General features: G+C 44.3%; 1 long non-coding RNA gene across 1 annotated transcript; it reads right to left on the reverse strand.

The window, feature by feature from the left end:
• Positions 1-20,160: 20,160 nt before the first annotated feature.
• On the reverse strand, positions 20,161-21,140 carry LOC147685156 (uncharacterized). Its single transcript, XR_015300409.1, has 4 exons — positions 21,082-21,140; positions 20,741-20,823; positions 20,550-20,627; positions 20,161-20,283 (listed from the first exon to the last, which is right to left on the reverse strand). It is a non-coding gene; the product is annotated as an uncharacterized LOC147685156 (long non-coding RNA).
• Between the last annotated feature and the right edge of the window lie 50,949 nt (positions 21,141-72,089).

The raw sequence follows: 72,089 nt of genomic DNA on the forward strand, positions 1-72,089 counted from the left end.
TCCTTTCACTCATCTATCCTTTCAGTCATTCATCCATCCTTTCACTCTATCCATCCAGCCACCTTTTCACTCTATCCATCCTCCCTTTCACTCATGGACCCATCTGCTCTTTCACTCATCCTTCCATTCTTCCATCCTTTCACTCATGCACCCATCCATTTACACATTCACTCATCTATCCAACCACTCATCTATCCATCCACTCATCTATCCTCTCACTCACCCATCCACAGTCACACATCCATCCTTACTTTCACTAATACATCCATTCTTTCACTCATCCATCCTATCATCTATCCATCCTCCCTTTCACTCATCCATTCTTTCACTCATTTATCTACCTTTTCAGCCATCTATCATCCACTCTTTATTTCACTCATCCATCCCATTCTTTCACTCATCTGTCCATTCATTCACTCGTTCATCTTTTCACTCATCCATCCTTTTGCTCATCCACCCACACTTTCACTCCACCCATTCTTTCGTTCATCCATCCCATCCTTTTCCCTCATCCATCCCACCCTTTAAATCCATCCATCCTTTTATTCCATCCATCCTTCCTTTAACTCATCCCATCATCCATCTATCCTCCCTATCCCCCAAACATCCATCCTTTCGCTCTTTCATCATCCTCTCATCATCTATTCATCCTCCATTTCACTCATCCACTATCCCAGTGACCCATCCATCCTTACATCTATCCTTTCACTCATTCATCCACCCATATACTCACCCATCCACTTTTTCACTCACATTTATCTAGCATTTCCCTCACTCATTCACCTTTGCTGGCCAAGTTGTGACAGAAGAGGCCCATCAAGAACTTCACCCCGCTGCAGTTGCTAAAGTTGGGGTTCACAACCCCCAGCTCCATACTTTCACTCATCCATCTGCCCACCCTTTCATTCTATCCATCCATCCTTTCACTTCATCTATTCAACCTTTCATCTCATCCATCTATACTCAATATCCATCCACTCATCCATACACCCTTTTATTCATCCTCCCTTTCTTTCATTCATCTTTTACTTATCCATTTATGCTTTCATTCACCCTGCACCCTCCCTTTCCCTAAGCCATTCATTCTTTCACTCATCCTTTCACTAATTCATCTATCCATTTAGCCATCCACCGTTTCACTCACACACCCATCCATCCTTTCATTCACTCTACCCTTTCATGTTATTTATGAGTGTTTGCCGAGTTGCAGACAGAAGAGGCCATCAAGAACTCCATCCGCACTGTATCTGCTAAAGTGGGGGTTGACAAAGCCCCCGGTCCATGATGTAGAAACACTCACTACTTTCTTTCTGATTACTGAGGACTTCACTGAAGTGTATAGCAAGACCCTTAGACATGACGATGCTCAAGCAAACTTTAAGGCACTGTCCATTATCAATATATGTAAGAAAATCAATGGCTGCATGGGACCAGGACATGACATTTATCAACTAAGAGAGAGAAAATATGGTTGAGGTTGAGAAATTCTCCAGAGTTCTACGTCTTTAGTATTGGTTAATGAGAAACCTAGTGTTATCTGCTTTAAAATGAAGGGTCCTGTGTATAATGATGCATTTTCTGGGGTGATTAGGATGAAACTCCTGGCAGAAATTGCACCAGATTTTTCAACCTTGATTTCGGACAATGTTCACACCAACTGGCTTCTCAACCATACTTCTGATACTGCAGAGATTTGATAAGAAGAAAACGTACAACCGATCTTTCTCTGGGATTGCTCCAAGAATTTGGAACTCCTGCACCCCAAAATCAGAATGAATCCCTCAACGGCATCCTTCAAGAAAAAAGTCAAAGTATTCCTTGTGAACACATTTCTTCCCTAGATCCTAAGATTTCGATCTGATTTCTCCATTTTCCTCATGACTACGGCATTCTGACGACTTTTTGTTTTCGACTTCCCAGTCCAGACACAACCCTCGCTTTTCTCGACACTGCATATCTCTGCAGTTTTCTTGACTCTTGTTTTTATTGGTTTATCACCTCTGCTCTCTGAACACACTAAAGCTTACCCTTCCTTTCCGAATACTACTTCATCCTGTATTCTTCTCGAAAATGATGTTACTGTTATTAGAACATTGGAATGTTGTGAGCTCCATTGAAAACAATAGAGTGCTCTGGGCTTATAATGGCTGGTATAAGCCTGGAGCTCCTACGTTCCACTGTTTCTTTGTTCACAGCTCTGGCTGTGAACAAAGGCTTCATTGATCCTGAGGGGATTCCAATCCCCTCACGCTTCCAAAAGGCTTTGTTTGTTTTGTTAGAACATTCTGCCCTCTAGTGACAGAATGTTCTAATAGCCTTATAGCCCTTCGTAGATGGGCTATACCGCTATTAAAGTCCCTCTCCCTTGTTATAGGCCCTCGCCTTCGGCTCAGAGCTTTTAACGATGGAGAGGGCCTTTAATATAGCCTTATAGCCCGCCGTAGAGGGCTATACCGGCTATAAGAACATTGGAATGTTGGGAGCTCCATTGAAAACAATGGAGTGCTCTGGGCTTATAATGGCTGGTATAAGCCTGGAGCTCCAATATTCCAATGTTTCTTTGTTCACAGCTGTCTGTGAACAAAGGGTTCAGGGAGCCTGAGGGGATTCCAATCCCCTCACGCTCCCAAAAGGCTTTGTTTTTTTTGTTAGAACATTCTGTCCTCTAGTGACAGAATGTTCTAATAGCCTTATAGCCCTTCGTAGATGGGCTATACCGCTATTAAAGTCCCTCTCCCTTGTTAAAGGCCCTCGCCTTTGGCTCGGGGCCTTTAACGCTGGAGAGGGCCTTTAATAGCCGGTATAGCCCTCTACGGTGGGCTATAAGGCTATATCATTGCTCTGCTCTCTGTGTACTTGTAAAGTGCTCTGATACCTGCAAGGGTCATTTTCACGTTATACAACTATAACAATAAATAAATAAATATGGCTTAGTAATCATATCCCAAGCATGAGCAATTTTTAATGAGATTGTTTAACTTCTAGCTTCAGGAGCATCTCTATACTACCACACAACCTGACATACCTGTTAACATTTGTGGGCATTTATATTTCACCCACAGGATTTTGGTAACTCTGCGATGGAAAAGCAGTGGCAAATGCATCTTATTTACAAGCTAAATCACCTGAAACCAGATCGTTCAAGCTCATGCATAACCACACCAAGTAGAATTGAAGCAAAATGTGTCCGATGGGCTAAATATGTTTTCAGAAATGTCTTAACTCTCTCCAAAAGGATTGTATGATCAATGATCAATGCAACACTTGTCTGTCTACACACATGCTCCGTTTGTAGTCCAAAGTCTTAGGTTGACCAACTGCAGAGGGTGCAAAATACTCCTGCTTACCTGACATTCAAATCTCACACGTCAGAGCATCTCTCTTGGTTTGAAGCGATTGCACTGATTGCCAATAGGCAATTTGTTTTCACAATCCTATACAAGATCTACAAATGCATTCTAGGAATGACTCCAGCTTACCTTTGGTAAACAAATTAGCAGCTATAGGTCTATTCTTGTGCTGTGATCTGAAAATAATCTCCAGCTAGTTGCAACACAGATGCACGTTAAAGTAAAACGTGACCAGATGTTCACAGCTTTGGGGCTTGCCTTCGCTTATTAGACAGGAGTTTACATGACTTGGAGCACAGAAAAGCTACAATTCCTACATCAAATAGTTCTTGCCTCAGTAGAGATCTTCCTACTCCCTCTACTAGGTATCAGAGTAATTATATTGCCATCTTTCAGGCGCACAGAGACAATTACACGGGATGAATACTAAACAAACCTATCATAACAAGGCAACTAACATCCATCTGGTTGTTTACTCTTTCCGTATAGCAAACATTACACATCTGTAATGTCTTTGCAGTTCTCCAAATATATCCAGACTCCAGTCCACCAAACTCATCCTAATAGTTGAGAGACATATCAACTGTAATGCTAATGTCTCTGGGCTCCTTCTCTTGCCACAGCTTCAGCAGAAGCATCCAGAGTCTTTTTATGTTACAATCGGATTGGAGCTCTTTTGGTAATCTGTTTGTCAGTCCTTAGCATCATATATAACATAACATTTCAAAGTTACAGTGTAAGCATTCCCAGATCAGGTAATCCCTGAAAAGGTCTCTCTTGAGTTCTTCAATAAATGACCATTTTGATTCTGTATAACTGATTCACCTATATTCAAGCACGTTGTTTGATCACAGCCATGACAAAGGTGCCACATGTTTCACCATACCTACAAACAGAGCTTCATCCGGGCAACCATATTAATCAAAGTCCTTCAAGAATTCACAGGCCTAATCATTTTTCTGATCACTTGCTTCTGTATATGATCATTGATGCTGTTATCAATGATATCAATCAATCAAAGCATTTATAGAGCGCACTACTCACCCAGAGGGTCTCAAGGCGCTAGGGGAGGGGGGTCCGCTACTGCTCGAACAGCCAGGTCTTGAGTTGCTTCCTGAAGGTGAGATGGTCCTGGGTCAGGCGGAGGTGGGTCGGGAGGGAGTTCCAAGTCTTGGCGGCGAGGTAAGAGAAGGACCGTCCCCCTGTGGTGGCTCTTCGGATGCGGGGACGGCGGCGAGGGCGTGGCCGGTCGATCGAAGCTGGCGTTTGGGAGCGTAGAAGTTGAGGCGGCTGTTGAGGTATCCTGGGCCTTGGTTGTGTAGGGCTTTGTGTGCGTGGGTGAGGAGACGGAAGGTGATTCTCTTGTTGACCGGGAACCAGTGCAGGTCTCTCAGGTGTCCGGAGATGTGGCTGCGGCAGGGGATGTCCAGGATGAGTCGTGCTGAGGCATTCTGCATCCGCTGGAGTCTCTTCTGGAGTTTGGCGGTGGCTCCGGCGTAGAGGGAGTTGCCGTAGTCCAGACGGCTGGTGACGAGGGCCTGGGTGACCGTCTTCCTGGTCTCGGTGGGGATCCACCGGAAGATCTTGCGTAGCATGCGCAGGATGTTGAAGCACGACGAGGAGACGGCGTTGACTTGTCTGGTCATGGAGAGGGAGGAGTCCAGGATGAAGCCCAGGTTGCGTGTGTGGTCTGATGGTTTGGGTGCGTTGCCTAGGGCGGGGGGCCACCAGGAGTCGTCCCAGGCGGAGGGTGATGATCCCAGTATGAGGACATCCGTCTTGTCCGAGTTCAGTTTCAGGCGGCTGTTCATCATCCACTTGGCTACGTCTGTCATCCCTTCGTGTAGGTTGGCTCTGGCGGGGTCGTTGGTGAGGGAGAGGATCAGCTGGGTGTCGTCTGCGTAGGAGATGATGTTGAGGTTGTGCTGGCGTGCGATGTCTGCGAGGGGGCTCATGTAGACTTTGAAGAGGGTTGGACTGAGCGAGGAGCCTTGAGGAACGCCGCAGATGACTTCGGTGGCTTCTGATCTGAACGGGGGGAGGCGAACTCTCTGTGTCCTTCCGGCGAGGAAGGAGATGATCCACTCTAGTACCTTCTCCTGGATTCCGACGTTGCTGAGGCGCTGCACTAGTGTACGGTGGCAGACAGTGTCGAAGGCCGCGGAGAGGTCTAGGAGGATGAGGGCTACTGTTTCTCCGTTGTCAAGCAGGGCTCGGATGTCATCAGGGCGGTCTCGGTGCTGTGGTTGGCCCGGAAGCCAGACTGCCAGAGGTCGAGGGATCCGCTCGTCTCGAGGAAGGCGGCCAGCTGCTTGTTGACGGTCTTCTCGATGACTTTTGCAGGGAACGGGAGCAGCGAGATGGGGCGGTAGTTCTTGAGGTCGGTGGGGTCGGCTGATGGCTTCTTAAGTAGAGCGCTGAGTTCGGCGTGCTTCCAGCTCTCCGGGAAGGTGGCAGTGTCGAAGGAGGTGTTGATGATGTCCCGCAGGTGGGGTGCGATGATAGCGTCGGCCTTGTTGAAGACGTGGTGAGGGCAGGGGTCGGTCGGAGATCCGGAGTGGATGGAGTTCATCGTGCGGACGGTGTCTTCGGTGCTGATCGGGGTCCAGGCGCGGAGGGTGGTGATGGGGGGGCGGTGGTTCGGTCGTGGCGTGCGTCGGTTGAGTGCTGAAGCTGTTGTGTATGTCCGCGATCTTGTTGTGGAAGTAGGAGGCGAGGGAGTTGCAGAGGTCTTGCGACGGGGTGATGTTGTTGTTTCCGGCGTTGGGGTTGGAGAGCTCTTTAACGATGTTGAAGAGTTCTTTGCTGTTGTGTGCGTTGTTGTCAATGATAGTAGTTGACAGTTATCCTGAAGAAGGAAACCATGATGAAAGTTTTGATAACTGAATGAAGATATTAATGACAAAAGATCAATCAGCTGAACATGACCTAAACTTTTTTTCAGGAGGAATGTAATGTGCTCTGGTTATCATTGGTATAGTAGGCATTGGGGTATCAACTTCATTGTTACTGTGAAGTCTTTGGGGTGGATTTTGGAGTTTGTCGGTAATGTAATATCAGCTACTGATGGAAATGCTCAATCGAGAGGGTCAATGTCCTCCACCATAGAGATAGAATGCCACAGGAAATTATCCTGTGAGCTATAATCCATATTCAGATTGTTCCCCTAAAAACTGATTAGTTTTCCATAGCCGCAAAAACTGTAGACACTTCGGGCCTCATTTATGAAGTTTTGATGCGGGGCAGCACAGCATGGAATCTTGCTGCGTTGCCCTACGTCAAAACAAAAGGTCAGGAATGCGTTGCATCTATGTCATACGCATTCCTGTCCTTTTCTCCAGTGACGGTGCGTAATGGGCTGCCATGAACCAACGTAGGCACCCTTGCACTATGGTGCAAGGGTGCTAGCATTGGGGGGCTGATTGATTTTATGCAGGAAGGGACACCTTCCTGCACAAAATCAATTAAGCAGATTTCCTCGTTCTATGTGTGCTGCAGACTGCAGCACAAAAAGAAAAAGGAAAAAACAAGGAGAAATGAAAACATTTCTCCTCGTTGTGCCTCTCTAACGCCTTCTGACGTATTCCATTGTTTACGATTTCTCGTAAATCTGGGAATGCTTCAGATTCCATTGATGTTGTGTGGGAACACCCACAGCAACACCCATGGAACATCCCTTTCACACAGTGTTCTGCATGAAAGGGGCCATATGTACAAGGCCCTGAAAAGCCATATTAAGTGGCTTAACATGGCCTTGTAAATATGCGTTTGGGTGCCGCAGGGGCCTCATAAATGAGGCCCTAAATAGGAAGAGAGAGGCAGGGTCTCACAGTGCTCTTGGCTCCTACATTAGGAAAATCTTGCTTGGCACCCCTTCCATTCGTGGTAGGCACTGTCAGAAAGAAATGCACTACTTTTAATGTCTAAAACTGAAGAACCCCTGAATAGTGGAACTGCCTTAGTTGACAGTTATGTGTCAGGCAGTGGGGAATCTTATTGGCATCTACAGATTAGGGTCTTATGAGGCAATATGCCATGGAGCATAGTGAAGTTTAACTTGTTCATACAGCCAGGCACTTACTGCACAAATTGGTCGGCGGGTGGAAGGGAAGGGGCAGATTCATGTATAGATATTTTTATCAAACCTCAGTATTATTATTAGTATTAGAAATATTTCCAAAATAAGAGCAGAAACTTTGCATATTTTGCAAAAACAAGTTCTGCTTTTTAGAAATTCTACTTTTTAGTTGTGCTTCGCAAGTGAGTATTTGCTTGCAGGATTTCACTGTACTCCCTCTAGGAAAGGCACAACTATCAACTCTAGAAATTGCCAAAAGTTACAATAGTTAAAAAAAACTACAATTTTGAAATTTGATTGCTAGCATTATTGACGCCAAGTAACCAAAATGTTAGGAGTGCAAGTAGTAGCATCATTCACTCTTTAAAATCTGATGACAGCATAGGGGAGAGCCATTGCCCAACCATTAGCCCCACAACAACCTCCTGTTTGCAGCTGAGGGGGTCACAGAAAGGGCAAGTTCTTAAAAACTAGAAACAATAGGGCTTGAATGGCCCTATTTTCTATCTCTTCTTGTTGCTACCTTCTTGACCGACTGAGAGTAGGGGCAAGGGACCTCTCTGTGGAGGTCATTTATTTTACCTTTCATGCTATCGGTAAGTTTTCAAAGTATCCCACAACTGTAAGACTGCGAGAAATACCTCTTTTACTCCTGCTTAAGCGAAAGCTGTTCACCGTCCATTCCATGTTTGGCCCACATTTTAAGGCCAGATGGAAGTCCTACATCTGACAGCAGCAGGCCACTAATGGCTTCAGTTAGAGGCCCTTAAGTACTGGTCAGATGTAAGAGGCACGCGGACACAATTACTAGCTATTAGTTCTGTTTATGTTCAGTTTGTAATGAGCCTGAATAAGTGGCACATTTTTCCCCTGCTCAAGTGCTTCCACTTGACAGATGTTTATTTTATTTCTAATGGAGTGCAAGACACCTGTTTTACTGCTGTATCCACACATCAAATGGCATAAACATGCAATTAACAATGCTACTCACCATTCAATAGTAGACTAACTGACTGACCAAAGCAAATGATATAAATTATAGACAATACATGTTTGTGTGTTCACATATAATAAAAACAATGCTAACAAGATTAAAGTGCAGCGTAGATTATGCAAATACACCTTGTTGGGAACTGCCTGCCTGTTTTGAGGAGAGATGTTCCTCCTCAAAAACACTACAAAAACACACTAAATCGATAACTCCAAGGAAGGCAGGAAGTTAAAAATAGTCCACATTTGTTTTTTGTGCCCTGATTTCACTTTCTATCTATTATTTGATCAGCACTTGTTATGCACACGTCCTGATTTTTGCTTTTGCGAGTTCCTTCCACTCCTATCTGGAGGAAATTGGGCAGGCCAATTAAATCAATATAGATTAACCATTTGCAAAAACTATCGCAAAGACTCCTTGGCAGATTATTGCTATTTTTAAGAGCGAATCCAGAATTCAGGTGAAAAAAACCAAGGGTCATATCATCAAGACAGACGATAAAATTATCGCCGCATTAGCGGCAGAAAACTGCAGCTAAAACGGCGATAATGGGCTTGATAATATGCTCTATGGAATTCCAATTGAAGCCCATGTTAGATGTCCTTCACATCTAACATGGGCTTCAATTGGAATTCCTTAGAGCATATTATCAAGCCCGTTATCGCCGTTTTAGCTACAGTTTTCTGGCGCTGAAGCGGTGATAATTTTATTGCCTGTCTTGATAACACGCCCCCTAGATATTCTAGTCGCCACATGTAGTTACTTTGCGCCGAATTTTAACTTGTTACATATGAGAAGGACCTAAAGGGTGATGCAAAATTGAAAATCTTTTTTTACTTTGCTCCTACTAAAATATTAGAACAAATTGCAATACCTTCCCAATATTTGTACAAGCAATTTCCTTCATGAACCTACTAGGTTTTTGTTTGCTATCAAGTGACTCTGAATTAGCTCATATTCTGGCTACCTCAGATATTGGTTTTATCACCTGGCAATTCCTATGCTTAGAAACTTTACGAGTTAATTGCAAAAACGTTTTGTTGATGTTCTAGCTCGTCACAGATATTGCTAGAACTTAACCAACAATGAGCACATATTAACAAAACTAATAGACCTTAACTTGAATAAACATATATATTTTTTTAATTGGCTTTTCTAATGGTTATAGTTTTTTATTTTTTACACTATTCCTAGAGGGAAGAAGATGAAGAATATTTATTTTTTCAGTTGATTAACCCGTTGACCGCGGCGGGAATCCCGCCGCAGTGTGGGTGATTTATGACTGGGCGTGGTCAGGACGCCCCCGGCCGTCCTCCGCACACGCCCACAGTCACATCGGAAACGCAAAGGGTTAAACACGTAACAATGTTACATTTAAAAACAAAACACATCTACTAGGAGGGGGAACCTAAATAAAAGGCGTTGGTGCTTAGTAAAACATAATGACACCACTTGTCCTTGTGCGATATCACATGGTAAAAGATTAGCTCCAGAAAATTACCTTATTCATAACAGGACCAATCAATTTGATGACATTGAGGCATCCCTGTTAGGGAAAATACCTAATTAAAATACTTCAAAACATGATAATATATTACAACATATAGTCCCAGCCTGTTGAAAGGGTGGCAGCGCCAGTCTAGAGTCTCTGTTAGAGAGAATACCTAATTAAAGTACTACAACACATGATAATATATTAAAATGTATGTATTTCCTTATGTAGTGTTGCATATAAAAGTGAATAGACCCAATCCTATTGACGGGGGCTGAGACAGTCCACATTGTTCGCCTTCTCCGCTAGCAGCCTATCAAGTCCTTTTGGCCTCTGTTCTTGTCCCTGTGTTACACTAGTATGTTGAAACGTTGATGTTGGTTTGGCCAGCTCGCTGAGTTCAGTAGGGGCAGTCACCAAGTTGTATTGGCCAGGAATGCCTGTCTACGGTGCATCGATTCTAGGTGATTCTTAAGGACACGAGTTAGACACGCAGACTATGCAAGCCACATGTAGCAGGAGGGCTCTTTCATGTGATGATAAAAATATCACTAGTTTGCAGTTTACTGTGGGTCTACTGGATTGAGAATAGCTATTATTGCTTCTCAGCACGTGCGAATGCATCTGTTTTTGTTGTTGATTGGTGCAAGGTGTGTACTCACCAAGTCTATAAAGTCCTCCTTTTTGGCACCACTAAGTCTGCATGTGGTTGGACCACTGTATTTCCTAACCAGTTAGCAGGCCAGTGCTGGTAATTGGCCAAACCGTACGGCCATCAGTCTTCTCTTGATATGTGCAGGGAAGGTGATATTCAGGTATGAGTTGGTTTCAAACTATCATAGTATTTGACCACCAAGCTCGTATGAGATCAGGAACTAAAATAATTTGTATCTACCAGATGTGAATGCCTCTTTGCCACCTTGATCACCACCCTCATGAAGGTCGGAGAGGGGATTTTCTTGTTCCAATGATCTCCTAAGTATGTTAGATTTGAAGAACTGTACAAAAATTTATAATAGGCAGATTGTGGGTTGCATTCTAAGGAGGTTCTTAATGACCTATTGAATGAACTTTGCTAATCCGACCGTATTTTGTATAAGCACTTTATTGAAGCATTTTACCTAATGTTTGCTTTATAAGCCCGAATTCCAGTCACATTTGTGCTGGGGAAACATTTAGGGGAAGGGAGAACACCGGCCTGAAATCTCTAACCTATAGCCTGTCCAGAATATCTGCATCCAGCTTCTTTGCAAGAGTGCTGAAGAGGAGTGTGGGAGCATTCCCTTTTTTACCATTTACTGCTTTTGATGGGAAAAATATCCTGTTATCCAGGTGCATCCCCAGATATTTGTAGCGGTTAACCTCCTCCAAGATTAAATAGTCTAAGGGAGCTATTGACCCACCCAAAAGCGCTACAGATCCCCTGGATAAAATATATCCAAAAATCCTGTACGAGACTGGGGTTCCCTTACCTTTGGTCCGACCCTGCTAATGCCTCTTTAAATATCTCACGGAGAGCTCTGGCCATTGCTTACCACGAACAGAAACTAGCCATGGCCCTAGACAGTCAGGGTGAGGGGTCACTAACATCTGTATTTGTGCAAAGCAAGGACTCATACAGGTTGGAGAGGGTTTTAGATGCCATCTCCCCCGTGCTGGCCAGGAAGCTGTTTCTCCAATGGAGATATGGCACATTGCCCCTGCGATCTTTTACCAGCTCCTGGTCATCACCGCCGTCCACCAAGCAGTGCCCGGCATGCGCTGGTGCGGAGGAAAGCGATTTACACGTGGTCCTGTTTTGCCCAATTTACAAGGCAGCGAGGAAATATTGGCTCCTACACTCATTAGAAACCTGGGTTGTAGGGAGTACCTCCCGATGTACAGAATTTTAAAAACCGATGTTTCAAGCCTAACTGTGTTTGCACTAGCAACATTTCTCACCAATGTCTGGCACACTCGGATCCGTATTCTGAAGACGCAGGCTCTCACCCATTTTTAAGGTCTATAGTTTTTTAAATGCAATTTTATTAGTATGTAACTGCAAGAATGGAAAGGTTTCACATTGTATAAGCACGCATTGATTGATTATTTTTGTTAATTTTATAATGGTTGTATATGTTTTTATTGTACATCTTTGATAGCCATATGGCCGAAATAAAGATTGGAAAGGAAATAGTCTAAGAGGATAGTATCTGGCTGCTGAGGTTGATTACTGATATTCATGGTTTCTGTTTTGTTTTTGTTGTGTTGATCTCGAGGTTGTTGGATTTGGCATAGAACTTCAATGTGTTAACCAGTCTTTGCAGCCCTACTTTTGTCATGCTGAACACTAGGATATCATCCACATAGGACAGGTGGGTCAAACGGGTTGGCCCCAGGAATAATGGATGAGAGCTGCATGAATAGAATAAAGAAGTGGGCAACAGTACACACCCCTACTTAAGCCCTTGGTACGTAGCAATCCTCTTTTAAATTCTAGTATCACAGCCGATTTTAACTTGGTTCCAACTTTTGGAGTATAATTGTTCAATGGCTCGTAGCAGCTTTTGAGGGATTCTCCATTTTCTTAGCTCGTCCCAAAGTATCCCACGGTCTATGCCGTCTAATGCTGCTTTGAAATCTGTAAAGCGAAGATACAATTTCGTTTTCACTCTCTGGCATTTGTCGACTATAAAAGAGGCTGCTAAGATGTTCTTTGCAGTGCCAAATACTCACCTGAAGCCTGGCATATTCACAGGTACTATATTGCTCATGTTTGACCACTCGATGAGGTCAGCCAGTATGAGGGAGGAATAATGTTTGGCCTCCAAGTCCAATAGTACTATAAGCTTGTAGTTGATCGGATTGGAACTCTCCCCCCTTTAAAGACTAGATTAAAGGACTGGGTTTTTAAGAACCCAGCGGTGCCAGGGAACACACCCAAAGACTTCGAGTTATTCCTGTTTCAGACTACAGAAACACAGAGTCTTCTTGGTGAAGTCAAAGATCGTATTTATTGGCTGCAGCCAGTAACAGGTGTCCTAGAAGTACAACACAGTGTATATTCTCAGGAGACTGCTCCACCTTACAAAGCCAGTCTTCTCTTTTTATACAAAATAATATGCTTCAGGCAAACATTCCTTATTTTACAGTTGACCATTCACATATTTTCACTAAAAAGAAAAAGCAGAGTCATGATGACAAGCCCATATTTCAGTTTGTCCAGCCCACAATCTATTACCCGGCAAAACCTAGTATTTTCATCAGATATCGACGGACCCCTAATAAAAACGGGCACCTCCTCCTCGTAAAGCAAGTCATAAAGAAAAAACAGGGACAGGTGTGTGTAAGATTAGGCATGGTTTGTGTGTGCGATGAAGGGTTTATGACATGTTGTGCCTTGATACTAATCTCACTCGGCCACTGGGAAAGGAACTGGCCGAACAGGTTTGGCTTCAGGCAGTGGAGTCAGCTTGCCCAGGTCACAGAGGAGTCAGCAAAGGTGTACGTGTCCTTCAGATCGGATTTGGCCTTAGTCATTGGGCCTATGTGAGGGCAATCACAAAATGGCTGCCGTTCACAAAATGGAACCCGAGGGTTCAGGACGAAAACTCCGATTTCAGGGTGATTTCGTCACCCGAATGTGACGAAAATGCTTATGCATAGTGTTCAAATCATTACCGGTCTGCTGATACCAAAATCGTCATGATACGACGATGTTTATAACACGGGTCCAAAATGTTCAGTACCACAATGTCATGTAGGCTGGCAAATTCAATATGTGTGGACATGTATACGCGTTTGTTGGATGGTACAGTCATGACTTATATGAGATGTTTGTAATTGTTTAATGTTTTAGCAAGATGAGCTACCCATACTGCCTCAAGGAGGTTTGTCTTATTTATTATATTAACTGGTCTATCCAGCCCATTGTTTGTCTCCTAGATCATCCTGGAGTTAAGCTGCTTGCCGTTATACAGCAGCTTTATCCAGAATGACTCTATCCTGGACTTCCTGTCCTCCAAGAGTTGTTTAGATGCGGTTTTCTTAATATTTTTGTCTTTCCCAGGGAAAAGATTGCTGAGTTGTCATCCTCAAGAGTCTGATGGTCTTTCTTAAGGCCTGATTACTAGTGCAGCAGTGTTTCGACTACTGCACTCGTGGTGGCGCACCACTGGAAATCCACTGACCGCCGGATTATGACTCTCTAAATCTTTCCGGCGGTGGACTCACGGCTGTGCCAGAGAACCACAGGTCTCTGGTGGGGTGCGGCGGAGGCCCAATGAAACAAGCTGAGTGGGACTGGCACAGTCCCGCTCAGCATATTACGAGTTCCCCCCACCAGCCATTTCTTGGACATGAGGGGTGCAACAACACAACATGGGCCCCCTCTGTCTGCTTGCACCCCCAGTTCCAGCACGGCATAGACGTCACGGTCCATGCCGTGTTGGAACATTTTGCCATTGCCGTGCCTTTTTTCTGGCACCGCCGTGGCAAAGGCAAAAAGAATGTCTGCCTGCCGGAGTTACACTTGTGAACAGTCTTTGTGCAGTATTGGTACAGCTGTGCCAGTGGAGAGCGAGCGCCACTGGACCAAAGTCATAATCCGGCCCTTAATTCCTTTTTCACAGCTCTGCATTTAGCAAACGTCTTGTTTGCCCTCTTTTCATGAGTGGCAATCCTCTTTTGACTAGGGTGGCCTGAGTTAACAAATTGGCACTAAAATCCACCCAGGCAGCGATTAGATTGTTTATGGTGTTAGCAATCAGTAGTTCCTTTGGTGAAAGACCAAGGTTTGCTATTGTGTTATTACTCCATCACAGATGCTTTACATTGGTTAAGATTATTGTGCCAATGTCTGGTGATGCCAGCATGTGAACTGGAGTGCTTATTCTAAGTATAAGCATTGGGTAGGAGTGGTCACTATCCATGAATATTGAATTTTGTGTTGCAGTAACAGTGGAATTAGTGGTAGGGAGATGATTGTGTGGCCAATGTTGGATCAGGAGTTTTGGCCATGACAGGTGAATTTAGGTGGATTATCATCTTGCGACCTTCCATTTAACACCCTTACACTAAAAAATTCCAGGGTCATCACAAACATTTCTACTTTTGTGTCACAGCGTTTTACTACCAAGCTTGATTGAGGTAGTATATTCGAATTTAGATTCTCAGGTGCCAGCATTTCGTCTTCTTCTGGGTTATAAATTAAATTTGCATTGAAATCCTGTCAAAGTTATGTTCCATGATGGATTGGTTTGCTTAAAATCAGTTATTATGGAGATTACATTTTCCTAAAGTACATTCTTTTTTGTAAGGTTTGAAGGCCTGGATCCGAAGAAGGTATTTGTTCAGAAGAGATGTCCAAAGAAGAGACACATAAACTGCAAGCCCCCCTTTAGGTCTCCCATAGCGCTGTGTTTCTGCGGCTATCAATTGGTAGTGCATATTGCCTTCCACTCGCAGGTATGCCATTGACCAATTCTCTTGCAGGGCAGTGATTTCAAAGTTTTTGCAGTCCTTTGGAGGAGTGCCATCTTGCAGCAGGGTTTTGGCCCCTGCAATATTCTATGAGAGGAGGTTTATGCCTATTCTGACTCCCCGATTGTTTGCAGGTGGCAGATTTTTGCCACTAAATGCTGATGGAATCCAATCCCACCAATGCTAGCTTAAGCTATTGACCCGCTTTGTTGATGTTGATGCCACACATCCACGTTGTAAATTTCCCCTGGCACCCCACAAGACTGATTAGAGCTATTTCTAAGGTGACTGGGATCTTCTGCTCCACAGTGGGAGAAGGAGGTACCAGGGCACAAGGCATTTCGTAAGTATTATTCTCCACATTTTAAAAGTACTGGCAAACTTTAAGAACGAAGACAGAATTTTCTCTTTCCGACACGATGTTAAGGTTAGTTCAGGTTGTTTGGGGCCTTCATTTGTGTGGAATTAAACAGAGAATAAGTACAATGAGGGTATGTTTTTGAAGTCAGGGATCTCTGCAAGAAGTCTCATGATGTTACCTCTATTGAAGATATCTTGTGGGCCTTGTGTCGCGTATTCTTGTTCTAGAAGAAGTTGATAGTGCCCTCTCTCCTGGTGTTGAGGAGCGGAGGACCGGTGGCACAGCTTGGACTTGTTATATTTGTGCAGATATAATGATGTTTTACCACACCCAATCAAGAAGTTACTGAGTTAGGTTGAGCACACATCATTTGATTAACTTTCTTAGATAGACTCCAACAACATCCAATGGTTGCCTATGTTGCCAGTGTTCCTGATAGATTTTATTTATTTATTTGTTTAGTTCATTTATATAGCGCAACAGCTACCCAACAAAGGGTTTCCCGGCGCTAAGGATCCAGTAGTGTGATTTGAAGCAGGTCTTTTAGATGTTGAACAGCCAGGTTTTTAAGGCTTTCCTGAATAGGTTCTTTTGATAATGATGTTGTGCCCACTATGTCATGAGCTGTAAGATCCAGAGCTGATACCTCGTCTATGGGAGAGTCTTTTGAGCTGTTTATAATATTACCATTACCCTGCTTCGTTTTAAATCAAATATTGAATATTTTGCTCAAAGGTCTTCCTGGAAAGTTTCCTTTGACTTTCTGTTTGTTTGGCTGCCCTCTGAGTGCTTGCAGCAATAGATTTTGACAGTTGCAAGGTCTGAAATTGAGGTCCCATCTGCTTTCGCTTACTGGTAGCTTTTGCGACTTCATTGTGTGAGATGTGTCTGTGTTCTTCCCAGTGATTCAGATGATAGAGGGATGTTTGCCATCTTTGAATGGTAAAGTTAAAGACAAAAAAGCACAAGAGGATTACTGGCGTATGCATGTGTAGTGGCAGCCGGCATTATATGCAGGAGGCGGGGTGGGTGCGTGAGGGAGGGCGGGGGGAAGACGGTTGTAAAAAAGCAACATTTACCTTGCCACGTTGGTCCTGTGTCTCTGCTCCTGCTTTCCACATTAGAGGCACAGGAAGCACAGAAAAGGCTCCCCTGACCAATCACAATGCTATAATGCAGCATTGTGATTGGTAAGCACCCAGGCTCCCCATACCAATCAAAACGCTGCAATGCAGTATTCTGATTAGTTTTAAGCATCCTGGTTTGTAGCAAAACCAAGGAATAGAGGCATGGGCTTGTTTTCCATGTAAACTGTAATACAGCCTGCGTTGAGAACAGGGAACGTGCACAGGACTGGTTTGGGCGGCCAGAGAGGGCGACCAAACAGTCAATGCACACTCGGGAGTGGGCAAAACACTCCACCCCTGCTCAGAGAGCAGATCAGCCCCGCCCACTCCCCTGCCCGCAAAGGAAACATAAAATGATAATAACTAAAAGTTATTATCATTTTATATTTCCTTTACTTCACTGCTCAAAAGCAGTGGGGTGACACTCCTTCGCCACAGTGGAGGAACCGCCCCTGTGCATGTGCAACCATGGCAGTCATCTTGGAATTATTGCCTTGAAGCTAAATCGGATTTAAAGAAGGCCACCGTGTGCATGCATGCATGTGCAGCAGCCACATTGGAATGTTTGTTCTTATGCTTCTAGAATAATAAAGCTGCCTTGCTTTGCATGATAGCCTCGTGTGATGTTTACCGTTTCAGGATGGCAGACAGGCAAGTCTAAAAAAAGACTTTAAAAGAGTAAAGAATGCATGTGCTTCTGTTCAATGGGGAAAGCAAGAGACCTGCTAGCAGAGTGCAGTTGCCAAGTTGCCCAATCAGGTAAATAGTAAGGCTGTAATGTTCGAGAGGTGGAACTAACACAAGAAGCAGGACGAAAGCCATTAAATAAGGAGCAGATGAGAAAAAGAAGGAAGCCATCCAATCACAAACAAGGGGCTGAGCCGAAGCCCACTCTTTTATTTTATAGTAGACAAAAGATCTTCAGTAGCAGACAGGAAAGCTGTATGTAGGTTAATGCCTAAAATGGGATAAGAAAAACATATTTGAGAGAAGAGTGACAGGCATATGCATCAATGTTGGCTTTTGCGATTTCTTAATTGCGATTTTTAAGGAATCGCAAGTAAGGAATCGCAAAAGCCTATGCATGTAGAAACCACTTAAAAAATAGCGATTTCTAAACATGCCTTAATTTTTACCCGCAAACTGCGAGTTGCAATTAAGGAATACCTTCCCTAGAGGCCCATAGGAATGAGTGGGGAGACATTTTCAATTTGCGATTCTCAATTAGAGAATCGCAAATTGAGAATGCAATTTCAAGGATGCCAGGGTGTCAAAAGGACACCCTGTTGCACCCCTGAAATCTGCATATGAGTACATCTTGCACACACATGCCCCAAGGGCATGTGTGTGTGTGTAAAATGGAACTTTGAAAAATGCACTTTAGTGCATTTTTCAAACTTTTAGCAAATTACCATGAAGTTCAACTTCATGGTAATTTGCGCACCCTAGTAGCGAAATCGCTACTTCAAAGTGGGTCTTGTAAAATGCGATTCATTAAATGCGATTGCAATTTGAGAACTCGCAATTAATTGCAAATTCTCAAATTGCGAGGGCCTTGACCCATGATTCATCGCAAAAGCTAATTTTTGCAATCGCAAACGGCTAATTTTTGCGAATCGCAAAAGGCTTTGATACATGTGCCTGTTAGAATGCTATTTGAGTAGTAGATGTGCCTCCTGACAGGGTGAAGCTCTCCAAGTTTACCACACTTGCTGTGGCACTCTTCGCTTTCAAGTGTTTGGTTTTAACACTCGCTGAATGACCACTCGTAGCTAGAAAAAAATAATATTTTCTGACAAGATCTAATAAGAAGAAAACACGTGTCAAGAGCTCCTTTTACTTTTTTCAGCTTGTTTTTTTACGGTATAGAAACCAATCCAAATTAGAAATATGTGGTTAATTTTAAGCTAAGCATGCATAGCGATCTAAATATTCTTGTGCTTTAAGACCTAACGGGAAAAGGCATCGTCACATTCCTAGCTTGGCATTGACATCTATTGAGATAATCCTGTTCTTAAAACTTCTGCTAGGACAGCAGGAATTTGGAGTGGAACATTAAGAATACTGCTCGTCCTGTAAATGCACTGCCTGTCAAGAAGGTCACCTTCTACATTGAAATATTGACTTTGTAGGTATGGAGAATGCCCAAATTATTTTTAAACTGAGATTTTTGGTGTGGTACTATCGATGCTGTTTTACGACTCTGCACAAAACTAAGCAGACCACTGGCATAAATGGCCAAGTTTGCCATGTAAATTTTCTTGCAGATCAGTCTGGCGACGGAGGAGGATCTGAGGTAAAAAAAGTTGTGTTTTCTATTTCAACCCTGAAAAGACACTTTGCTATATGCTAAAACAGAATATGTTGTGCAGAATTACAGTAAAAGTAAACTAGAACTTTACATAGAACAGTGCGAGTGCTTAATTTGGCGCAATCTAGTCAGTAGTTTTGAGAAAATTGTGATATGAATGTCAGCCGCAGCCAGTGCAAGCAAGAATGGTGATGCAGAGGGAAAATGAAATAAATAATTAATTTTCCCTTGCCGTCGTCTGTCGAAATCCCCCCCACTCGGTTTCACCGTTACACCACTCTTACCTGCTTGGGCTACAGCTGGTGAATGTAACCTTTAAATGTTTAATTTATCTGGATGATTAATTTGCAGATCCCTCTGAGACTCTCAAATACTCCAAGGATAACATATTTGGAAAATAAGCCCCATTAAAATAAAATTTCTCTTCATCCAAGGCAGAATCTGCAGATCAGAGGATTTGAGGCCCTGGGTGATGGGATTGACTGGCAGCAACTGAAACCTTTTTGAGACAGAAATTACAGGATTCCAGACATTGAAGCCCTTGTCTTAAAAAAATGAAATAAAAAAGGAGTAGAAGGAGGCATAATAGGCTACGGGTGCATCTCCAGACTAGGGGGATGCTTTGTGGAGTCCCAGAGGTGCAAGTGCTGCACCTAAAAGTAAAAGGAAATTCAACTGTATTTATTCTCGAAATTCACAGATCCAGAGTCTGCTGAGCTTGAGGAGAGATGTTAAGGTTTAATAACTTTTTGTTTTTATTTCCTGCAAAAGGTAAAACAACAAAAAAAACTAGTTCTGCGGCGGAGAGGTTGGTGGGCTTAGTCACAGAAGTGTATATGTGTGAAATCAAAACAGTATCTCTGTGAGCTCCACAAAATTAATCAATAGGTTGCAATTCACCAATCAAGTACAATGTCCAATAATATTCAGTGCAGAAGTGATATCTTCATTGCCAAGTAAAGTCTTTAATTAATGAGAATTCCACAATTTCAATATTCCAATCTCCTTTATTGATTTTTCTTTACTCCAATTCACAATTTCGTCCTTAATTGTCTTTCAGCCAACACGTGTTTCGTCTGATGCTAATCCTTGCATCAACAGACTTCATCAGGGCTGAAACCCAAACATATTTACATTATTACTTGTACCAACTAATAGAGATATTAGTTTACCTATAACCAATTCCACCACGAAAAGTGTAAAGAGCCAAAACACGTCAATTCAAGAGGCTACCAAAATTAACCCAAAAGCTTCAGAAAAGAAAGGAAAATTATTCCAGTGAAACCAGGTATATCATACACTATATGCTCACAAGGTAGATGCTAGATGAAAGTAGTCCCAAACGCACCATTCCATTAATAAAGATAGCAGAGTATTACCTCAATCGCAATTAAGTCTTGCCAAAAAACAACGTTTCACAATGTTTTTTGTGATATGTAGAAATCAGTTAGAAGAGCCTAGAACAAAGGTATACTTTCATAGTAAGTTTAATAAAATTATATGTTTGTGGGAGCTATTATTTGTGAACAAAAATGCTTCCTATTCATAGTGATAAGGGAAAGAAACTCACCTATAGTATAGGTGTGTTCTCCCTGAGGGGTACATCAGATCCGATGCAGCAATAAGAGATTCAGGATACACGAGTACGTGTACCTAAAGAGAACAAAATATTTATTAAGTACTTTACCATTGAGGCTAATAAGCGTTTTCCTCGAAGTAGCAGGCTCAAACATTATACTGAAATGCCTTCGTAAATTATACTCGGGCGTAAAAGAAAACCAGTGTCGACAATTCCATTAATAAACACACAATGCCCGCGTTCGAGACGATTAGTGCAATATCCTACAACGTGTAGGAAATACAAGTTTAATCTAGAACCGTGCCCGCATTCACATCTCAGCCGGCGTTTACCTGTTCAGTTTCTTGCAGCGTCTCCTCGTCAATTTCCCGGCTTTCGCGTTCGCGTTCCCTTAGGGCGCCATATTTAAATGTAAAAACGCGCACTGCCAACTAGTCGCGCCATGTTTGGCGAGGCACGTAATGGATAAATCGTAAATAACTTTTAGTTACGGTATAATTGCTGCATTTATGATATTTAGAAAGTGAGTAAATCAATTGTTTTGTTTATTTTTAATATTTTCGATCAGTTTACAACCGGATCTTCACTACTTCTTATATTATTCTTAATTACATATAAAGTGCTGGTTTTAATTGGAGATTAAGTATGTTCAAAATTACGTTCTCGCAAGTATTCCTAGTTAAGTATTAATTCAAAATAAACTATCACGTATTTAGTCCTATCTTTGTTTCTCAAGACCTCCGTGTAAGAATACCGATATATATTATCAGTGTCTGTCTAGACACTCCACGTTTTCATACAACTTCTATTTAAAGAGTTGCAGAAAAATAAGTTTTATAGTTAGGTAAATTATAAATAGGTTCAGTTAATACAAAAAGGTTTACATAACAGCTCACTCGAACCAGTGGTTCCAAAAGTGAATGTCTGGCGAAAAACATCCGACCCACGCCATTAATTTAAGATCGTGGGCCGGTTTCTTTTTGGTATACCTTTGTCACTGCTCCTACACCCTAATTTCAGCATCCTCGTAATATATGAAGAGGAAAAGAAAGAAACATTGAAGATATCACTTCTGCACTGAATATTATTGGACATTGTACTTGATTGGTGAATTGCAACCTATTGATTAATTTTGTGGAGCTCAGAGAGATACTGTTTTGATTGTCCATTCCCTGGAGTTCCGGGGTATCTTGGGTCACTGTTGGTAACCAGTACCTTTCTCTCTTGGAGTTCACTTTCTCGATTTAGTTGAATTTGCAATATATTCCTATACTTATAGCTGTGCGCCTGATCTTAGACTTGGTTGCCAAATCAGTTTCAGTGTATATGTGTGAAGTAGTGTAATAATTTATCTCATTTGCTGTTTCTCGTAGTGTCAACAAGACCCCATGAGTGTTGGAGAGTTTTACATAAGGACTGTTAAAATGCATGAGGAGTTATGTTTCGCTGCATTAGAGTTTGCTTACAAACAGTTGCATGTTGCAGGTTATAATCAAATACCATATCTCTTTTAGGCAGTTCATGTATAAGCTTCCATGTTGTTCCCATTTTCACCTCTATATATTTTTCATGCTGATAGAAGGACCACTTAATCTTGGGGAGATAATGCAGGTCCTACACTGTTTGATATATGCGTCAGACCCTTTGTTAGTCAATAACACCCATCACCATGGAGCCACCCCCTGATTGCTCAACTTTATTGCCCTTCGATGGTATTGAGAGTGAAACCATCTAAGAAGATGGCCAGCAATTTTGTATCCCACATCATTTTAGTTCCAGGTCCTCTCTAGCAAGTAGAAATTCGAAATTGCTAACCGTTAATTGTAGTCATCAAGTAGAGAATGGTCATGACACTGAAAACTAAGGTAGACAGGCGCATTTCTTTACTTCCTACTTGGTCGCGGCCAAATAAAATTCATGTGTTCCATTCTGGGTTGTGGTCTACTTCTTGGGATTCATGTGACCCAATATGGCTCACTCCAGGTAAAACATGGCAGTTCCCAAGAAATATGGGTTCATCTCAACATGAACAGTAACCATCCTCCCCCACACCAAAACAATTGTCCACAGCCTGGCGACAGAGGTCAGCAGTCCATGGGCAATTGCGAATCACCTCAGCATCAGATACGGCAAAAAAGTGCACCCCCACTACCAAGCAGCATAAACCCCAAAATGGTAATTAAAAAGCTTGCTAAGGGTTAGTGCTTGTTTCTGCACCTCTTAACACATTAACAAATGTTTAAAAACAAGAAATTCAAATAAAAACAAAGTGAGGATCTTGTTATGTTGAAACTGAAAAACTCTGAAACAAGGCAATTATAATGAGCTATGCAAATCATAGCTAATTTCCCTGTCAGGGACTGCTCAATGCCTCACTGATGACATCTCAGCAGTCATGATCAATGACATCTCTAACAAGATGATACAAATGCAACCACCACTGAGCATCATAAATGATTTGCCTCATTAATATTTATTACTGGATGGTGCCAATGCTCATTACTTCATGTAAACCCTTCTAAGGACCAGAGATGCTCATTATGTCCTGGAACCATTCATTAATGGCTAATTTGCCACAAATCCTAAAATGCTGAGAATACAATGACCAATAATAACAAGGTTTATTCAGGGTATGCACAGGCTGTGTCCTTTGAATAAAGTGGCATTATGGCACATTACTACCTGGGTCCATCACTGTAAATTAATGCATTCCCCGGCTATCACTCTGCCCATTCCTGAAAATGATCAGCTAATGAGGTTTGATAAAGGTTTGAAAACAGGAGGTGGCATTGCTATTGTTTTTAAAAACACTATAAATCTCATGCATTGACATTTCTATTTCCGAGAACATCCAATTAAACATTTTTAAAATTGATTTCTCGCCTACAGAAAGCTGGAAAGGAGCTTTGTTTTATTGCCTGCCTGGGCATAAGAAGGGTTTAGTCAACGTCTGGTAGAAGAAATTGCGACCCAAGTCCTGGCTACCAGATCTTTTCTTCGTGTGGGCGATTTTAATTACCATGGATAAGATCTCTCCAACCCAGAGGTGGTGCAGCTTATGGCAGATATGGAAACCCTAGGACTGAGCCAATGGATTATTGGCCCTGTTCACCAAGCAGGTCATTCATTGGTCCTACTGTTTACTAATAGCGATTCAGTTATATGCGATGTACCCATGCCTCTAACATGGACTGACCATTATATAATACCCTTCGAATTTCAATCCTTTCAAGTAATACATTTGGTGAAAAGTAAAATAGATGATAAGACAGTAAGAAGAGCATGGCACTCAGTCTAGCCAGATTTTATTTAGTGAGTCTTTTCAATCTGCTCCACAGGCAAATTCTCTGACGTTAATTTAACGTTTGTTGACTTTAAAATGGCCTTAATTTCGACTTTTGAAAAATTGCTCTATTGAAAAAGAATGGTGAGACAAAACAGCGTTCTTCTGCTCCTTGGTATACAATTGAGCTTAAATGTGTAAAAAAATATACATGTAATAAAACTCGAGAGAAGATGACGTAGAGCCTTGTCTAGATATCACCTGAACATCAAGTCTACATGGAAGAGATTTGTTACTAATCAAATTGAACAGAGAGGCAATTCACCTAAGGTGAAATTCAAAACTATTCATGATTTTATTAACCCCAGACGTGCTCCCAGTCTACCTTTGCATATCGGGAATTGTGTCATTCTCTTGCCACTTTTTTCAGAAGAAAATCTCTCGGATATATTTGATTTTCAATATTTTAGCCGAAGAAAACAGCGTTGACATTAGGAGTGCTGCCTTTATGGGAGCAGAAGGGATTACCATATTAGACATGTTTTAACCTTTTTCTCTGGAGGATGTCCAGAGATCTTGCGTACACCAAAATCAGGCCCTCCACTGAACATCTGCCCTCCTAGTGTCATGGCTTTACTTTCTAGCCATGTGGCTCTGGCTATTCAGACATTGTTTAATGTAACTGTTGAAGCAGGCACCATCCCCTCCAAATGGAAATCTGCTCAAGTCCTACCTATCCTAAAGAAAGCTCATTGGGATCCTAATATTTCATCCAACTGTCCATATCATTGTTACCCCTTCTGGGAAATCTTTTGGAAGGCTTGATTAACAAACAATTAATAGCCTATCTCTACAAACAAGACGCTTAGGACTAAATTGAAAATGGTACAAAATACTGCAGCCAGGCTTGTGACAAATCTTCTGACCGGAACGCCTTTGGCACCTTAGTTCAAATCTTTACATTGGCTACGGGTAAGGAAGAGAAGCATCTTTAAAATCTGCTGCCTCACCTATAATGCCTTAAGGGGCAAAGGCCCCAGATATCTCCAACAGAAACTCAAGCATTACCTATCTACTAGAATCTTAAGATCTCAAGACAAAGCCTTGTTGAGCGTACCCTGTATCCGTTTGTCTATGTGTGGAAGTAGACCCTTTTCCTATTTGGCTCCACTTTATTGGAACAAACTACCTTTTCACATTTGTCTCTGCACTAACTACTGTCAATTTAGGAAACTGTTGAAAGCTTTCTTATTTTAAGTGATTTCTCTCTTGTGCATGCTTGCTTGTGCGCTATATTACATTTAATTAACATACCATAACATAGGGGCATAAAGGATAATATGTATCAGTAGCCTCGATTCACATAGATTTATGGGGCCATTGACAGCGGATAGGGTTTGGACCAATAAAAACATACTGAAATACAGGGGAACCATTAGTTAAAATTGAGTAGAAGTGAATAGTGCTTTCAACATAAAACTTCAAAAGATTAGGAATGCACTAGTTAGGGCAGTTAACTAACTTCCATGTTCTAAGCAAGGTGGAAGGCTTAGAGCAATAAAGCTTGCCATACACTTTACCGATGCATGATGCCTGGCAAAAAAAGACTGAATTAGTGTGGCGCTCAGTGAGTGAGACTTTTGATGATTTAGTCATTAATTTGTTGGAGAGAATTTGTCATTGCAGAATCATATTTTAGTTCTGGGCAAGTACTGTGATTTCTTTATATTTATTTATTTAAATGTATATATCAGCGCAACAGCTACCCAAAATGGGTTTCCCGGCGCTCTCAAAAAAACAGCAGAGGATAGAGAGAAACCTACTGGTTAAAAAGCCAGGTTTTGAGTGACTTTCGGAACAGTATGAGGTTAGACTGAGTGCGGAGAGATAGAGGGAGAGCATTCTACAGTACAGGGCCTAAATACGAGAAAGAGCGGCCGCCTGTGTGGGATAATCTGACCTTGGGCACCTGGTATTTGGCCTGTGTGGAAGACCAAAGCGTACGAGAGGGTACGTAGGGTCGAGCCAAGTTTTTCAACTAAAGGGGGGCTCTGTCGTGCTTTATTCGAAACATGTAAATCAGGGCTTTAAACTTGACCCAGTTATCGACCGTAAGCCAATGGAGGTTCCTCAGCAAACTGGAGATCGAGGCGTTTCTGGAGGCTTGACAAAGTAATCTGGCAGCAGAGTTGTGCACTCGCTGCAGCTTGTGTATTACATCCTTATTTGCTCCCAGGTAGAGGGTGTTGCCATAATCCAGCCTAGATGTTACGAGGGCCTGGACTATGATTCTCTGGGTAGAGCTAGGTAGCATCCACACAATCTTCCTCAACCATTTCAGAATGGTGAAACATGTTGCAGTAATCGTAATGGCTTGTTGATGCATAGGTAATGATTCGCCGATGATAAAGCCAAGGTTACGAACATGATTGGAAGGTTGGGGGAACACACCCATTTCAGTAGGCCAGTGTTGAGGACCCCAGAGACTTTTGTCTTTACCCAGAACCAGGACCTCAGTTTTTTCACCATTTAGCTTTAGCAAAGTTAGCGTGCATCCATGATGCCACTTTGCTGAGCCCCGTCCTAAGAGCTGAAAGCTCTGTGGTCTTTCCAGCTGAAAGAGAAAAAATTATCTGGGTGTCGTCAGCGTAAGAGAAGAGCGACAACCCAGACTCTTCAACAATTGTTGCCAGAGGTCTAACATAAATATTAAATAGCAGAGGGCTGAGAATAGACCCCTGTGGACTCCATAAGGTGAAGAATAGATCTTAGAATTGGCTGATGAAGAGAAGACCTGAAAGGTACGATTCGTGAGAAAGGAAGATAGCCAGTAACCCCTATAGATTGTAGGCCTTTATAAGTACGGCGTGGGATACCGTATCAAAGGCCGAGCTTAAATCTAATAGCACAAGAGCAATCGTATCACCTGCATCCAAATTCTGTTGCAACATTTCTGTGACTCCTAGAAGTGTGGTCTCAGTTTAGTAGCCGGTCCTAAAACCAGACTGAGATGGATGAAGAAGCCCATAAGTTTCAGTGAACTTGGACAGTTCACTATAGATATGACTCTTTAAAATTTTTAAGAGAGCGGGAAGCAGGGAAATTGGCCGATAGTTTGAAGGTAGCGCAGGGTCAAAATTGGCTTTTTTCAGCAGTGGAACGACCATTGCACGCTTCCATTCCGAAGGAACTAAAGACTCCGTTAAGAATGTATTTAAAAGTTCCAAGATGTGTAAACGTGCTGGTTGTTCAAGCTGCTGCAATACTATAATGGGAAGGAGGGCACAAGGAGATCCAGATTTAATACTACTTCAGTGTTGTTGAGTGTAATTATATCTAAAAGTGGACAGATTTCCAATGTATTCATGGGATCGGTGACATGTGCATCTCTGCAAATGGACAAAGATCCAGATTGAACGTGAGTAGAGGTAAGCATCTTAAGAAAGGGGGATTTGTTGCCAGCCAATTTAAAAAAAATTGAGCAAGGTCCTCACATTGCATTTCATTCAGATTGGGGAGAGCCTGTGAGGTTGCAGAACCAGATATTTCTTTGACCATCTTGAATAATGTTTTAGGGCAGTTTTTAACATCTGTAATGGTCGAAGAAACATAGTTTGCACACGCGGACCTACAGCGAGAATGATACGCCCTTTGAATAAGAAGATAGGCAGTTTTAGCTTCAGGCACATAGGCCCTTTGCTACCATCTTTCCATGTTCTTACGTTTAGTTTTCTCACTTTTGAACTCTTTGGAGAACCACGGGGCAGGGGGACGGCGATTATTTATCTTCATAACAGAGATAGGAAGGCAAGCGTCCAAGGCTGACTGGATCCAGTATTGAAAAGCCATGAGGTCCAGAACAAAAATGTTCTAAAAAATGGGGGCATTAATAGAGAAAAAATTATTAAAATTGGCAATATCCACATTTTTCCAATTCCTAGTTGGTTTTGTGACACTGTCGCACGCCACATGAGAGAGATGTGAAACCGCAAGCCCAAAGCCCACTCAAAAATTATCAGTCCAGCACAGAGGAGTGGCTGCAGGCAATTGAATATTGGATAACTTAGAAAAAATAGGGTCAAGCAAATGGCCAGCTTTGTGTGTGGGACCCGCATTGTGGAGCAAAATGTTCATAGCAGCCTGGTCTGAAATAAAAGTATTACTAATAGTTCAGGAGCGATCCTCAAGATGGAGATTGAAGTCTACCAGAATAGAGAAATTCGCCAAACTAAAAAGAAGGGGAATAACTAAATCTGGGAAGGTTGTGGCCCACGGGCCAGATGGCCCAGGGGGCGGTACACCAATAACACTGCTGCTTCACAGCCAGGGATTAATAGACCATCAAACTTACAACTATATGTATTTTTGAAAATTATAGCGATCCCTCCACCTATTTTATCCTCTCTATCTTTCCTGACTATGGCGTAGTTAGATGGCAAGGCTCTGGCTACATCTGGACCAGAGCAGGTATTAAGCCATGTGTCAGTAAGAAAGATAGCATCTGGTTGTAAGTCAACAAAAAAAATCAAAAACGTCAGCCTGATGTTTTGGGAGGGAGCAGAAATTGCTATTGAGAAAGGAAAAATTATTGGTAAGAGACGGCTTATATTTCATGTTAGACTGTGTTTGCAGATTAGTTAGAGTGATGGATGAAAAAACATTACGTGATCTGCATAGATTAGTATACACTGTCAAATTGCAGCCTGGACATGAGACAGCGGTTCCCTTGGTGTTTAAACGAGTACAATTTAGCTGTGGATTAGTGCGGAGGTGCAACAGCTGATTAGACGAGTACTTTATGGTGTCGCAGTTAAAAGGAACAGGGGTTAGGGGCCCTGGTCCTGGCCAGGCGCGGACAGGCACAGACGGGCTTGCCTTTGGCGCGCCTTGGAGGCGCCCCTATGCGCTAGTGCCATAGGCTCTTTTTGTAATGCCCGCCTTGGGAAGGGACTGGAACAACTAGACCGTCCCTTTCCCCAAAATGGCGGAGGCGTGTGGCCCAACCCGGAAGGGAGTTGGAGATGAAAAATTGCCTTGAGATCTCCCTCCACTCAAACAGTCCGCTCTTGACTGCGGTGGACCAGGGGGTCTCCAGGTAAGAATCGAGCCAAAAACAACAGCTCTCAATGTGTGCAAAAGTGCCTCGAATTCCACAAATAACAATGCAAATTCTGCCCCTAAGGAGTCTCTAGTATTTTTTCTCAATGATTCCAACGTTTTAAAAATATAGGGCCAGATGTAGGAGCCCTTACCGGTCGGAAATGGCCGATTTCGGCCGTGTCCGACCGGTATTAGGGTTTTCAGTTGTAGGGGCATTTTATTTTAAGAATCTGTAATTTAACCGATTCGGTAAATATACCGATTCTGTAAAATACCGAATCGGTATGTTTACCAAATCGGTAAATCCATATGTAGGTGACACTCCTGAGAGTGCCACAGGACTTTCAGATTCGGTATTTTACCACCCAATCCAATTGGGTGGTAAAATACCGAATCAAGGTGTGTATGCACATGTGTGCATGCACACCTATGCCATGTGACAGACAGACATGCCCGTAGGGCATGTCTGTGTGCCACATGGCACACATGTCTGTATTTGGGGTGCTAGAGGGTGTCAAAGTGACAACCCCTGTACCCTTACTGGAATCGGTATTTACCGAATCGGTAAATACCGATTCGGTAATGCCCGTTGATTCCTATGGGCTTCAATGTCCATAGGAATCAATGGGCATTACCGAATCGGTATTTACAGAATCGGTAAATACCGAATCTTAACGATTCGGTATTTACCGATTCTGTAATACCTTCATCCCCACCCTCTATTTTACCACTTCTTAAATACCGAATCGGTAAAATTCGGTATTTAAGAAGTGGTAAAATAAAATTACGTACATCTAGGCCATAGTTCTAAATGTAGCAGCAATAGGGAAACTTGTTAGGCTCACGCTGTTCGGTGTTAATCGTCAGCACAAGAGTTCCACAGCCTCCCCTTGTAATGCCCGCCTTGGGATGGGACCGGAACAGCTATACTGTCCCTTTCCCCGAAATGGCAAAACAGTCCACTCTTGACTGCGGTGGACCGGAGGGGTTTCCAGGTAAGAATTGTGCTGAAAACAACCTCTGCATGCTAATAACATGTCATTCTAAATTTTTTGTTACTTCTTACATGGCATTTTACCTATTACAAAGTTTTAACTTACCCATTTTCAAGATCAGTGACATAAATGTATTTATATTAAAGATGAAGTTGTGTGGTATTGTATTGGTCAAATGAATGTGAGATTAGAAAAAATATTTTTAAGAACAAAAGGGTCTGAGGAAAAACCTGAGAGACATAAGAACGATGAAGAGATACTTTCTAAGAGAAAGGCAAGGGGATATGTGCTCCCGCTGAAATACCCCCAACTCCAAAAAAGTATCCTCTCAGCTTGAAATGGTTGATCAAGGGGAAGGAGGAAAGGAAACATATACTCCCACCGCACTCGGAGGTGGGAAGAGGAATAACCTTTTTGTTACATAAAACACTCACCCACTCTAGTAGTGGCATGCTTCATTATTGGGTTCACCCCAACACCTAAAGGTCAGACTGGGCTCAACCATATTCCTGAGAGTGCTTAGAAGATGCATCAATTTGATATATGATGGTGGATTGAAAATGTGGGCCTGTGCCTTTAATACAGGGGAGCTCAGAGCCTGGTGGTGTATGATTGGCTGAATGAAGGATGGTATGATCCCCCACCTTTTACCTAGAGATGGCATTGGTGGGTCATATTTTTTTTGTAGAATTCTTGTATGGTGCTCCCATTCTACATGGCCTTTCAGAGTTAGCTACAGTGGTCCTGTTGGCAGGGCGATCAGCACTGAGATGCATTGAACAGGTTTGTAAAATGACTCTGGATACACCCCTCTGCCTTGGCTAGTGGTTGGATCATTCTGCATGACTTGAGGGTTTTTGTTAAGTAGGACCCCATAGGCATATAAAAGGTGGTTGACATCTGACAGGGGCCTCAAATGAATTTCTTTTAGTACCTTCAAAATTAATTTGAATTACACAAATTCAATTTTATCGATATTTATAACTTCGACATACCCTTACACAAGAGTGTTTGCTGTTTCTTCTTGGCTTTGGCTTATCCAACTTAAATATCATCATGTCACTTATCTGACATCTAAAAGTCTGTGGCAGGTCATAAATCTCCTCAAGTCTGCATGCTTTCGAAGTCCAGAGATGGAATGTGATTTCTATCATGATATTTTAATTCTTACAAAAATTTATTTTTGGTGGTGTCTATGGTTAATCATTGTTATTTTATATGTGCTGGTATAGTGATGGCTGTTTGTTCTAAACCAGCCATTGTCATTGCTATCCTTGCACTGTGTACTATTGGGGACCTTAAATGGCCCTCAAATGAACCACAGTCAAGCTTTTATATCTTTTTTGCATATAGGATTGATCATGTTTTTTCATGTCCTGTGTCTTTCTCGTAATAATTTGAGTTGATTGTCTGCTTTTTGAGTTGTTTTTTTTTGGGATTGATATTCAGCCCTGATGAAGTTCCTACTGTTTGGGAACGAAACGCGTAGGCTGAGCTGTATGTGCTATTGAAAAATAAGCATAAATAAAGGTTTTTAAATAACATGAGTGAGTGAACTACATTACCTGTTGCACCTCCATTTGCTTTATTGATTAAGGATCTGGAATCCAGAGGAATCACACAAAAGCGGGTGCTGGAGTGATAGTGTGCAGGACTTTGATATTAATGTAACTAGCATGAGGTGCAGCGCTATAAGTCCGCCGTTGTATTCTCTTTCATTGACTAACCTCTGGCCTGACAATTACCACTGCTCCTTCCTTTCATTTTTAATTGGAGAGGTTCTCCATGGTGCCGTGCTGACCCTTTGCGGCTGATAGCCATTCCCGGATGCTCATGAACTGCCTACAACTTCTGCCCAGTGCCCTCAAGGCACTACATCTTCTCCATCTTCAGATGCTGCAGACTGGAAAGCTTCTACCAGGAGGTGATGGGGCTGCAGTTCCCCTGCATTTCAGTAAGAAAGCTGCCTCCCAGATACTTGTTTTTGTTCGACCTCACCTCGAACTGTGCCTCACAAGCTCCTCTTAGGGTGTCCACTTGGGGCTGAATGCTGGATGTTTTACCATTAGTTCAAACTGCTCCTCTTCCTGACAGTCTACAACACAGGACACAAAGACTGATCCCTCTTTGTTGCTTCGGTCTGATGGGGCTGTCCTGCTCTTTCACTTTTCTGGCCATCAAGGGCCCCTCTGGTGGAAAAAAGGTGTACTGGGACAGCTTGTTTTTTTAAATTCTATCTCCTCACTCCACTAACCAAGAGGACATCACTTATTACACTCTCCCAGAAGCTTCTTGAACCTGCATGAGACATATAGGTCGAAATAAGGAGCAAGATTTTAACTATCTCTGTACCTGGTACTGCAAATGACCGGAAGTGAAAAAAACAGCTCAACTACTCACTTTTGTGGAAGCCACTTGGCCTAAACAGCCTGCTGACCTTGACACATGTGAAATGGCCTCCAGCATGACAATTGATTCGATTAAGGCCGAGCTCAAATGTATTCAATACACGATCTTCAAGGCTGAACATTCCAGAACAGAAACCAATCAGGAAGTCAAGACCTTTGAAGGTGAAATATTACATATGCGTCCTACACTAGATTTCATGGATAAACTCCTTCATGACTTAGACCTAAAAGAGGCTGCAACAATGACATGGAGTACAGAACTTTGGAAAACCCTAAAGAAGCTTGCTGACCGGAGTTAGAAATGGGGTTTCTGGTTGGCCAGGGTATGCACCTAAGCCAAACAGAACCCACCATTCTGGTCAGGGAAAGTAAGTTACACAACGAAGATAACCTATGTTCACCCCCTTGCTTGCTTGGCTCAGAGCATTGTGGGTTATCCAAGGAGGCAATGTGTAAAGCGTTTGCGCAACACACACAAACACCAGCAACACAATGAATACACCACAAAAGATACTCCACACATGACTATATAAAAATATCTCATATATTGTATATAAGACATAGACCAAAATGACATAAACCAAAAATGACTTTGCCCACTAGGCAATTGCCAAACATCATAATGAGTGCAAATAAGAGAAAGGTTCTATGTTGCACATGTCATAAAAAACCCTCACTGTGCATATTACGCAAATCATGAAGCAGTACTTGTTATCCTGAAAATGCAAGGATCTACACTGCATACATAAGAAATCAAGGCCTGAAATGCAAATGTTTAGGCTAGCGAAACTAAGTAAATCACAAAGTCCTTTTACCAAGAAGGTATTAGGAGTAAGCATCCATATGTATCGCCAAAATATCCCCTGCACAGGTGTCGGTATTGCAATAATGATACATAACCTCCTGTGAGGACCGAGGGCATGGAGCATCTGTGTTCCAAATACAGTGTTTACAGTACTGTTATGAGCCCTGGAGAACTGATGAACCCCTATGGAATAAATGCAGGCAAAATGCTTGCACGTTTATTAGGGGCTTCACAGTATCCTAAACAGAGATCCCTGTCAGAATCAACCCCCCAGACTCCTCGGGGGAATTGCTGTGTTGCAGTCACTCTCCACAGCAGAAGGAGGGGCATAGGCAATCGATAGAGCAGATACGGTCACTATGCTGGCAAAACCTCCCGGGTCCTTCGTGACCCGCAAAACCAACATCCAACATGCACAGCATGGCCACAACACCTTGCGTTGGTTCCTAGCTTGTCAGGCTTTGGCACAGTGCTTCAACGACTCAATGAATGTACCTCCTTTCAAAAAGATTGCCGAGCAGGCCCACTGCAGCACAGAGCTTTTCCAGGCCTGATTGTAGACCACTAGGGAGAGGGCTCAAGTGACGGTATCTTCTTTGGGCCCAGGGAGGTCTTTGATACCCCAGGGGGCAACACGTCTTTAAAAACAAGGAGAGACATGCCAGTGGCAATTCCAGAGAAAACACTCAATCCTCCTTTAGGAATGGGGAAGGGCTCCATCACGCTAACTGGAGAGTTTGGGGCAATGCCACCATGAGCTGTACCTGTGAGCACGGAGCAGGCACTGGTAGGTAACTCCTTGCTGGAAAAAACTCTTGGTCCTTGGAGAATGGGCACTACAGAATCCAAGCAGTATGCACTTGACACGCAACTCCCCCTGAAAGGTGGGTGTGCTCGGCGTACACTGTCTCAATTGAATCCTCAAAGGTCTCAAAGGAGCAGGGAGGAGTCAAGTTCACCCGACACCAGAGTACTGAGGACACAAGAGCAGAGAAGAGGCAGCAGGCCAGCACATCAGGGTCCTTGTAGCAAAGTGGCAACACTTCTTGCACCCCAGCAGGCCACAGGTGAGCACAACAAGCAAGTAAGTCTTGTGGCAGATCTTCCTGGCAGCATATCAGTTCCTTCTGACAATGTGCAGTCTGTAGAGCCAGCAGCATCTGGTTACAGGTTCACACAGTGTCTAAAAACATGGGGCAAGAGTCCCTGTACTTATACTCAAAATGTCTTCAATTTAAAGGTGACTTCAAAAGAAACCGTAGAAGTGCACAACATCACCTTTCAACTTACATTTGGCTTCAGACGTACAGTAGGGGGTACATCAGCCCTTTGTGTGAGGGAAGGACACAGCCTATACAAATGTAAGTGGGTCATGCCTACCTCTCTCCCAGCCCATGAAGACCATCAGTTGTCACACCCAACCCTTCCTGTGTGTTGGCTGTCTCGAAAGTATGTACAAAGTGTAGCTGTCCACCAGGCCCAGACGTGGATTGGAGTCAGGCTGCAAAGCACCTAGTTATAAGTATCGAGAAATGCTCACTTTCTAAAAATGGCATTTCTAAAATAGTAGTAAAAAGTTCACTCACACCAGTAAGCATGATTTATTACTACCTTTCTATACATACCAAACATGGCATATCAGGGATTACCATTTAAGCATACATACCATAATTCCAAATGCCAGCCTATGAGAGGAGTAGGCCTCTCAGAAGTGAGAGACAAATCGGGTGTTTGGCACTAATAGGACATGCCACACAAAAAAGGCACATGGCCTACCTTTTACTTACACAGCACCATGCCTAGAAGGCTACCTATAGCCTACCTTGGGGGTGACCTATATGTAGTAAAAGGGGAGTTTAAGGCTTGGCAAGTAGTTTTGAATGCCAAGTCAATCTGCTAGCAAACTGCGGACACAGGCTCTGCAGTGGCTGGCCTTAGACAGGTTTGAAATGCTACTTCTGTGGGTGGCGTAATCTGTGCAGCAGGCCCACTAGTAGCATTTAATTTATAGGCCCTTGGTATATGGGATACAACTTTACAAGGGAATTACAAGTAAATTAAATATGCCAAACAGATGTAAACCATTCGTAACATGTTTTAGGGTTGAGACTGAGAGCACATGCCCTTTAGCACTATTTATCAGTGGTAAAGTGCCCAGACTCTTAAAGCCAACAAAAAGGTCAGAAAAATAGGAGGAAGAAGGCACAGTTTGGGCATAACCCTGCAAAAAGGGCCAGGTCCAACAACTTGTAAGACAAGAGCCACCAAAATAACCTCCACATCTTAAGAGTTCTTTAGACGGAAAATACTCAAGAATATATTGGCTTTCCTGCAAATGTTTCTTGCAGAACTCTAACTTTTACTCCACCCCCTGGAGTTCCAGCCAGCTCACCAGAAGGAAGCCCATGTCACCTCCCCCCGAACCACCCTGTGGCTCATCATAGCTAATCATATTTGGTTTCAACACATAAGTGTCATATTACCAGAGGCTAGACAGCATGGTGCCTACACTTACAATGACCATATAGTAACCATCTCAGTCAAATTTTCCTACAAAACTAACATTACTAATAAGAAATTCCTGGCCTTGCACCCTGTCCTCAGAAAACTAGATCTTCAGTTCAGTTTTTTTAGATCCGGTGTTAATGATCATCACAGTCAAGGACCATACCAAAAAATTCCATGATCCCGCAGAGCTTGAACAGTGACTAAAAAAGGAGAGGACCCAATCTGTGAGCATGGATGCCTCTCAATCTCCCTTTGCAATGCTTACAGATCCCTCCGATAGTAAAGACACATCCTGAAAGAGCACAATAGAAGGGAGACTCGCTTCTCTATCACAGACAGGGAAAATTACTGCTGTCCTATAAGGTCCGGAAATATTTACAACAAGGGGTGGTGAGGGACAGAGTCTCTGAATAAAGCAGAAAGCTCTCACCCAGTCAAGAGATCAGGGCTAGATCCAACACCGTTTTTTAGCTCACTGCACCATCCCAGTTTCAGAACCTGGCTGTATGCAAATTAGTCTGTTCCTGTCCCAGTGCATGATGGGAACAGGGCAAGCCAAACTACAAAAGCCAATTCTTACACTGGGAAGGAAACAAGCTCCCGGGGACCGGTTTCTGGCATTACAGCCGTCTTCGGCCCGGTTTGCTTGAATCCTGATGGTGCAATGAGCAAGGGTCTCACATCTGAGAATACCCTTCCACGCTTAGGGTGGACAAAAATATTTACAACAAGGGGTGGTGAGGGACAGAGTCTCTGAATAAAGCAGAAAGCTCTCACCCAGTCAAGAGATCAGGGCTAGATCCAACACCGTTTTTTAGCTCACTGCACCATCCCAGTTTCAGAACCTGGCTGTATGCAAATTAGTCTGTTCCTGTCCCAGTGCATGATGGGAACAGGGCAAGCCAAACTACAAAAGCCAATTCTTACACTGGGAAGGAAACAAGCTCCCGGGGACCGGTTTCTGGCATTACAGCCGTTTTCGGCTCGGTTTGCTTGAATCCTGATGGTGCAATGAGCAAGGGTCTCACATCTGAGAATACCCTTCCATGCTTAGGGTGGACAAAAATATTTACAACAAGGGGTGGTGAGGGACAGAGTCTCTGAATAAAGCAGAAAGCTCTCACCCAGTCAAGAGATCAGGGCTAGATCCAACACCGTTTTTTAGCTCACTGCACCATCCCAGTTTCAGAACCTGGCTGTATGCAAATTAGTCTGTTCCTGTCCCAGTGCATGATGGGAACAGGGCAAGCCAAACTACAAAAGCCAATTCTTACACTGGGAAGGAAACAAGCTCCCGGGGACCGGTTTCTGGCATTACAGCCGTCTTCGGCCCGGTTTGCTTGAATCCTGATGGTGCAATGAGCAAGGGTCTCACATCTGAGAATACCCTTCCACGCTTAGGGTGGACAAAAATATTTACAACAAGGGGTGGTGAGGGACAGAGTCTCTGAATAAAGCAGAAAGCTCTCACCCAGTCAAGAGATCAGGGCTAGATCCAACACCGTTTTTTAGCTCACTGCACCATCCCAGTTTCAGAACCTGGCTGTATGCAAATTAGTCTGTTCCTGTCCCAGTGCATGATGGGAACAGGGCAAGCCAAACTACAAAAGCCAATTCTTACACTGGGAAGGAAACAAGCTCCCGGGGCCCGGTTTCTGGCATTACAGCCGTCTTCGGCCCGGTTTGCTTGAATCCTGATGGTGCAATGAGCAAGGGTCTCACATCTGAGAATACCCTTCCACGCTTAGGGTGGACAAAAATATTTACAACAAGGGGTGGTGAGGGACAGAGTCTCTGAATAAAGCAGAAAGCTCTCACCCAGTCAAGAGATCAGGGCTAGATCCAACACCGTTTTTTAGCTCACTGCACCATCCCAGTTTCAGAACCTGGCTGTATGCAAATTAGTCTGTTCCTGTCCCAGTGCATGATGGGAACAGGGCAAGCCAAACTACAAAAGCCAATTCTTACACTGGGAAGGAAACAAGCTCCCGGGGACCGGTTTCTGGCATTACAGCCGTCTTCGGCCCGGTTTGCTTGAATCCTGATGGTGCAATGAGCAAGGGTCTCACATCTGAGAATACCCTTCCACGCTTAGGGTGGACAAAAATATTTACAACAAGGGGTGGTGAGGGACAGAGTCTCTGAATAAAGCAGAAAGCTCTCACCCAGTCAAGAGATCAGGGCTAGATCCAACACCGTTTTTTAGCTCACTGCACCATCCCAGTTTCAGAACCTGGCTGTATGCAAATTAGTCTGTTCCTGTCCCAGTGCATGATGGGAACAGGGCAAGCCAAACTACAAAAGCCAATTCTTACACTGGGAAGGAAACAAGCTCCCGGGGACCGGTTTCTGGCATTACAGCCGTCTTCGGCCCGGTTTGCTTGAATCCTGATCGTGCAATGAGCAAGGGTCTCACATCTGAGAATACCCTTCCACGCTTAGGGTGGACAAAAATATTTACAACAAGGGATTGGTGAGGGACAGAGTCTCTGAATAAAGCAGAAAGCTCTCACCCAGTCAAGAGATCAGGGCTAGATCCAACACCGTTTTTTAGCTCACAGCACCATCCCAGTTTCAGAACCTGGCTGTATGCAAATTAGTCTGTTCCTGTCCCAGTGCATGATGGGAACAGGGCAAGCCAAACTACAAAAGCCAATTCTTACACTGGGAAGGAAACAAGCTCCCGGGGACCGGTTTCTGGCATTACAGCCGTCTTCGGCCCGGTTTGCTTGAATCCTGATGGTGCAATGAGCAAGGGTCTCACATCTGAGAATACCCTTCCACGCTTAGGGTGGACAAAAATATTTACAACAAGGGGTGGTGAGGGACAGAGTCTCTGAATAAAGCAGAAAGCTCTCACCCAGTCAAGAGATCAGGGCTAGATCCAACACCGTTTTTTAGCTCACTGCACCATCCCAGTTTCAGAACCTGGCTGTATGCAAATTAGTCTGTTCCTGTCCCAGTGCATGATGGGAACAGGGCAAGCTATAAGGTCCGGAGGCCCTTGCAGTACCTCTACATTCTATACAAGGGAACCCTTTTCAAGATTTCCCACCATCCATCCCCTAGACTGGATAGTTTCTCGACATCACCGTATGGAGCAGGACAAGAATGCCTGTGAACTCCACTACCCCACTCAAAGTTAGTTGGTTGCCAGGCCATGATCTTCATATCTGTTTTGTCTCGTCTTTTGGACACTGTCACCGCCCCCTTTTTTTGTTTATTCCACATCTCTCCACCATTACACAATACCTCCTTGCAGACCTGGACACCTGGTCTCTTAATTACTCATTTTATGAAACACAAAACGACTCAAGCCTTCTTGGTATCCAAATGACCGGATATTGTTCTGATACAGGAAATGCATCTTACTGCACTGATTCCGCTAAACTCAAACGCAACTGGGTGGACATGGTGCCATCTGTCTCAGGCTCAGATGATCCTCTTCAGGTGGATTCTGATCGAATGCGCAATCCTAGGAAAAATGGTGTGGCTTTACTCATTCATAATAAATGTCCTGTGAGGGTCATGAAACCTTGGACTGGCATACACGGGTGACATGTCTTTACCCACCTGGGAATCATGGACCACACTTTTGTCATGGGTTCCATCTAAGCACCATTGGGCAATAAACATGGTTGGTTCACAAAAGTGAATAGAGTTCTAACTGAAATCTGTTCCCATCCTGTTCTTATTGAGGGGGATTGGAAAATTGTGATGGACACCTTTCTTGATAAAACTGTTTGTCCTAAGCTCCGCCACTCACAGATAGGGCTATTCGTAGTGATATGACATGTTTCTCCCTACTTGATCCATGGCATCCGTTACATGCTAGGGAACAAGACTATACTTATGTCTCTCCTGCCTATGGTTCAAAATCTGGTACAAAAGGGGGTGGTGATGGACGGAGCATCTGAATCAATCAAATACTCACACCCAGTCAAAAGATCTGGGTTTAATCCATCACTGTTCTTTAGCCCACTCTGCCACCCCAGTTCAGACATGGCTATATGCAAATCAGTCTGACCCTGTGCCTCATGGGAACAGTCCAGCCCGAACTGCCAAGCCATATCTTCACTGGACCGGAAACAAGCTTCCGAGGACGGGTTTCTGGCATTCCAGCCGTCTTCAGCCCGGCTTGACATTCACACACCACCTCTCATCCAGAGTTACTCACACATCTAGTCAGTCATGCAAAGAATCAGTCACACTTCCATTTACTGACCTATACAGTTATACACACAACACATCACTTATTCTAACAGAAATAAACTCATACTTTTTTTCTTATACAATCAATGATACAAGTGCACACTCATCCATACAGCCACTCTCACAATCAATGACTCTCACGTATAGTTATTCATATACTCCAACTCTCACATACACTGCCTTTTACATATATAGTTACTTGGCCATGTACCACTGAGACATACATTCACTCACCAACACACCCATACACACACTCACCCACCCACCCATACAGCTGTTTCCACAGGCACTCTTGAACCCATACACCCAATGAATCAATGACTCACAAGTATGCACAGTCAAACACCTTCCACCCACCCATGCAAATACTCAGGCTACCAATCGATAACCCATGTAGACACTCATGTAACTACTGACCAACCCATGCAGAGGATTATACAACAACAGCCAGACTGATACAGACATTTACACAGTTTAGTCACTAACCCATGCATTCAGTAAGACACATGTAATCACTCACTTAAACAGTCAGTCACGCACCGACTAAATCCAACATCCAGATACTTATACACCCACTCATTCTTCAGTTCACCTTGGCATATATACAATACATATTTAAAATGTAAAGAAACATGCAGTCACTGGATGATGTCATCAGTGATGTCATTTGAGATGTCATCAGTGATGTCACTGACCATGTCATGAATGATGTAATATGTGACATCATCATCAGTGCATTGCGGGGGTCGTTATTTATAGTTAGCTGAACTAACTATAATAGCGGATTTTCTATGGTTTTGTATGAGTGAAATGTCCAACTAACTATATTGTCCCTGAAACCTGTGGCTTTTTCAATGTATTTGTATGTTTTTTTAAAATGCTAATTGGTGTGATCAAGAGAGCTCTGTCTCTCGAAATGCGTAACTACATTGGAATAAAGACCTGTTAGAACATACAACCGAGAGTGCCCTGTTATTTATTTTCATCATGGAATACAAATTGCCGGCTGTGGCTCTACCGGCCCCTGCATGCCACTAGACTACTGCTATTATCGCCTGAGGCTTGAGCCGGGCGGTCACTCTTCTCTCTTGCTATTTTAAAAAGCATTTTGCTTACTGTTTTCACTTGCCCTTTGTGTCCTCTCCCCCCTGCACCAGCACGCGGATTTATCGCGACGCTGTGGTGTATCTGCCGATTTCGGGCAGAGACATTATTTTAAAATCACTGACCTTTTAAAATTGATTGGTTGCACTCCTCCAGCATAGCGCTGCCCCCCCCAGACGATACAGCCGATTTCAGGGCTGTTTGACCTGCTGGCAAGGGTGGAACTATTGCGGCGGCCATCTTGAGTAGGGCGATCCTTACTTAGGGGCGAGAGTCACCGCTATAAAAATAGACGGCCATGACTCCGCGCAGCGGACGCGATCAGCGGACGCGCCGGACTCGCACCGGAGTCAAGCCAGAGTCCTGCCCGTCTGCGCCCGTCCGCGCACGGGCCGGGCATAGGGCTAAGAACTCCGCTGGGACCAATAAAAGAAACTACAGCAGGCAACAACTACTAGCATTAAAACCAGTCCCTGATTGTGAGCGCCACAACTTAAACCCTTCAGACTGGACAGGTACGGTGAGCTGCCATAAATGCCACAACGCATTTTCATGGTCTCAGGTATCCGCCCTTACAACACTTACCGCCCCCACCCATACTTTAAAAGCGGGTTTAATTAACGCTAGATCTCTACCAAAACATGCTCAGCATACACATGACCTCCTTACAGATGACAACCTGGATTGTCTCTTTATTACAGAGACTTGGCTCAAACCCTGGTGCACTCCTGATCTGGTACATGCCCTACCTTTAGGGTATAGTATCCAGAGGGTGGACAGAGGTAATGAGCAACGGGGGGGGGAGTGGCCATTATACACAGAGATATTTTTGGGTGTGTAATGACAGAACTCCATGATATAAAAGATGCTGAAGGGATGGGCTTTAGTCTTAAAATCCATGACAACTTCTCTTTCTCTGGGGCCTTAATTTATCGCCCCCCCGGCACTAGTACTGACTTTTTAGGAAGTGTGGGAGAAGCGCTAAGCCCATTGATACTCAGATACTCAAACTTTACCCTGCTGGGGGATGTGAACATTCATCTTGAGTCTATAACTGAGGCATCCACTGCCTCCTTTAGAGAAACCATGGAAGTACTGGGTCTTAAAATATGTGACACCCCAGCCACCCACGAGGCGGGACACACAATCGATTGTATTGCTACCAATTTAGATACTTTATCAATAGACCAGCTGAAACCCCAAATATGCACAGACCATGTACTGATACCTTTCTCAGTCATACCAGAAACCAATGCTAATAAGAAGCATACCTGCAAAAATAACCAGGCCAGACAAGAGGACTGGAAAGCCACTATGAAGCACCCCGAATTAATACCAATAGCTAGAGAGTGTAAACCTAAGTCAGCAGGACCCCCAAATTTAAACACCTTTAGGGAATGGATGACGGAACTAAAAAGCATGACCGGACAGGGAAAACACAAGCGTAAACCCGGGAATAAGAAGAGATCCGCCCCTTGGTTTGACCTAGAGCTCAAAAATAAACAGGGGGAACTTAGATGGGCTGAACGTAGCTGGCGGAAAAATTACCTCAGCACAGAACGCAGTAAATATAAAAAGACCAAGAAAGCGTACCACGCACTAATCAAACAAGCCAAAACAAAGTACTCCACGTCAGCCATAGCAACAGCCAATAGTAAACAGAAGACGATCTTCAATATCGTAAAAGACTTTAGTAAACCCAAATGTCTAATGCAGGACATCCCTCCCTCACAGACGCTTTGTGATTCCATCGCAGACTTCTTTGAGGGAAAGGTTAAGGGTCTGACGAAGGACTTTGAGGCTCCCACCCTCAATCAAATATATGAGGACGAAAATACTAGGCAGGAAGTCCCTCAGCTTACAGCTTGTCGTACAATCAGCCTGGAGGAGTCAAAACGGGCTATCTTGGCAACCAAGTCAGGATCTCCGTTTGATCCATGTCCTATAGGACTCCTACATATCATTGCTGATATTGTTAACTCGGACATAAATACTATCATTAACAACTCTCTGTCCACTGCCTACGTCCCCCCTGAGTGGAAATTGGCATCTGTAAAACCCTTACAAAAAAAACAACTCCCCGACCCCACCACACTCTCTAATCTACGTCCGATTTCATTACTTCCAGCATTGTGCAAAATCACTGACTCCACAGTGAACAAACAGCTGACACGCTTCTTGGAAGAGAATGAGGCATGGCACCCTAATCAAGCTGGCTTTAGGACTCAGCATTCCACCGAATCGGCTCTCCTGTTCACTACTGAAACCATCCGCTCAGCTCTAGACCAAGGCAAGAAGGCCGTCCTGATACTATTAGACCTGTCGGCGGCCTTCGACACGGTCTCACATGCTATCTTAATAGACCGGCTAATAACATCTGGCGTCAAAGGTATTGCCTTAGAGTGGATAAAAAACTTTCTTAGTGACAGGCGACAAGTGGTGACCTTGGGGGAATTTCGTTCCAGTGAGAAGCCACTGTCAACGGGAGTACCTCAAGGTTCTAGTCTGAGTCCGACATTGTTTAATGTCTATACCGCACCCCTGATACAGCTGATACCGTCCTACGGCATAGATGTAATAGCATATGCCGACGATACTCAACTGATCCTGGTCATGGACAAAGATAACCAGGTCTGGGAAGAAAAACTTAAGTGCTGTTTAACGGCCACCTTTGAGTGGATGCGGAAAAACCACTTAAAATGTAACACAGGCAAGACCGAGATCATGCCCATAGGCCCAAATAATGATTTCATCCCCAGACTGTGGTGGCCCGAGAGGCTGAAATACCACCCCACACTACCTCCTCGGCTCGCAACCTTGGGGTACAGTTTGACGCCGACTTATCTTTTAAACATCAGGCGTCAAAAGTGGCAGGCACCTGCTTCGGGGTAATAAAAATGCTCAGAAAGTTCTTTGACTTGCTGCCCCTCGAAGCTAGGAAAACAGTCACGATTGCATTAGTCACTTCTCGCATCGACAATTGCAACAGCTTGTATGCTGGTACCAATAAGGTGGTTACCCATAAACTCCAGATGGTACAGCAGGCAGCGGCAAGGCTTGTTCTGAAATGGCCAAGAAAATCTTCAGCAACCAAAGTCCTCAATGTATTACATTGGCTGCCTATAACCAAAAGGATCCTCCACAAAGTAGTGACAATCACCTTTCGCGCTGTACATAATTCAGGCCCCATGTACCTAAGAAAAATAATTGTTAAATGCTGTCCTAATCGCGCAATACGGTCTTCAAATGCCAATCTTTTGACCATTCCTAGCTTCAGACTCAAAACCCGCGGGGGTAAATCCCTAGCGGTATTGGGTGCCAAAGCATGGAATGCGCTACCCCCTCCATTAAGAGCACTGGACAAGGAATCTGACTTCCGTAAGCAATTGAAAACCTGGATTTACAATCTTCCAGACTCAATGGCCAGAGCACTGGTGTGACTCCGGTTTTGGTCTCCTTAAGCAGTAAGGCAACCTTTCTCATCTGGTTGTCCCTTTATTGGCGCCGAGATGCTCCCTGGAGCGATTGTTGGCGCGATATAAATGGACTTTACATTTACATTTACATTTACTAAGGGCGGATTTCCCGGGAGGAGCTGGAACTTGGGAATATATATATATATATATATTAGCCAACAAACAGTCCCTAGTAATGCTCTCTTCGTACTGTGGGTGCCGGGCTCGAGGGTGGATTGTCCCTCACATATATAAATCACCAAGAAGTCAGAAATACCACTGCACTCCAAAAGAGTAGATTGCCTCACATGAAAGTTATTTGCATTACGTGCAAATTTCACCACAACCACCACCACCACCACCAACAAAGCGTTTCATGCATACATATGCATATTGATAGATAGATAGATAGATAGATAGATAGATAGATAGATAGATAGATAGATAGATAGATAGATAGATAGATAGATAGATAGATGGATGGATGGATGGATGGATGGATGGATGGATGGATGGATGGATAGATAGATAGATAGATAGATAGATAGATAGATAGATAGATAGATAGATAGATAGATAGATAGATAGATAGATAGATAGATAGATAGATAGATAGATAGATAGATAGATAGATAGATAGATAGATATTCACTTATAAATTCAATTTATATTTGAACAGCCTGTTTTTCGCACAGAGCATTTTGGCAGATTTCCAGTGCTGAGATTCAATAGGGAAAAATTGCATGTTTTGTTTATTCACAGCAGTACTCGGAACACTGATCTCTCAAATGTTTGCAATTTACTGGTCCACTCATAAACGAGGGCTGCAGAAGCCACGAGAACAGTGCAATGTGAGTCTCCATCGACAACATCATCTAAAACCTAAATGTGACTGTGGGGATTTAACAACTGTGGCCTGAATCAATCATAAAATGAGCTCCAAATGTTGAATACTGCTTACTGAACTCGGGTCCAGCCTTGGAAACAAAGACACCCTTTAAAACAATTAACATGCAATGACTGCAGCCACCAAATGTACAAGTGTTTCCTCATAGCACTGCTTGTTAGTGTAACAAATTGCAGAGCATACACATGTGATATCACTAGAACTTTACCAACATATTTTAGATAGTCTGTAAAAAGGTCTGGAAAATGTCTGACTCTTTGCAGTTCACATGTCACATTCGAGAGAATATTTTACCAACGAACAACCTAGGACCTGAGGAGGAGAGTAAAGACTGATTTAGATATGGATGGGTCCAAACTGGGTAGTGCAGTGAGCAAAAGAACGATGGATTTACCCAGATCTCTTGATTGGGGGTGAATGTATGATTTGTTCTGCAAAGTGTGTCTTTTGCTTTCATGCCCTAAGTGCACCCGGGTATGGTTAGACGTGGATTCCGAGCTCAATGTGCCACTGGATTAGCTAGCCTGGCTGATGAGTGGTGATACCACGAAACCAGTCCCAGGATGCTTGTTTCTGGTCCAGGGAGGACCTGGCTTGGCAGATCGGGCTGGCGGGCTGGGCAAGACTGATTTGCATATGGCTGGGCCTAAACCGGGGTGGCATGGTGAGCAAAAGAATGATGGATTTAACCCAGATCTCTTGACGGAGGTGAATGTTTAATTTGTTCTGCATTTCATCCATCATCCGTGCGTCTTTCACCTACGACCTGAGGCAGATCTGATTCTCTTTGTTATATGGCCCAAACCAAGATGATACTATGTATTGAACAGATTACTCAATAGTAAGAGTGGCTGTTCAGTATAAGTATCTGCAGTCCATTATGGATAAGCAAACAAATCACAACAGCTGTGAAAGATAATCACTGTCATTTCATCATCTCATGCTGATTCTATTGAAGCTTCAGCCCTCCCGGTCCTGCATTATACATAGTGTGCACAGCCCCTGTTTGCATTGTAGTACTCATTCAAATGTGCGTTGAGTGCAGACTGGAGCCGTGTGCCTTATCACAGTTAATATACTGCCTGGCACAGACATGAACTCCTGTATGCCTTAAATGCAGGGAGTTAGTGAAAGGCAGAACAGCTTTCCGAAGCTTCCAGTCCGCCTCTCACTGTGCAGGTGGCAAATATCTTGCAATTCATAAGGCAGCCGGGATCCTCCTGCAGGCAGGTGCAGTTAGTGATTACACCCATCTGCAAAGGAATGTCTGGGGGATCCATTGGACCACCTTCACCCCCTTTCATGGGATGCCCTTGAGGTATGAACTGTTCATGCATTCATTGTGCCCCTTGACAGCTTCTTTGCCTCTGCACCCATATCTGTAATACGGCCCCAGAGCAGAGCCAAAGTTCTTCCACATATTCATGGGGCCACACAAGCATGAACATGAAGGAACAACCCCTCAAAGTTGCATTGACACATATGTAGCACATTACAGAAGGAGCAGGGCAAGCATTTGCAACCCCTTCTGTAATACAAAAGTGCAGTGGGGTCACAGAAAACAGTCATATGCAGCCTTTGCACGCCGGGGCACTTAGGGGCATATTGACTGGAAACTGGTGGTGTGCGGGGTGTTATGCCAAAATCGGTAAAACTGCGCTCCGTCAGTTTCAAAATTCAGGGATGCGTCGTATTTACAAGAATGTAGCGCACCCATGCGTATTACCTAGCGCTAGAACTAAAGAAGCTGCCTAACTCCAGTTGCACCATGAAGTAACAGTGCCTGGCTGCAGGCCTTTTTAGGTCTCGTAGGCGCTGAGCCGCGCGAAGCGCAGTCTCGCCCGAGACCTATTGTCAGGGATTCTTCTTTCCAGGAGAGGTGACAGGAGCTGGTCGCGCGCTCGGAATTGAGCAGGCCACGCGCACGAGAACGCGCACGGTGTGGCCAGCTCCTGTCTCCTCTCCTGGAAAGCTCCAACACGACACACGAATGCACACACACACACACAAGCGCCCATGCACGCACGCACACAGAGACACTCCCCCCCCGTCGGACACATACACGAGTGCACTGAGCGCTGAGCGCCCCCCGCACACATACACACATGCGTGCACCGACACACACGAGTGCACCCCGCCCCCCCTCCGTGGCACACACACGCGCGCACACACACGAGTGCACCAAGACCCCCTCCTACCTCCTACCACTAAGGCCCACTTACCGGCTCTCTGGACTTCAGTCGCCACTGGGGGGCTCTCCCTCGGGCATGGGAGCCCCACGTCACCACTGCTCGTCTCCTGGCTAGTCACTTCATGGGCGCGAGCTTCCAGCACGAAACGGAAATCCCGCCCCACGGTAGTTTTGGTCACGCGGACGTCTTCGTTTTGAAACTTTACCAATTCTGTCGGCCGTAGAGTCGCTTTGTGATAAAACAGACCTTTAGTTGCGTTCTACGCCTGACTGTCAAGTTCGTAAAGCGCTAGTGAAGTAGTGTGGCTCACTGGTTAGAGGCGGCAGACCCGAGAGCAGAGGACCGCCCGGGACCAGGGTTCGATTCCCGGCGCGGCAGGTTTCTGGACCAGGGTCAGCGGACTCGATAATTCTCTCGCCTCGGTGCCCACTCTGATCAGCGATCACACTCGGCAACTCTGGGCATTAGCTTGCCACATCTTCACTAACGGCCCCACCAGACCGCCGGGGATGCCTGGTCTCACCCTGGAGATACCCATTAAGGGACCATCTCTCAGGGAAGCCAGGAAGGGTTTCGCAGCGGTCAAAGCGCCTTGGGACCCTACGGGTAAGTAGTGCGCTATATAAATGCCAATACATTTACATTTACATTTACACATTCCTGGTTCCAGCTCGAAATAGGCAGACCCCGTAGCTCAGGTACGGTCACTAAGAGGAAAATGTTATATACATGTCTAGTCTGAAGGCTTTAGGTTTTGAGAAGGCATTTGCTTTAAATAGATTTAATTTATTCATTGTATATGTCCTTTTTCGTAGCCTTGAATTGCCATGCTTTTATTATGCATCGTATTGTAGCTAGATTTATACAGAGCTTACTACCCCAGACGAGGCTTTTGTGAAACATTCTGGAAGGGCTAACTACTTTATTTACCATGAATCGGTGCACATTCTATGGCAGTGCTTGCTTTGGCCATTGTGGCTTCTTTCTTTAGTGCTTGGGTGCTTTGTTCGTGTTTTGAGGTTCCCTATACTATGTGGCTGATACAGGACGTGAGTAGCGGAATCAGTTGGGGCAAGTACAAATATGTGCGAAGTGGGACAAATTAGCAAGCCGCATCACTCCTCTGCTCACCTCCTCCGCCATGTGCGAGCTGCATCGCTTCCTGCCTGGTTGTCCCTCTGGTGGTCTCTCTTCTCTCTCTCTGCCCTTTCCCCCCACCCCCTTAATTTTCTCTCATCGACATTCCCCTCTCTCTCTCCCCTTTGTCTCCTCTCTTCCTCCTCTGTTTCTCTTTTTCTACATGTACTCTCTCCTTCATCTCTTTCCCTCTCTTTTTTGCGCCCCCGCGCTGTCTCTGAGGTTTTATCATGGATTTGCCCAGGTATTCTTGATAGGAAGCTCGGTGCAGCATTTTTATTGCTGTGTGCCGGCAGTGCCTACCAGGGCCGTTCCCTGGGTCTGACTCACCAGTTATCATGTTCACCCCAGCTTCCCTCCCCCACAGTACCTCCTCAAGCCCTGCAGCTGATATACTGGTCATTACACCCACACCGTATCATCAGCGCTCTGTGACGGGCTCACTTCTAGCCTCTTATCACCACTCCGTGCCCTCATGCTGCTTGTGTTTATAGCTTCACTGCTTCCCGTCTTATGGCCTTGTGATTGGTAAGAAACATGGCTCCAGTGACATAATAGCTGTGCTGTAGTGCTATGCATGCGCCCGCTGCTCAGATAATTCACACATGTGGCATCTGTTCTACCCCATCTGTGCAGCAGGTTTTGTGGTGTACACCTCCACATGGAACGGGTTGTGCATTGGCTACGTCGCCAGGTGCTGGATTGTGTATTATTCGCCACACAGCTTGATGATTGATTGTGCATTGTGTACCTCTCATTGCAGCAGGATTCATGTTGTATATCTTACCGCATGCAGGGTTGTGCATTATGCACTTGTGCAAAGAGCTTCCGTGTTGTGGGTTGTGTTGTACATCTCTGAACGTGGTAGGTTATGTGGCGTGCTCCGCAGAGTAGCTGGTTGTGCTGTATGCCTGCGAGTGTGGCTGTTCATATATTGCACATCTTTGTGTGTAGAGTATGACATAGTTTACATTACTTAGTGAGCTGTGTGCTTTACACATCTGTGTGTTGGGCTAAGCGTTGTACCACTCTCCATGCAGCGAGTTATGCGTTGGACACCTCTCTTGTACATTAGGTTGTGTGCTTTACTCCGCTCCCTGTAGCAGGTTATACATTGTACACCTCACCATGTAGACGGTAGCGCACCTTGCTGTATCACAATTTGTGCATTGTACCCAGTGTGGCCTTGTATATCTGTCTGAATTGCATCTGTGTTGTATATTTCTTTGTGCAGCAGGGTTTGCATTGTGTATCCCTTGATTGACCAGTTTATCCAGGGTCACCACTGTGAGCCTCAGTCAGTCCTGTGCACACAGTTACCTGTGCTAAGTGTGAGAATGATGTTCGGTTGTGATATTGGTGAGGTTGTCTTAAACACGCAGTGTCCATGGATGCTGTTCCATTCAAAGGCCTTGGGACTACTGGGTCCCGAAAAGAACCCCACACTCTGGAAACTTGCATGTTTAATTTGGTTGAGAAAAATGAAAAGGTTGAGGTTTAGGCAGCCGGACTTTGACATTGTAGAATGACCCCTTCACAAACATGCAGTACAGTACTGTGCCAAGATGCCCTGCGAATGAGGTTTGCTGCACACCTTGCACAATTGTTTCATTGCTGCCATCCTCCCTTCATTACGCTGCAGCTTAAGCATTGGCACTTGTTATACCCAAAAAATCTTTCTCCTTTGCTTTGGACACCTGTCACTCTCCGCTGGAAAGAAGGTGATATTCAGGATCCCACAGGGTTGAGGAGCTAGGTTTGTACAGCATCTATTGTTTCTATCCAAGACCCTAAAAAAAGTGTCATAGTCTCAAACCCTACATCCCACCAACGTCAACATCTGCCCAGTGTTCAGCCTACCATAGCTAGGCAAGATGTTAGAAAAAAAGGAGCTTGGCAGCTCAGGTTCTGAGAATCGCTTTATCAAATCACAGCTGTATAGGCATTTATATATGTATAGGCATTTATATAGCGCACTACTTACCCGTAGGGTCCCAAGGCGCTTCGACCGCTGCGAAACCCTTCCTGGCTTCCCTGAGAGATGGTCCCTTAATGGGTATCTCCAGGGTGAGACCAGGCATCCCCGACGGTCTGGTGGGGCCATTAGTGAAGATGAAGCAAGCTAATGCCCAGAGTTGCCGAGTGTGATCGCTGATCAGAGTGGGCACCGAGGCGAGAGAATTATCGAGTCCGCTGACCCTGGTCCAGAAACCTGCCGCGCCGGGAATCGAACCCTGGTCCCGGGCCGTCCTCTACTCTCGGGTCTGCCTCCTCTAACCAGTGAGCCACACTACTTCACAGCTGGCTCTTGTTTATTTATTTATTAGTTTTCACTTTTATATAGCTCAAACTTTACCCGCAGGTATCAGAGAGCTTTAAATCAGCATGCTTATAACAAGAAAGACTAGCACTCTATATTAGTGTCAGCTTAGCTTAGCATAAGCAACAGCTAACCATTCACAAACAATGTTTATATACCAATTGCAAATTAAAAAAAATTAATGCAAAGCATAGTCATTTACAATGCCAGTAACTCAAACTTTAATGCTGCAAGACCTATTGCATTGCAAATGCTTGTTGTTTATATGAAGGAGGGGACCCCTCCCTGCACATAAACAATCTTTACAGGCAATTTGCTGTTTCTATGTGTGCTGCAGAATGCAACACACATGGAAAGAGCAAAATACGAGGAGAAATTAAACATTTATCCTCGTATCACCTGCTTAAGACCAGGCATTTTCTGGTGATATTGTTGGCACTGCCCCACACCTTGTAAATATGGGGCAGCGTCAAAAAGCAATAGGCGTTGCGGTGTAACACGCACTGCAATACCCATGGAACACCCCTTTCACACTAAGTTCTGCGTGAATAGGGGCATCATTTACAAGACGGCGTTAAGTAGATTAACGCCACCTTGTAAATAAGTTGTAAATAAGTTGAAGTCCTGGTGGCTTTAAGTCCTTGTAAATATGCCCCTGTGTGTAATTCAGCCCCTGTTTTTTAAATATTAATATAGCACTAACACTATCTTTTATAATTCTGCACTAGTTTAAAAAAGTTAGTAAAGAAAAAATCCTTCTGGTCACAGGGTCAAAAATCTATTTCAAACTTTAGGTAATGTGTACCCTGAGGCCAGCTCATAGTTCTCTGCCCGCATTGCTTCCACAAGCGATGATTTATGCTCCACAGCTTAAAGTGGTTTTGTAATGGCACAGCGTGGAGACCTTGTGGCAAAGACTAACTAATGTTTAAAATAACATAAATAAACACATTTATGGTAAAAAATTATTTGGACTGTCATCCAGGCAGAAAAGGGCAAGTGGAAAAGTGTTGCAAGCGTCAGGAAATGTTTTTGTCATTCACAGTGCCATAATCTCCACCTCTCTTTAACTCATTCATGCATTTTCAGTCAAACTCTCCCAACTTTGGGTGTTGTCATTAACATGTTGTACGTTTCAGTTCTCAGACTGTCTGCAGTACGAGCCTCATTTTCACTGGCCATGTACATGGCTTGTGTTATGGTTGTAGATAATTATTGAGAGAACTATATGAAGATTGTCATTGAGCTGCGTGGTTATGAATATATGTTAAGGTCACATTCATTTGGATAGAGTTACATCCAGTGAACAAGCTTGGTTGCAAAGAAACACACTAAAATTAAGAATGATTGCTGAATGGAGACAAGCGGATGTATGACGTTACAACGCATACTTTTACAACGCCTACCTTTACAACACATTTTTTACACCGCAACATCCATTACAACGCATACCATTACAACGCATGCCATTACAACAAATTCTTTGAAACTACCTTTACAACGCATTCCACTACAACGCATACTACATTTACAACGCATACCATTACAACGCATAACATTAGATTGCATGTAAGGTAAGTATTGGATAGCGTAGGGGGTACTATGTGTTGTAATGCTATGCGTTGTAATGGTATGCGTTGTAATGACTGCGTTGTAATGGCATGCGTTGTAGTGGTGTGCGTTGCAGTGTCATGTGTTGTAATGGTTGCGTTGTAAATGCATGCGTTGTAATGGGTGTTGCGTTGTAAAAGTTTCATTGTAATGGTAGTGCATTGTAAAAGTTGCGTTGTAAAGGTTGTTTCCAGAGACAAGCAGTTCAGTAGGTAATGTGTGCAGATGACTGCAGGCGGTAGGCAGCAGCACTCATTTATGGGGAGAAGGACTTATTTTTCAACATCTGACTTTGTATCAGAGCAAGATAGAAGAAGACAGAAATGGGGAGAAAGAAGGGGTGGAAAGAAATCTATGAAGGCAATTACTATGGGATACAGCAAGAGTAAAAAATAACCTGTTAGATTAGATAAAGAGAAGAAAGGACTATGCATTGAAGAAAATCATTTCCAACTGTGAGCAAAAGGAGATTGCCTCACAGATGCTATTTACTAGTTCTGTGAGCATATCTCCGCCTAGATCCAGACTTACACACACCCACACCTCCCTTGAGGGAGTTTTGTCACCCAAATGTACTTCTGTACAACTGTTTGATGAGTTCTCTGTCTATAGAACAGATAACTCTGAATTGAAGGTATTAGGAAACCACCACCGACCAGATCCAAAATTGATATTATTCACATAGATCAAGCATACTCTCCTGCCCTAAGACTACTTCACTAGCAGTACACAACATACAAGCTTTATAACCTAAAATGTAAATACAACATTCCTATTGTTGATTTATTTTTAAATGTAAACATATTTTACTTTAAAACATATTACCTTTTGAATTAGAAAAAATTATTATCCAAAATAGACTTTCAATTGACTTACTTAAAAAGTAAATTAATTCATAAATAATGTAATATTATTTCCTATGTGAAGTGTGAATCCCTTCCTCAAATATTTTCCTTCATAGTGTGATTCAGTACTAGAGATTGGCCATGTGTGGTGCTTGACTTTCTCCATGACTTCGCTGGAATAGATTAGACTTTGAGTGGCGTGAGGTCGAATGAAGGCTACACAAATTGGTACTCGCCAGTCCTGGCATTCAGCAGAGCCAGTGAGCTCCCAAGAAAAGCTTTGGGCACCTGACTTTACTTAATTTATTTTTTGAAAATCCGACACTACTTCAGGCCTAAACCTCCCATTGCTTTGCTTTATAGCATCATACAGGATTAAGTAAACATCTAAACAGCTTCTTCACATTCTGCCCACCTGCATGATAAAGTGTGGAGAACAATTACTGATAGGGCTAGTTTATGACTGCATCGGTAATGAGGAAACTAGGGCCAGTCCAACAAAAGGTTATAAAACTATGCCCGAATAGAAATTTGCCTAGCATACGAGAAGGTAAGTTTCAATTCTATTAAGGACGCGGAGGCGAGGATTATGCTCATTCTTTCTTCGCTTTATTTAACAAAATTTCAACAGCAGCACATCATGAAGTTATTACCAACTACATTTACCATATGCAGGAAAAAATAGACAGTCTCTTCAAAGTCCTTCCACGCTGTCCATGAATCCTATCCAATAACTCATGCTGTCACTTCCTGCACTTCCTCTTTCTTCGTTGGAGGATTCCTTCCATGTTTAACCATCCTGCTTCGCATTGTCGTTTCCTGAAAGAAACCACAGTGATCAATCACCGTTCTCTGAACATGAAGGAAAACAGGCAAAATACCAACTCAAATTCTGCAAGATCGATATTATACAATCAACATGAAAATATCATCGTGTCAAGCAATGCAAGAAGATATCATGAACTCAGAGAAATACAAAAGTAATTACTTACAGCCATATGGGGCGGGACAGCAACTCACGCGCTTGCTGGGAGGGATAATCCTTGCCTTTGCGTCGTTCATAGAATTGAAACTTACCTTCTCGTAGGCTAGGCAAATTTCTATTCTATGTCAGGACCGGAGGCGGGAATTATGCTCCTTCAAAGCTTGTTGATAACCACCTGAGCCACATTTAGCAGTGGCTTAAAATAAAACCTCTTAAAGGTGGAATCTGAAGACCAATCCGCTGCCCTCATAAGATCTTCCAAGCGCACCCCCAGGCTAAACGCCTTTGAAGCCATCGCCCCTCTAGAAAAATGCATGCCAAAAGCTCTCGTGTTAGGCCTGCTTCCTGCATAATCCAATGCACCCAACGAGCTATCGTGGGAGAGGAAACTAGCCTGAAAGGCTTTTTGAGGGCTATCAGGAGTTGTCGTTTGCCCGGGGGCCGAACTTCCTCCATGGCTTCTTCCTAAGCTTTCAAGCATTGCACCACACAGAGTTTAGGTGTTTCCATGAAAGCAGGGTAAGAGATCGTGCGTGTATTGGATTTGGTCCATCTACTCACCATGAAGGTAACCCCTTCTGGAGAAAAAACCCTTGCTGTAACGTCCAGAGCTCTAATGTCTGAAACTCTCCTACACGATACTAGACAGAGCATCATCGCCAACTTGGCCGACAATTCCTTCCGAGAAAGGAAACGATTCGGTTGCCAAGACAACAGCAAGTTCAGCACTTGATTCATATCCCATGGGACTGAGTAGCGGGACTCCAGAGGGAGCGATAATCTAATACCCCGAAGTAATTTGCAAACGAAAGGGTGTTCCCCCAAGGGTGCTCCGTCCACAGTGGCATGTCCTGCCAAAATAGCCGAGCGGACAGTATTTTCTGACCTATACGCTAAGCCTTTCTGAGCCAATTCCGCCAAATAATTCAAGACATGTGTCAAACCTGCAACCACAGGATCTACTTCTCACGCATACACCAACATACCCATAGTGTCCAGGCTGACCGGTATCGTTTGGACGTGCTATCTGCCCAAGTTCTGGACAATAGGAGCTCACCGTGGCCAGAAAGGCCCGACAATCACCAACGTTGCCTGTAATCCGCCATGCCGTCAACTGGAGTGAGCCTTCCACCACCAGTCGGTGAGGAGTCCCCTCTGGACTCAACAGGAGACGGGGAGTTGAGGGGAGTCGGATTGGAGAATCCCAAGAAAGTTCCAGTAGAACCGGAAACCAAACTTGCGACCTCCAACACGGCGTTATCAGGACAACCGAGGCCCTCTGCCTGCCGACTTGGGCTGCCACCTGGGTTATTATGGAGAAGGGTGGTCTACAACTGAAGAACTGGGGAAGTTGACAGTCCAGACGACAGGCAAAAAGGTCTATGGAGAAAGGACCCCAACGGTCCTGCATGTACCGGAAGACCTCTGGATCCAGTTTCCACACACGTCCTGGAGGTAGCGGGAGTGCCAATCCGCCACCGAGTTCTCCCTCCCCGGGAAGTACTCCTATCGTGAATGATACCTGGTTGGAGAGGCAAAACTCCCAAAACTGTTTCGCCAAGGTCGCCAAGGTCGCCAGTGCCTTGGACCGCGTGCCGCCCAGGTGGTTGATATACCTGACCGCTGACACATTGTCCATTTTCAGAAGGACAGACGCTTGAACTCTGTCCTTGGTCCAGCATCGGACCGCAAAGGAGCCGGCTATGAGCTTGAGACAATTGATATGAAACTGTTGTTCTTGAGGAGACCAGCTTCCGCCTGTGGAGAATTCCCCACACCATGCCCCCCAGCCTGACCGGCTTGCATCCGACTCTATCACCAAGTCAGGGGCAGAATTGAAGATTGCTCTTCCGTTCCATGCCTCCATGTGCGACAGCCACCACTCCAACTCTTCTCGAACTTCGTCCGTCAGTGGAACCACCTGAGAATATGTTAGACCTTTCCGCAGGTGATGCGCCTTTAAGCCCCGTAGGGCCCTGTACTGCAGCGGGCCCACAAAAATTGCCTGGATAGAGGCTGAGAAAAGGCCTACCAGTCGGGCTATCTGCCGCAAGGACGTCCCCTGCTTGGCCAGGGTTTGATGAATCTCATGACGGATCTTGGCCACCTTCCTAGAAGGCAGGCTGAGCGTGGCTGAAACGGAGTCTATCACGAACCCCAGGAAAGAAGCCTGCTGAGTTGGTGAGAGGTGGGATATTTTGTTCGCTGATCATGAACCCCAATTGTTGGAGCAAGGTCACCGCCATCTGCAGGTAGGCTCTCAATTGCACAGAACACTGGGCCATGATAAGAATATCGTCCAAATAGACCATCAGTTGGACCTCTTGAACCCGCAGGTACTCCACCGCCGGTTTGAGAACCTTGGTGAAACACCATGGAGCCGAGGAGAGACCGAACAGTAGACAACAAGCATCGTAGGCTTGACCCTGCCAAAGAAACTGAAGGAACCGCCTGTGCGGAGGGAAGATCGGCACCACTAGGTACACGTCCTTCAAGTCCAGTCGCACCATCCAATCGAGTGGTTGGAGAACATCTCTGAGCAGGTGCATGCCCTCCATTTTGAAGTGCCTGTACACCAGCCACTCGTTGAACTCCTGCAGATTGATTACTGGTTTCCGACCCCCATATGTTCTGTCCACTAAAAATATGTTGCTGAGGAATGCCGTAGGATGAACCTCTGTCCGGCATATCACCACTTTCCTTAGCAACCCGGCTACCTCTTCGTACTCCACCATCGCCGCGTCTGCCGTAGAAAAAACTATCGGCCGAGGCCGAACATTCAGACGGGGGTCCCAAAGAACTCTATTTGGAAACCCCGTACAGTCTGAAGCACCCATGCATCCCCCGTAAGAGCTTCCCAAGCGGGGGAAAACTGCACTAGCCGGCCATCCACTCGCAACTGCGCCACGGGCAAAACACTCACCATTGACATTGCTATCTTGGCCTCTGTAGCTTCCTCGTCCGTGGAAACGCTGCCCTCTTGTTGGGTAGAACTATTAAAGCACTGGTCTGCCTGGTACTGGCCACGTCCGGAGCCTTGCCTCCTTCCTTGGGGCTGTTGGTTCTGTCCCCGGCCGGGCGGGTGGTTCCTTCCCCGACCGGCCCCGCGGAAAACCAGAAGGCTAAAGACCCTTTTGATATTTGCCTGCGCCTTGTCTAGGGACGTGAATGTGGCGACAAATTTACCAAGTTCTTTAATAAACGGCTCGCCGAACAAGCCTCCTTGCACTGACGCCCCTGCCTCTGAGCAGGCCAGATCGCCAAATTGGGATCTACCTTTATTAATAGGGACCTACGCCTTTCTGTCGAGAGGGCGCAGTTCGCGTTCCCCATAAAGCAGATCATGCGCTGCTCCCAAGCCGACAGAACTTCTGGGTCAATAAAGGCACCTGAGCTATGGGCCTCCTCCGCCATGTCCAAGATCTTAGTCATTGGACCAATGGCACCCAGCAACTTGTCCTGGCATGCGCGCCAGAACCGATCTATATCCTTCTTTGGATCTTTTATAAATTTTGCAAGAAAGGTAGCCATCTTTCCCTCAATCTCTGGGGTGATTGCCACCTTACCCTACAATGTGGGACGGGGACACTCAGCCCTCAATCTACTCCTAGCCTCGTTCTCCAAGGGCTTCCTAAGGCGAGATGCCACATACAAGGCTGCCTTCTCAGCGCGGACCCACTCCGCCGACCTAGGGTGCACTATATTGTCCGGGTCTAGCATATCCGCTATGCCTGTCTTCGGAGGGTCAGTAGACCCCAAAGGTCTCCACAATCTCGAGGAGCCTGCTTCGTCGTCCGAAACGTCCTGGGTATCTCCCTGCTGAGTCTGAGGAGAAGCTGGCTGAGGATCCTCAACTGGGGGAGCACGCTGCTGGGGCAGTACAATGGGGGCAGTATGATCTAGGAGCGCTTGCTTAAGGTGCTCAAACGTGTCCTTATCAACACCTTCTTCACACTTTTTCTTGGGGGGAGGAGGTCCCTCACTTTCCAACTGAGGTGTCGCCGAAGCCCCCACAGAGGCCGGGCCCGCCGTGCTGGGGGAAACCACCTTCACGCACAGCTGTTCGATCTAATCCGCCAAGTGCTGCTCCATGGGAGTCATAAGTTCTGTGACTGCCCTATAAATGGAGTTATCAACTTTTTTGTAAAACTCATCATCCCACTGCAGGTAAGCCAAGGAGTCCTCCTCCTCGTAGTAGTCCTGCTGTATTGTGCTGTCCATAAGAAAACATAGCTGAGGGACAACAAGGGCACCCAATAAGTCAGCACAGGACCTCGGGTAATATAGTTTATATTTAACAACAGTGGTCCTATGCAAGGTAGGAATGAAGCATGTAATAATATAGACACAGTGGAACTATATTGGTTGAAGTGATATGTCCAGCCGGACAGTGATCACAAAAATCTTTACTAAAAAACAAATAAGCAAGGAAAAAATTCTCTTACATTCAACAAAGAGTGAGACACAAGCCTATTCATATATGGTGTGACAAGAGGTCGACGACGTTTCGATTCCATAAGAAAATGCAAGGAATCATCATCAGGACACAAAAGTATTATGCCTAAAGACTGTTCTACACAATAGCCGCGGAACTACCCCACTGGGAAGCACCGACATCGCGGAACCCTTGGCTCGCCCGACCGCGCCCGACCGCGCCTTACTTGGCGTCGGAATCCTTAACAAACACCCCATTGTGGGCACACGTCACCGGGGATCTTCGGTGTAAATCCTCTGGCATACCACGTGGATAGGCGCCTTCACATCAAGGAGGTTGCCTAGTTACCACGGTCCTGCAACCATTGATCATAGGACCTATATCCGCCGGCCCGAATCGAGCATATTATTGGCGCCATTGCTCCACTAAGACTTCAGGGCCATCCCCCTGACTTGCACAGGCTATTGTGTAGAACAGTCTTTAGGCACAATACTTTTGTCGTCGACCTCTTGTCACACCATATATGAATATGTATATTTATTGAGATATGTGATTAATGGTGTCCATGAATTTCTGTCATTTTTTTCATTTCACAGAAATCGCTCACTTTCTGCCTAAATATCTCTTTTCTTTCCCTACTCCTTAACTTTGCCAATCTGTAAGCGTAAAGGCACAGGCTTGTGTCTCACTCTTTGTTGAATGTAAGAGAATGTTTTCCTTGCTTATTTGTTTATAGTAAAGATTTTTGTGATCACTGTCCGGCTGGACATATCACTTCAACCAATATAGTTCCACTGTGTCTATATTATTACATGCTTCATTCCTACCTTGCATAGGACCAATGTTGTTAAATATAGTCCATAAGAAAACAGCAATCAGCACAAGTTCTACTTATATAGAAAAGGCTGGGTAACCCCAGAACCCCCCCACACGTAGTGTGAGGCAAAATGTAGCTGAGGGTCTCTCAGATGCTGCTTGATGGCCAGAGGCACAGAATTTAACAGGGCAGTCAACCACAGGACACCTACACTCCCAATCGTACAAAGGGACCAACTCTGCCTGCCCAGGTATCCTTGTGAGCAGTGGCCAAAGGCCCCCCACAAATCAGTACCTACCCGTGCCAAACCTTAAATGTGCAGCGCACCACTACCGACCCGCACCGAGGGCGTTTTAAACTTTGGGGCAATATACAGACCGAGGCCAGAACTGGGCGATATGCAGGAAGGATGAGGCGCAGACTTTCGCAGTGACTGGAGCGCGTTTGAGCATTCACTGACAGAAACAGGCTCCGGGAGCACCGAGTCGCGCCCTCTGGTTGGTGGAGGACCGCACCGTGGTCTGGAAAGTGGCCAAGACGCGTAAGGAGCGCAATAGCATTCCTGCAGCTGTAAATAGGAAATCTGTAGAAACAAAAGACACAAATCTCCTCATTTAAAAAGCCCAGAGGCCAATTTACAGAGTAACAGACATGAAGACAATGAAAGCACTTATCTCTAGCTGCCGAGCAGCGAAGAAAAAGAAAGTGCAGGAAGTGACAGCATGAGTTATTGGATTGGATTCATGGACAGCGTGGAAGGATTTTCAAGAGACTGTTTCTTTTTTCCTGCTTATGGGAAATGTAGTTGTTATTAAGTTCATGATGAGCTGCTGTTGGAATTTTGTTAAATAAAGCGATGAAAGAATGAGCATAATCCTCGGCTCCGGTCCTGACATACAATCTGATACAGAGGGTGCAAGTCTCTGAATACAATACAAAATATAATCATCCTAAACACAAATAAAACGTGCACATCCTTACACAACCACTAAGGCATCGTAATGTAAGTGCTGAGCATTGTAAAATGTCATTGAGCATTGTGTACACACCCCTGACAAATGCTCTCCAGGACTGCACATGAGGCAGCAACTAAATCAGTGTTAGCAGTGATGGCCTCTCCATGAGTTTTCGTCACATTAAGGCCTGTCTGAAAACACAATTGCTAGCTGGGGTGACAGCCGTAACTGTGTGGTGAAATGGTGAAAATCATGGACTACTTTGACAAAAGGTTTCATTCTCTCATTGCATCACCTTGCTATGGGGTTAGAACCAGCATCCCCTTGTTTCCAAATTTAGACAGTTCTTTAAATTGTCCAGGGATGGAAAACTTTTAGCACCACTCTTCCTCCTTCGGTGTAGCAAGGGGTTTAAGAAGTGTCAAGCTACAAAATGTAGAATCAAACAAGGAATTCGAACTGATATTAAGCAAGAGCCCTGGACTTTTAGAGCTGATGACCACTCCCTTCAATGTCACCTCTCAGCTCTGGGCCTCTCAGTGACTTTTACCCCCTGAGCCCCCACCAGTCAACAAGCGTTTGCAATGCAATCGGTCTCGCCTTTGGGACCTTATATGTATTTACCTATGCAGCACATTAGCCTGGGTGCTGAAACATCTACTGTTCTTTAACATGGAGGAAAAGGAAGCACCAAACTGTGTGACACGCCAGGTATGAACACATGGAGAGAAATATTGCCCTTCAGCGGTAAATGGTATAGTTCAAAGCTCTGTTTTGAATATAAAAGCAGGGCCTTCGGTGGTCATATGACTGAAAACACAACACTTGAAAAAAAATATTATTGTCTTCGGGTGCTTGTGGAAAACAATTTCTATGGACTGGAATATAGAGAATGCTAAAGGGATTCTGGTACTGTACTGACTTCTGCTGGCCGTTTTCTATCACGAAAGCTAAATAGAGGCAGTTGCCAGAAAAATGTAAAAAAGAAAGTCCCTCAGCAGAAAGTAATTCTGGTATTTTACTGACCTCTACTGGTCGTTTTCTTTCAAGACAGATAAATAGAGGCAGTTGAACAGAAAAAAAAGTCCCTAAGCAGAAGCAGACAAGTCCTAGGGCTGATCTCCAGAGCCCACAAAGTACATGCACATATAAGTATATACTAATGTTTATACTAAAGTATATACAAGAGATCTCGAATGTTCTACCTAAAAACCACCATGCCAGAGGAACTCCTGTTGGTTCCAACCCCCATGCCTTAGAATGGGTCCTGCTGATCAGCTAGCCAGTTAGTTGGTTTACTAGTTTTAGAAGCTATGTGCACTGCATGACAGTGTCATCAAAGCGGTTTCCTCTTACTTAAGGATTGTTATCAGACTAAGGAACTCTAAGTGATTACTATGTAGTTTTCCTGTACCCTTGCTGCTATTGATCGGAGGGGGGGTCGATAGGACTATCCCTTTTAATTAATTGCCAAATGTCGCAGGTTTTAAGGCCTTTTGCTCTAATGAATAATCATGACTCGCAATTTTATAAATGAAAGTATCTACTTGATGTCATATATTGTATTTATTGAACAGATTTCAGATTTTTTTTTAACCAAAGGTTTTAATTATGTGCTTTTATGATTTTGTGAACAAAATCGAATAAAGTTTCTTTTGACTTTGACAGGGTCACTGTGTGAGCTGTACTGGCACCTTCTCCTAAAAACAAAGGCACTTCGATGGATTCTATACCACTACAGGGCAGCTATGGGTTCGTTTCTGAGAAAATTTCGAAAGTGGTGGTCTTCGGAGCTGCAAGTTGGCGGCCATCCATTATCACATTGTTTTCCGAGCCAATGTCATGTTTCCCTGCCCTTTGCCAGCGGCAAAGTTTGCCAATGCAGTGCAGGTGGGGCCGTCAGCGCGGGGTTTCTAATAATTGCCTCAAGTAGCAAGAAAATGAAAGTGAAAGTGTTAAGTGTATACTAACTAGTCCCTGGTGGAGCATGGCTCCCTCCCCAGAGTTCCACTTAGAGGGCAAGAAAAGAACGGGGGGGGATCTAGTGATATCAAAGTGTTGCGTACTTTGCGGTTAAGTTCTTTTGTTCCACTTTTGAATTCGATGTACATGGAGGTCTCAGCCAACATGTGTTTTTCCCCCTAGGGCGGGAAGGCCTGGAGATTTTTTAAGGCTGCAATATAGTGTTGACTGTTAGGTATTAGGAAAATACACAATACTATCATGTAAGGGTGAAAAGGTGTATGTATAAAACGTGTCTACCTGCTTTCCTAAGGAGTTAAACTTCCTGAAGTGGTCCCATTCGGCTCGATAGGGACAGCCTAAGGCATAGCAAACTGTGAAAAACACTGCTAACTGTGAAAGAAACACTGCAAACTGAAAAGAAAAACACTGCAAAGGTGAGTATTTGATCAAACAACGTTATGGGGAGGAGCTTTGTTTGAGCCTATGCCAGTAGCAAGATCGTGCCTCTGTGCCTAGAAGTTAATCGAGCAGAAATCACAACTTCCATATTTTCTGATTACTGTCTAGGGAACCGATTTAAGTGCTCTATTGAAAAAGTCTTTGAAATTAATCATGGCAGTGCAAATATTCTTCTTGTTGGAATTGCTTTAAGGTAGTTCTAGGAGGAATGTCCATTTCATGGGATGCAGAAGATGAGTATACAGAAGAGCAGAAAGACACGATCTGCTGGAGAAATCAGAACAGGCAAGTACATCACAAGTTGCAGTTTATGTTAGGGCCAAAATTTGGACCCGCTGTTGCAATCTGCCGTGAACACACAAAAGATCTATGAAGAAGGGAGCAAAGTAAAAGCTTTTTGTTCGGAAGGACACGAGGAAGAAATTTAAATCTGAAATGTTCCTGATAAAACACCCTAAACCTGGCCATAAGCTTCAGGGACAGGAAAAGTAGCTAGCTGTCGTGTTCTATTTATTCTATACAGAATACTGCAAAGTGGCTCAAAGCCCTACCCTAATGCAGAGCAGATGCAAACACTTTTCGAGAATTAGATATGAATAAGATCAGAATCATTACCAGGAACTATCATAAATCTCCTATTACAAAATGTGAGATGGAGATGGCAAGTAGAGATTGACCAATATCAAGATGCTAGGTCCTGACGGGTTCAACAGTGAATTTAAATGAAAAAATATGAAACCTGAATAGCACATCTGCTGGCATTATTCAATCATATTTGTATTTCAGGATTGTAGCTGGAAACTTTTAAGGAAGGAAATGTATGCATATTTCTGAAGCCACATAATGGTCCAGTCAAGCTTGGCCCCTATAAACCCATCATACTTCTCAATATAGATTAAAATGCATTTATGAAGATTCTGGCAAACTGCCTGATATCTTATATTGGGAGAGTGGTGGATTCAGACAACATTGGCTGCATAAAAGGCACAAGGTTGACTACCCTAGACACACTATCACACAAAGCTATTTTCTACGTTCCATACAAAGGGATGGAGGATTTCATGATCTTGGATGCAGAAAAGGCCCTTGATCTGGCCAATTAAGAATTTGATAGTTTTTACTGTGCAAACCAGGAATTCCACGCTGGTTCATATGGTCAACTTTCAAGGCTCTTTACAGTGGCTTTTTTCTAGCTAAAAAATAAAAAGAGTCATGGAGGAAAGAAGTTTGAGTTAGCAGGTGGAAAAGCAGAAAAGACCACTTTCCTCTTTATTTTTTACCCAATTCACCCTCAGATGAGCTATCTCTTGGCAAGGAAAAGGGTTAAATTGTATGTACTTGACACTCTATCTTGCACCATCAGGGGTAAATATTTACATCGCTTTGACCTTATAAATTTTATCCAGTATTTGGCAGTATATAAATAAAATCACTCCAAAAATGAACTGCTACTGTTAATTCTAATTCGAATTACACTGTCCGATATTTGGCTGCCCAGGTTATTAATGATTTTAGAAAACTATTAGTGAAACTATATCCTTTGGCTATCACAGATAAAGAACCAGAAGAGATCATAGGATGAGCTATCATTTACACTCAACGGCAGGGTTAGCCTTCTCAAGATGGACATTTTGCTTCAGTTTGTATATCTTTTCCAGACTGATGTCCTATGTCTAAAATTGTGTTTAAATCATCAAACTCGCCTATTTTACAGTTCAGATGGGCTAGACAAATACTTTGAGAAGATAGGAAAAAGATATGTTGAGATTTTGTTCCATAGAGGTTGTGTTCCTCCAGATATGAGAATAGACACAGCTGCATCTTTGGTATACATAGATACATATTAGTTAACTACTCAGCTTGGGCAGGTGACATGGAAAATGCCTTTGTTGTTGAACTGACTGGCCAACCTAGGATAAATCATTTTACAAGGTGTGGTTCAGAGTGTTTGCCAACAAAGGGGGTCATTACACCAAGAATAATTATTTGAGCAAGACAATGGAGCACCATATATACACAATGTATACAATTTACACATATAAATTTCCCTAAAACCATATTTAAATAAAGGATACAATAGAAATGTGGCTTATTATTACATACAAAGACTATAAATATCACCATGTATAAAATTCATCAATATTAAAAAAAGAAATTTTGCATTTCATCAAGGAAGGTGCAAATTCATATGCACAGGAGACATCTTTCTCTTAAATCTTATGGCGCCAGAGGAGTAGCTGACAACTATAAGACAAACTTTGAGTAAAGAGAGAATCTGCAAGTATAATAATGCTGGCCTTGCACGCACAAAATGGCATGGGCCTAAAAGTGTAAGAATGTATCTTTTTTTTACTCAGCAGGACATATCATTCGCAAAAAAAGAGTAAAGTGAATTGCTGATGACGTGACCCCACGCACGTCGCCGTTGTGCTTCCTGCCTCAATCGGGCCCCGCCCACGATGATGTCTGGCATTGTGGAGCTCCTCGCTGCCTGGTTCTCTGTTTAGCCTACCACCTCTGGCGCTAAGCCTCCGCTACACCTGTCTCGTCACGGAAGATACGGAGGGTGGGTGAAGACGGAGGATGGCGGAGGAAGGATTTCGAGCTTTAGACACTTGCGGTGCACTGCTGCGTACGGCGCTGTCCACTGCCCTAAACGCCCGGCTGACACCGCCGAAGACGCATCACTCAGCGTGCTCACCTGGAAAGCGTTTGTTTCCCCCATTTGCTGTTTGGACTGAAGGGACTTGAGCGACTGAAGGATCACAGCGCTAAGTGCTGTGCCTACTGTGGCCATTGCTGAATCGTGGCACCAGGAGCATCAGGAGCACGTTCTGGCAGGCAGCGCGGCATGGCGGAGTCAGGCTGAGCTGAGAGCTGGGCTGAGAGGTGGGTTGAACTGAGGTGAGCATTCTGAAGTGAGAGATTATTCCCACAACTTATACCTCCTCAGTTTTGTGCCCCACCTCCTACCTTTATTATACCTCACCTAACGCCATCTAAAACGCCACCCAAAATGCCTAAATATCATCTATGTCTCCTGTGTAATATTTAGTCAATACAGGCACCACAGGCATTACAGGAGAGGCTATCAGCTGGCTATATAGGAGCATATCACTGAAGTGGGCTTTGATTTTGGCTCTGCAGGAACTATTCTCCCACTCTCAATTCTGCTATCAACAGCATTATGCACGCAGCAGCCTTTAACCCTCGATTTGCAACTATGGCGGCCAGAGCTAGGGGCAAGCAGGGTAAAATGGATCTACCAAGGGATTTGTTAAAATCACTACCAGTGAACATACCTCTACCCACAGCCAAAGGCGGGGAGATAAAAGGCAGAAGAAAGTCGCAACAAAGGAGTGCTTTGAAGCTCAAGGCCCTGGAAGCAGCAGAGAAATATAGAAAAAATAAATTCAGCGTCTTTAACAAGCAGGCTGAGGAAGCAGAGGAAGAGGACCTTGAGGAAGAGTAGGGGAGTGGAGATGAAGAAACGCTATTGGAGCTTTCAGCCGAGTTGAGTCTGCTGGAGTCTGTTGGAGAAAAGGGCAAGCGAAATGGGGGAGAGAAAGTGGATAAGGTGGAAAAGGCAGATAAGATGGACAGTACGGCCAACGCTATCAACATCGTCAAATCGTCAGCCAAGAGGTTTGACAGTCAATCAAGCCCAAAGCAGTATCCTCTCTTCTCTAAACCGCTGCTTCAGCAGGGTCAGTTTACAAGTACACTTACGCGGGAAGAGAGAAGTCTAAGGGGCCCAAATGGCACTGTGGAGCAAGTGGTCTCTAATGAAAAAAGGAATACATCGAATCCATCATCACTTTTGACGGGGTCAGAGCCAGGCTCAGAAGGAACGCCAGCGGTAGCACCAAGTGTCAGCTTGCTCCCCCCTATAATCGTTTCACAATCTATCCAAAATCAGGTTTCTCCAGCCCCCTGCCCAAATTTGTTGCAGACCTCACCCCAGACCCTTCCAGGTTCCAATCTGCAATTCCAACCGCACCATAGCCCTGCCACAGCCGAAAAGACGGCCAATTCTATAACAAAAGCAACGCCTTTGAATATTGATTTTTCTTCAACATCTCCTTCAGTCTTGGCGGAAGGTACATGTCCGCACGAGACTCAAGAAGACAAACTTTTCATACCCTCCAACGTCCCAAAAGTGAATTCCGTTGAGGTCATGCTTGCCACTATACTCCGTGAACTAAGGGATTTCAAAATCTCCCAAGCTCATGAAATTTCACAGCTGCACGAAAATGGAGGAGTGTTTTGGAAATCTCCCCACGAGGGTCTCGGAGGCTGAAACTCGTATCTCGAGCCTAGAGGATACCCTAATAACAATGCAGAAAGATCTTCAAGCATCAACTATAGAGAAATCTCAACTGACGGAAAAAATGCAGGACTTGGAAAATTACAACAGGCGGTCCAATTTACGTCTAGTGGGCATCTCCGAGGGCCTGGAAGATAAGGATGTGGTAAAATGGTCAGAGTCCCTCCTAAAGAAAGCCATACCTGACTTGCAAGGTGACTTAAGGATTACAAGGGCACACAGAGTCCCTGCACACAAACCCAACAATCAGAAATATCCTCGCACAATATTGCTTAACTTTTCGGGCTATAGGATAAAAGAGAGAATCCTCAATACTGCTTTTTCGAAGAGAACATTTAACGTGGATGGAGTGAACAGCTTTCGGATTTTCTCAGACATGTCAGCGGCATCTGCCCACAGATGCAGGGACTTTGTCAAGATGATTGATCCCTTCAAGGCTAAGGGGGCTCAAGCCATGATTGTACAACAGTCTAAATTGAAGGTGTTAGTAAAAGGGAGATATTTTATCTTTATAGATCTACAAGAAGCCCAGTCACTTCTTGAAGGACTTAGCGCATAATCACAGCCATACGCCGGATCTCTAAATAATTTCTGTTTGCGCACAGAAGGGCGGGTCCATGGGCGGGGGACAGGAAGCACACAAGGATGCAACAAAATGGCATCCAAAAAGAAGAAAAAGACACAGAGAAGGACGGCAGTGGGACACAGGGGGTCACCGTCCACTCTAGGGGGAGTGGGAAGGGGGGGTGAAGGGGGGTGTTGCAGGGGAAAAAAGAGAGTTCCTACACTAAGAAATTGTCTGGTCAAATACTGACACAGCCATAGCATGGAAACAATTAAGAATAGCTTTGCAGTAGGAGCTTGTTATATGGTAATTTATTTTTCAACACAAGAGGATTTTAGTGGAGGTATGTTATTCTTAATAGTCTTGATTGTAATAATGTTCAAATCATGTTAGCCTGTTTCAAAGGAGAAAAGGCTGTAAGGTCTGAGTTCTTTGTCAATTGCACTTTAATTGCTTATTTTGCATAATGGTCAGATACACGAGGTTATAAATTCTTTGTCTCTATTAGCATTATTTCCATACTTCTGCTCGTTCTGACCCACTATTTAAGGGTTTGTATAACCGGTACGTATTTGCACTTTAAGTATTGAAGTTCAATACCTGCTTTTTGCACTTGGAATATGAGAATTGCGTATTTTGCACAAAAGGGTGTTTTAAATTTTTGCCTGCTCTAATTTCTCATCTCAATTGCGCATTTTGCACTTAAGGGCGTTGTATCTTCTGAATTACAGCCTTGTATTTTGCACTTTGCACTTTAATTGCTGCTCCTCCCTAATTGTCTGCCACCATCGAAGTACTGCTTTGCGTATTTGCACAAGTTTCCATACTTTTTGTTTGCTTTGTCCTCTCACCTCGATTGCATACAGCCCGAATGTTATTTATTTACAAGGAACTCACTACAAAACCCACACTGAATCAGACAAAATTTTCAAGGGCTGGGTTGGTCATAAAATCTCTTCAGTAGCCGGGTTGGCACAGAGGGGAGTATGTATACTAATAGGTAGACATGTAGGCTTCTCCCTGGAAGGGGCACTTACAGACCCCAGTGGTAGATGGGCACTTACACTTGGTAAATTAAATCATGCAAATATAATCTTTGCCACAATTTATGCACCAGTCATAGACAACCCTCTCCCAATCCTACAATTAAAACAAGCTTTAACGGGTTTACCCGGGCAAATAATATGGGGGGGGGGGTTTAATTTTTTACAAAATCCTTTAGTTGATTCCTCTAAAAAAGATCGGCGCCAGAACAAACCCCAAGTTGCTATTGCCATACAAAGCTGCAAACTAGATCTCGATGTCACCGATCACTGGCGATTCTGTAATACTCTTAAACGTGAATATTCTTGTCATTCCTCAAAATACAATTCAGCATCTAGGTTAGACTTCTTTTTAACATCTTACGGATTGGAGGCACATAAATATGCCCATCTACCAAACGCGTTTTCAGACCATGCAGCACTTTATTTGGAGTTAAAATTAGGGAGACAAGAATAAGAGCCTCCGAGAAGATGGTACTTTAATAAATTGAACCTCTTGGACTTACAATGGTGTGCAGATATCGAGGAAGAGATCGAGCAGTTCTTTGCACAGAATAGAGGCACAGCTCCACTAAATGCGACCTGGGATGCATTTAAGGCCACTTTGCGGGGAATAATTACCTCCAAAGAAATACCAAAGCAGAAGGCAAGAAGGGAGGTGAAAATTGAATTACAAACAAATCTTACGCAGGCAACCCAAGAACACTATAGGGTGAGATCCACACTCTCAGGGCAAAGGTTATCTGAAGCGAAGTGCAAAGTGAAGGATTTCTATTACGACTTAGGCGATACTAACAGTAACCTTTATGCCCAAAAGATATACGAGGAGAGCGAATATACAGGAAAACTCTTGGCCTGGCATGCTAAAGAAAATCAGGCCCAAAATAGGATAGAGCAACTAACTGACCCCGCCACCAAAGTTTATGTTAAGACTACTGCTTCCATTGGCGAGATGTTTTTAAAACATTACGAGGAAGTTAATCAAGCTACTGAAGGGGCTACATCCGAAACCATCGGGGAATTTTTAGAGTCACTCGAAATACCCAAATTAGATCACGGGGATAAGAAATTGTTGATCGAGGACTTTACAAAGTCAGAATTAGATGAGGTTATTTGCTCTCTTCCCAACGTTAAGACTAATGGTGATGATGGTCTTCCTGGTGAATTCTTTAAAAAATTTGAAGGCACTCTGCGTAAAGAATTCCTACTTTTAGCTAATTATTTATTACAAGGAGGACCTCCCCCGGACTCTTTCCATTCGGCAGTGGTGTTTAGCATTTTTAAAAAAGGAAAGGATATGGAAAATTCAAACTCGTACCGGCCCATAAGTCTTTTAAACACAGATTATAAAATCTTTAAGAAACTTTTAGCAAACCAGCTGAACAAAATAGTAGGATCTCTTATAGGCCCCGATCAATGTGGTTTTATAGCAGGTAGGCATCTCCACACGAATATAAAATTTTTATCGGAGGCATTGGATTATTTTAAGATTAATAAGGTGAAAGCACAAATTTGACTTGGTGCCATGGGACTGTCTTTTTTGCTATTTTGCACAGCTTTGATTTTCCAATTGTTTTTATCTCCCTCTTAAAACAACTCTATATGAATTCCAGGGCACAGATTATCATCAACAATATTAATATTGGGACATGTCAGGTTAGCAGAGGCATGCGTCAAGGATGCCCTCTGTCGCCAATTTTATTTGCTCTATTTATCGAACCGGTGGCGATCGCAATCAGGGACATAATGACCGACACAGTACCAGTAGCCGGAATGACAAATATAAAATTATATGCCGATGACATTGCCCTTTTTTTAGATTCAAAACCCTCAAGTCAAGTAAAAATCTTAAAAATCGTTTCTGACGGGGGGCCTGGCTTGGCGGGCGAAGATGGCGGTCGCAGCTTTGTAGAGCTCCCGCCGGCCCGGACATAATTTGCTCATTTATCCTCGCCCCCGAGCCCGCTAACGATACCACGTAAGTGGCGTCTGTTCCTGGAGGTGCCTGGACCTCTCCGGTGTGCTGATCTCCCCTTTCAGACTTCTCCGGGGACCGGAGACGCCGGCGACGGAGTGCGGCCTGGTGGTTGGCGGTGGAGCCGGGACCTCGATTTTCAGGAGGCCGGGAGGTGGTCGGTGGCAGGCGGCCGGAGATAGAGCCTGTCGGACCAGTCCCCATCCGGCGATTGCAGCACCGAGATCAGAATCAATCAATCAATCAGTGACATTTATAAAGCGCGCTACATACCCGTAGGGTCTCAAGGCGCAGAAGAGTTGCAGAGGTGCCCTGGGGTCTAGTGCCGTACATTGGAGAGCCTCCCCGGGCGGCACGGCGTGGCGGAGGCCTAATCCGCCCTTATGGGACCGGGGCCTCGAGTTTCGCGACCTTGAGACAGGCCCGGACCTGGGCGCAGTGGTTGACGCTTATCATTCCAGAGAGACTTTCAGACGTGTGGCTGTGCCCTGGCCCAGGGGTCGGAGCCTCCTGAGTCCAACGCTGTGGGACCGCTCCTGGGGATCCGCCAGGGCCCGTCGCGGAGGGCGATTGCCCTGATCCTTGACTGAGAGCTCCGGAGACCATAACCCGAGGTGGCTGCCCGAGGTGTAGTGAAGGTGGGACTGCACGCGGCCATGACCAGAGGCGGTGGAGGAGGCCCGCCTAAGCAGGGTCCCATCGACAAATTTACCGGTCCCAGTGGCGGACCTGGGGCGCCCGGCGGCGGCAGTGGGGCTGGGCCGGACAACGCGGCGCTCCTGGCGGCAATCACCCAGTCCAGAGACATGCTAGATGCTAAGATTGGGGCTGTGGGTGCAGATGTGACACTGCTGCGCCAAGACCTTCGCAATGCAGTGGAGCGCATTACGGAGATGGAATCCCGGATCTCGGTGGCAGAGATGGACATCGG

This window comes from Lissotriton vulgaris, chromosome 10 (assembly GCF_964263255.1).
Source record: "Lissotriton vulgaris chromosome 10, aLisVul1.2, whole genome shotgun sequence".
Taxonomy (NCBI): domain Eukaryota; kingdom Metazoa; phylum Chordata; class Amphibia; order Caudata; family Salamandridae; genus Lissotriton; species Lissotriton vulgaris.